We start from the raw sequence: 70,951 nt of genomic DNA, 5'->3' as shown, positions 1-70,951 counted from the left end.
AGCCTGAGATCAACTCGACAGGATGTCTTATATACGGTCAGTAATGCGACTGACTACGACTTTGACTAAAAGATAGGGAAAGCAGTCTTTTTTGTTTATTACAGAGGGATGATCGGTGACCTCATCGCTAATCCTGCCTGATATCCCACAAATTAGCTGTGATGTCTGTCTTCATTTAATCAGCATTAAAGCCAGCACTATCCGTTTTCACTTCCTTGAGATGGTATTTGAACCTTGCCTGGATGTCCATCAGAAAACACCCCTTTAACACAACCAGATGTTATCATTTTAGAGGGCGACTTGTAAGATGAACAACCTCTGCGAGTGAGAATAAAGACTACCAGACCTTTGCACAGAAAATACAAGTAAAGAAAGAGAAAACAACAGAATAAATATGTTTTTGAGAGTGATGTCAGCTGCAAGCAACCATTCAAAACAACATCAGCAAAATTTGGAAGATGAAACATATGCGTCATCATTAACGATCTCGCTTTTGGTCTAATATTCTTTGCATTACCCTGGAAACCAAAAAGACACTCGACCACTGTGCTTCTTACCTTCCATAGAGGAATGGCTTGTCCTCAGTTAAACTCATGGAGGCCAGGTGGAGAGCAGGACACAAGGGAGAGGAGCTTGGCCAGCCACCGACAAGGAGACAGTGAGGAGGCACGAACAGACAGACAGACAGACAGACAGACAGAGAGGAGCAATGGAAGGGTCTGATTAAGGTATCCTCCTCCTCTTCAATGACACATACTTGCACACATCGAGCCAGCTGGCCACACACTCACTCTCTCATACAGAATATGCACTCATCGTCATTGTGGAGATGCACCGAGCCCCACTGATGTAGAACGAAAAGCCCACAGTGACAGCAGGCCAGCCAAAAAAAAAGAGAGAGAGAGAAAAAAAAAAAAGAGAAAAGGGGAAAGAAAGAAAAAAGAGAGAAGAGAAGGGAGAAAAGAAAGAGAAGAAAGGGATCAGCATTATACTGGCAAGCTCTGAGTGTCACTGATGATTTAAAGTACCACTCCCCACCACATTTCCTCTATCCGTCACTGCTTTCCCGCTATACTAAACACTTTTTTTTTTCACACATATGAATCATATATTTGAATTAGTCACACTGTTTCCCCTAAGATTTTGGAAATCTTCCAAATTGATACAGTAAAAATGCTTGATTTTGAGTCAGTAGTCAGAGTTGTCCTTAATTGAAATTTGTGTCAATGTTTTTTTTTTTCCTGCAAGCCAAAATCAAAGAATAAAGTAATTTCCCTCACAATTTAGTGGGATTTCTAAATGTATAAGGGACTAAGGTAACATGTTTATACTTCCTGTGAATATAATCAAATTAATTTCTATATATGTGCATATATATATATATATGTATGTATGTGTGTGTGTGTATGTATGTGTGTATGTGTATATTTATGTTTTGTTAACACCTTGTTATAAAAACAGGACATAGTCACTTGTGCATCCTGGGGCTGTTTCAATGCATTTACCATAAAGGTCAGAATACGGGTTCAAGCCAACTTCAGCAGCAGCTGGTTTGACCACAGAGACGCGAGAGACTGCTAGCCTTATACTCCGTCAGCTCCTGTGCTTCTCTGGTGGTCCAGAGGCAGCTTTTGCATCGTCTCTGCCACCAGGTTGATGATCTTCCTCTCTTTAAAAGAAACACGGCGGCCCTGCCTGTGGGAGAGAAAACGCGCTGTTGTAACAATGTCGAGATAGATTTGGATCTTATTTAACATTTGAATGATTTTCTCTCTGAATATAAAATAGAGAATATTAATATTGCAGGATGTGCTTTGTGAAGCTATAATATAAGAGCTAAAAGTCAGAACTTCTTATCGTGTGACTACGATATTAAACAGCTTTTGACCATCTTTCATCATGGTCCTAATTTTTCACAGTGAATAAATAGAGCTGCATGAATAGTTTATAATTGTGTTCAGTGAATGCCAATTGCTGCTGGTAATAATAATGATCATGTTGGTATGCATTGAGAATAACAAAGCGTTTGATGCATAATTTGCAATTGGAACTAGATTATTTACAGTAGGTGATTGTGCCTTCAGACAGATTTCCAGCCAACCAGACCCTAGCCGGGCCACTCGCAGGCGTGTATCCCGTACGTGGTGGGTTTCAGACGATGACTGACAACGTGCACTTTACGCAAAGTACTGGATGGTGACATTTTTGGCTTGCACACCCTCAAGAATCTAAAATGAATGTGACAGCCACTTAACAGCCAATTTACTGGTCACACAGTAAAAGCAGTCCTAGTAGGGAGCATTCCAACTACACCTGAAGCACTGTGTCATCCTACTTTATCGCACGCACCCATGCAGTTTGTCTGAAGTAGTGCCGCTCCCAGACTGACAGTCATGGAAAGCTGCTTAAGGGAGTGTGGGTTCGCTCGCTAAGCCGTGCCGAGGCTGCAGGGCTGTCAGAAAGCTGTAAAGAGCAGTGCTGTAAATTCATGTTTCACCGTCAGTTTTGTCCAGACTGAAATGTCTCAACATCTACTGGATGGCTTGCAGCGCTCTAGAAGGTACTCCGATCTTTCAGTAAAAGCAGCAATACAGTGTAAACATTCTCTGTTACAAGTAAAAGTCCTGCATTCAAAGTCCTGCTTCAATTCGTCCTCCAGCTGCGAAAATACTTTTCATACCAGTAATTGTCTTTGCTTGTTTTTGTAAGGGAGTGACATAGTTTCAAGAGTTTCAAAGAACAGAAAAGAGTGGTACATTTGATTGAACTAAAACCAATTGAAAAGTAATTGCTTGCGCATACTGTACATAGGTTTGCTAATTTAGATTTTCTTAGTCACTTAAAGGAGCTGAATTCAGCACATAAATATACCAGCAAACAAATATTTGCTATGTAAAGATATAGTGGAGTTACGACATTTCCTGAGCTTAGAATGAAGTCACACTCCCTCTATGTGTGTTGTAATTTGAGTTTCTCTGTTCTTTCTTTCCATAGCCGGTCCGGCCACACATGCATGTGAGTACCTTGTTGTTCTGTATCAGATGTACATCCATCTGATGTACATATGATACATTTTTAAGTCCAGAGATGTACAGTACTTATGTGTACCTTTGTTTACTTCCTACTCATAAAATCTTAATGTTTATGGAAGATCTTTGCTCCATAGGCATAAATTAATTTCCCCTCTGCTATCCTACTTTCTCTTAATCTACCCTTCACTTTGAGGACTGAGCCAAGTTGTAGTTTAGGCACTTAACTCTGGCTATAATCCATCTGAGTGTCACAGCAAAGACATAAGGAAGTGTTTTGACAAGGACTCAGTATTTCAACTTCTTGACACAACATAAGCTAGTTAAGGAAATAGGTGCCACATTAACATAGTATCCCTTTTAAGTCATTCATGATGCTAAATTTCACAATGTTTTGTGAGCGTAGTACAACTTTTTACCTTGTTTTGTACAGAGGACAAAAGCTCCAGTACAGCTTTACACAGCTTTACTGCTTCTTAAAAAATGTCAAATCCTGGGGCTTATTACTGAGAATCTCTGAGTCCTTAATTTGAGGTAACCCTCTCGTGTTTGAGCCAAATTGAATCCACCCTGTCTGCTGTCTGGCAATCACTATAATGAGGACACAACCTCTTCTCTCACCTTAAGCATCTACAGAGGACATTATATAGGATGATTCATGTTTTAGACCACTGCAGCCCTCTGTTTACTCAAATATCCTTTGTCCTCTGTCTTTGTGCCAGCGTTGCCTATTGAGATTTGGCTGCATGCCTTAGCCAGTGACAGTTTGAGTTTTGTGCAGGGAGCATAACTCCGAATCGGATCCACGAATGAGCAGCGAAGAGAATCTAGAGTCAGAGGAGACAAATTCACCAGAGCCCTCCAACTGCCCTTTCTGTCCAAGTGTCAACTTGGAAACAAACAAGATTAATGAGTTGCTGTCTGAGCTTGTGCGAGGTGTGAGCTTAATGGAGGCATAGGAGGAATACTGAAAAGAAATGAGAAGACCCAAATAATGATAGAGATAGAACGGAAAAGTAGTGAGGCAATGTGGTGTAGCAGAGAGAGAACGCTTTATTTTTCTTTGTATGGGTTTATAGACAGTACCGTTATTTCTCTTTCTTGGCATTAATGTTTATCTTTACACTTTAAGAAATGGAAGAAAAGTAGTCTGTGGGTTGTGTGTGAAAAGTTGCTTCTGGAAGCAGTGTAATATGTGTGTGTGTGTGTGTGTGTGTGTGTGTGTGTGTGTGTGTGTGTGTGTGTGTGTGTGTGTGTGTGTATGAGAGAGAGTTATTATTTACCACATACGTCTTGGTTAAGGGTTAAAACTGTTTTCACACAGTAGTGGGCTTATCTCCCACACAGCTGTCATTTGTCTATAGGGGAACTGGAACCAACAGGCGAGGGTTTTAAGCAAGGTCACCTATCGCTCTATTGTAACGTCCAATGAGAACTGTGTTCAGAAGCTGGGCTGGTAGTGAGAGAGAGAGAGAGAGAGAGAGAGAGAGAGAGAGAGAGAGAGAGAGAGAGAGAGAGAATATGAAATAGGCTAGGCTGCACTGAAGTCCTCCTCGTCTCTTTGTATCACCTTGGCAAAAATGATAATTTGTAATTTTCCTCTGGCAGCAAGTCCCAGCTGTCCCCGTGAACTTAATTTTTGGACAGGAGACCATCATTTATATGCTGCATGAAGATGGCTTTAGTCAAGTCTCCCTAGTCCCCAGCAGTCACCAGTATTAATGCTTCTCTATTGCCCTCTTGTGGTTCCCCACTTCTCTGCATCAGCACTGCTCACCTCTAAAGTGAAACATGACTAGTTTCTGTATTCTCTGAGATCCTGACTAGTTTTAAATTTAAGGTGAGACAATACCTTAACATACATACAACACCTCTTGTGTGACACATCTGTTAACCAAGAAAACACAAATAGTAAAGAAACGTGTTTATTGAATTGTTGGTATTGATAAACCTTGAAATTAAACTATGTGGTTTGAAATGCTAACATTTTATGCAAGAATACAATCAAAATAGAAAGGGAGGTTCAAGAACTGAAATCATATAAAAACATATTTCGTATACTTCTAGTCTAGACATAAGAAAAATCAATACAAAAACTTAAACTTGTAAACATTGGTAAACAACCGTTACATACAATAATTTCTATGTAAGCTCTACAGAAACCTACAGAAAGCTCTACAGTTGTTTTTCTCTTCCTCAATCTCTGATGCTCTAAATAAAGGTCCATTAAAACAAAGATTTCATTTTAGCACCTTCGTGATTCAATTTCACGTGTCTGTGTTATTAATACAGTTGGAATTAGCTGCCATTTTTGTTTTCAATTTATAATGTAAGCTAACTAAACCCATTATTTCAGTGCAGGTTCAAAACCATTGTATTTTTTTCAGATAATAAGATGAGGTTTAGTAGACCCCTACTAAACCTGCAGAGTATTTCCCCTCTTTCATTCATTTTTTAAAAGTATTGTCCATATGAACTAAACTAATTCAAAGTGAAGGTGTCCCCTCGTCTCAGCTCTGGCTCCAAACTCTGTTGTGTTGGCTCTACCTGGGAAGTGCAGTTTCTGAGTCCGCCTCTCAGCTCCGACAGCTGCTGAGCATGGCTGGAGAGAGTCCCATTGACTTGCACGAGAAGCCCATTCGATTGTCTCTCCAGCTCCTCCCTGATTTTCTCCAGGTCCTCTGCCAAGTTATTCAGGCCCTTACACTGGTCCTCCACACTGGTAACACGCCCTCCAACCTCAGTTACCTCTTTCTGGACCCCCATAGCTGTGCTCCGGCAGCCCCGGACCTCATCGGCTAGTCGTCTCTTCATCTCCTGCAGCTCACCTTTAACTCGGATCAGTCTGCGCTCACCTGCCCCGAGCATGGAAGCCTGATGCCCAACCAGCTGCACCACGCCCTTCATCTGCTGGGCCAGACGAGCCTCTCTCTCATGCCAGGAGCTGTTGGCTTGACCCACCTGGTGGACCATTGTCCCCAGAGAATCCTGGAGGCCTTTGAGGGTGTGGTTGACTGAGCGGACATTGAACTTAAGGATTGTGAGCTCTCCCTGGATGGGATACTCTCCCTCTGCTTGTTTCTGCTGGTCCCTGAGGGTCAGACGACTCAGGATGTTCTGCAGTGTTACGTTGAGGCTATTTAATTGGTCACTTTGCATGTTTAGTGCCTCCTTCACATTCTGCTGCTCTGCCAGGTTAGCACTTGGCACAGCAGAGTCTCCCAGGAAAGCAGATGGGTTTTGAGGTGAGGAACAGGAAGAGGAGCAGAGAATCTCAAGGTTGCTCAGGTGCTTCTGCACTCTGTCCACATCCACTTCTAGTCTCCCTCGGAGAGATTCCAGCTCTGTCTCCAGAGTGGGAACAGCATGACCCTCCAGCAGTGCAGGGGCAGTGACATTACCCAGCTCCTCTAAAGCCGTCAGTAAACGGTCTTCCAGATCCCTCATTTTACCCTCCATTCTGGCCTCCATGCCCTGTCCTGTCTCATTTGAGTCTGTGACACTCCTCCTTCTTCCAGACTCCTCACTTTTAATCTGCCCAGTCAGGTTGAGCTTGGCCTCTACATACCCCAGACGCCCCTCCAGCATTCCCTCTATGTGGTCCTTGTGTCCACCCAGCTCCACTCTCAGGTGCCCCTGGGACTGGTTGAGGCCTGCCACTGATGTTTCCAGCATGTGCACCCTTTCAACCAGTCCACTCAGTCTACCAGAGCAGCTCTCTGTAGCCTTTAAACCATGGATCTGTGCCTTGAGGTTTCTCAGCTCTGTTCTTAAGTGTGTGTTACTTACCTCAAGAGCATCCTCCATCTGCTCCTGCCTCTGACTTTTCTCCCTCTCACACTGACCACCCAAATGCCCAGCTTTCTCCTTGCATCGGCCCTCTGCACTCTCTACACGTTCCTCGAACCCACCAAGAATTTCTGTCCTGGCTGCACTCAGCTTGGCATCCATCAAGTTCTCCATAGCTTTCTGGGCATTTTCCCCAAGATTGCCATTGGAGTCTGATACCAACCCTGTTCTATTCAACGTCTTCTTCAGTGCTTCATCATGTCCCGTCACTGTTGCTTTGAGTTCCTGTAGCTCTGTTGTTTTGGCTTGCAGCTCTGTCCTGAGCTCCTCGACCCTTCCATTCAGTTCTGTAAGGCCTGGAAACACGTGTCTGCCATCTAGACCCTCTGTCTCAGGGTCTCCCCCAGGAATCTCTACAAACCCTACAGTGGATGGACCAGATGCTACAACTGGAGCAGGAACAGGACCAGGGGCAGCAGAGAGCAGAGCTGACAGCATCCTGTTGGCGTCCTCTCTCAGCGAGGCTCGTAGACTATCTTCCAGTCCATTCACAGTTCCCCTCAGGATCTCCAGACCCTGGTTTAGACGTCGCACATCCTCCTCCATTCGATATATTCGCTCCTCTGTCTCGCTGTCTAGAGCTGGGCCTAAAGAGAGAAAGGAAAGTTGTTAACATTGGGACAAACCTAATACACTGTGCTTTGTGCTTTGGTGTTATTGCAGTTTCAATTCAGTTCAAAATAATGATAAATTAGTATTTCAGAGCCCAATGTGACTCTAAAAAGTGTGACTATGCTCCATTTTGTCACTACCCAGTGTGAACACACTAGATAGTCAATCCCAGTTAGAATTAGTATTTAGTTTGGAATTAGGACACACCTATGGTCTCACCCTGGGGCTGGTCACCACCAGAGGGAGGATGATGGATTTCCTCTGGTATATGTTCCTCAGGTCCTTGGCTATGCTCATGTTCTTGGTCATGCTCTGTGTGATGTGGTTCCTGGTGCTCTGTGTGATGTGGTTCCTGGTGATCTGTGTGATGTGGTTCCTGGTGCTCCGTTTGATGTGGTTCCTGGTACTCTGTTTGATGTGGTTCCTGGTGCTCTGTTTGATGTGGTTCCTGGTGCTCTGGCATTGGCTCTGGCTCAGACGGATAAGGCTCGAAGGAGGTGTCTGGGTAGGAGGAGGTTCTCGGAGGCCCAAAGTGGCCCATTTGGTAAGAGTTAAAACTGCCGGTGGAAGGTCCTTTGGGTTGACTCCATGGGTTGGCCTTCACAAAAGTGTTAATAGGTGGGCCCTTGAACATGGGACCCTTGAACATGGGACCTTTGTACTGTGGACCCTTGAACTGTGGCCCCTTTAATTGTGGGCCTTTCATTGGTGGGCCCTTGAATGGTGGCATCATTTTCATAGGGTGTTGGTAAACTGGATGTCCCTCCATACAGCCATAACCAGAATACCCGGGGCAACAACGCCATTCCAGCTCTGTGACGGTTTTATGTGCCACCTTGTAGATTGGTTTGTACATCAGATGATACCTGAGGGGAACAACCAACCATCAGTCAGAAACGTACACTTCACTGCGGAATTTTGTACCCTGAGGTCATGTGAATTTATTTATTTTTTAAATATCAACTTGACATAGTAAGCACTTGTTTACTCACTGAAGAGTTGGACATTTTTGACCCCAGGAACACTTGTTGTACTCAGCTTTGACATATGGGGCTGCCCCATCCTGCAGGGTGAAGGACACTGTCTTTTCAACCACATAGGCACAGTGGTTCCTTTGAGAGAGGAGATAAAAGATGACAGGATAGAGGTGGGACACATAAATATGATTTTCTAGTTGGCTTTAAAAATACAAGTTTTTGTCACTCAAAGCTAAATGTAAATTAAGATCTTAAGTGATGTAGACTTGATTCTTCAGAGCACGAGAGAGAGAGAGATAGAGAGAGAGAGAGAGAGAGAGAGAGAGAGAACTTACTTGTGTCTGCTGGTGGGTTTCCCTTGGTCATGGTGTTGACTATACCCAGATTTATACTGGTTAAACTGGAGTGGTCTGTAGAACTTGGTTTCGACTGGTGACAAAAATAGAGTCACGAAAACAAAAGGACTCACAGCCATCACAAAATGCATCCTTGAATATCCACGTGTTAAAAGTAAAAAGCTTAGTTAAAGGAGTCTTCAAACTGAGGTAAAGGTTATCTCACAAAAAAGTATTCCTCTGTCAAGGGCAAGTAAAACCCTAAATATTCCACTCCATCCACATGAAATGGAAATTTTTGAAGTGTCAGGCCTCTGACAAAACAATACTGTATATCTCAAAACACACAAACTCAGAAAAAAAGGCTACAAAATTGACATCAGAAAAAGAGGTCTCTGCGGTACAACCTTTTTTCTTGCTGTGCTATAAAGCCGAATGCCACCCTGTGAATGTTGACCCTGCTGCTGGCTGTGGGTGTGGTGGACTCTGTTAGAGTGACAACAGTCCACTGTGAGTTTGGTGGACTACAGACGCCATTAATAGGGCCCCACTGGCACCATCTGCATATCTCCTCCCTCTTAACCTCCTCAAAGTAACACCAGAGTGACACTGGAGGAGGGAAGAGAGCCCTCGCCTTCACAGTTAGCGTTATTCCTCTGGTATTCTGTAGTACTCAACTTTATAGAAAATCCAGTTTTCCTTACATCTACATCTAGTTTGAAGGCTGCTTTCTGCCAATCAGGGCAGAGGCTGAATTCCCATGAGCTGTTTTCCCATGGTGACATCACGACACACCAGAGGGGAAATAGCACATCACATCCAGAGTGTACAACACCAGGCCTTGTCCCAAAATAGGCAGTTTTTCTTTTTAACATTTTAGGGTAATAGCGGAAATAAATAATAATCCAAGATGACAGGTGGATGTAGTCAGCCATTATTTATTTGTTCTTTAGAGTATGAAGAAGACTTGGCCTGTATTGTGTATAGTGTGATTTTACTACTTTACTACTATTTTATATACTGCCATGTAGTTTAATCTATAATAATACATCATAGTTAATAAGTTGATTATCTGAATCTGTAACTTAAAGCTGTCAAATAAATGTAGTCGAGTAAAAAGTACAATATTGTCCTCCAGATGTAGTGGAGTAGAACTACAAAGTAGCATGAAATTGAACTGAAGTAAGTACAAGTACCCCAACATTGTACTTAAGTAAATGTACTTACTGTAGTTAGATTCCACAACTTGAAATCTTCAAATGTCAAAAAGCTAATTTGAGTAGAACCAGAGAATGTTTGGTATTGTGGCTTGATAAAGGATATACACGATTAATCAATAATCAAAATTCTCTAGTACAGTGTCATATATTGTGTGGTACTGAACTAGCATACTCAAAATATATAATATTGTGTGAAATCTGTCCAGCATTGGAGTCCACACATCTTTTTCAATGCTAGAATGAATGATCTGTGATGATATCGTTGAGGTTATGTGATGGCTCTGCAGTCTCTAAAGTGAGATCTGTGAAACATCTTGGGCTCTTTTACTTCACACATTGACACAGTTTAAACCGCAACCTAACAGCAAACCTCCAGGACTGAAAACAAATAAAAACAAATACCCTGTGTTGAAGGCTGGGACAGTACACACCCATGCCCGAGTGCCTTGCCCCGCAAGCCCACACATTCATTCACAACACTAGTCTTTGTACATTTGTATAACTTCACCGCCCTGAGTATAGATAGACGCCTGGCAACCCCACCGTACCACAGCTTAAACACTTAACGGCCAGTTAGACGGAGCCATGTTTTAACTGCATGTATAATCAATTACTAAGTGATAGCTTTTGCATTGGGTTTTTTGCATGGATTACAGAATCCGCTTTTTGAGGGCAAACTAAACACTTTTGTGAATAAAATCAAAGCCCTCAAATTAGACTTGTACTACAGTAAAGTTCTTAACAGCTTTAAGCATTTTGTGTTGGTCTTTAAAACTGTTGATTATGCTTTTCTGTCCAGCCTGTTCCTCTATTCTATTACAGCTGAGAATGCAGGGCAGCATGTGATTAATTTAGAAGGTAAAAATGTACAATTTATTATAATTATATTATATTATATATATATATATATATATATATATATATATATATATATATATATATATATATATATATATATATATATATATATATACAGTACAGGTCAAAAGTTTGGACACACTCATTCAAATGCGTTTCCTTTTATTTTTATGACTATTTACATTGTAGATTCTCACTGAAGGCATCAAAACTATGAATGAACACATATGGAATTATGTACTTAACAAAAAAGTGTGAAATAACTGAAAACATGTCTTATATTTTAGATTCTTTAAAGTAGCCACCCTTTGCTTTTTTATTAATAAGGGGAAAAAATCCACTAATTAACCCTGACAAAGCACACCTGTGAAGTGAAAACCATTTCAGGTGACTACCTCATGAAGCTCATTGAGAGAACACCAAGGGTTTGCAGCGCTATCAAAAAAAGCAAAGGGTGGCTACTTTGAGGAATCTAAAATATAAGACATGTTTTCAGTTATTTCACAAGTACATAATTCCATATGTGTTCATTCATAGTTTTGATGCCTTCAGTGAGAATCTACAATGTAAATAGTCATGAAAATAAAGAAACACATTGAATGAGAAGGTGTGTCCAAACTTTTGGCCTGTACTGTATATATATATATATATATATATATATATATATACAAGGCTGTCTGTGACTATGCAGATAGTCCAAAGGAAGGTGGGTGACGATGGAGCTAACAAAATACCACAGTTTGAAAGTCTGTGTTTTCTAGCATATGCAGGAAGTACATTTACTCAAGCACTGTTCTTATACTTCACTTCTTCTAAATGTTTAATTTAAAGTTTGAGGCCCAAGGGAATTAAATTATCCAATATTTAAAAAGAAGAAGCAAAGATTAGATACAAGTTATGACAATAAATGCAGATTTGTGTAGCAGAACTTTGTTTTTTTAATTTCCTCTCCCATTAATCATCTCAGGACCCCTTAGACTTATCTTGTGACCTTTTTTGGAAGGGCCTAACCCTTAAATCGGAAACCAATGGACTAAGTATCTGACTGTATATAAAGTGGTTAAAACTAGTTCCACCTGGAGAACGAGGAGTGTTGATACTTTAGGTACATCTAGATTTGTTTGAAGGACTTTAACTTCTATATATATATAGAGTATATGTACAGGTCACCATTAATGCCACACATTCTTAAAAAATGTTTTGCTGTGACCATTGTAACATGACCTAATTTTGAACAAAAGTAACACTGTGTCCATTATTTTGCAGGGATCTTTTGATTAACCCTTTTTCAGAAGCAGGCCCATTTCCTGTTTCCTGTTTGTACCAGGTCTTTTACCTGGAAACACCCTGTTCAGTGCAGATACACAACTCTGTGTGCGTGTGTGTGTGTGTGTGTGTGTGTGTGTGTGTGTTACATATTCTCTGTGAGCTCTTTTACCCTCCTGATTTGTAAACAAGCTCTCATTGTATCATGTGAAGCATGTTGCAGAGCACACAGCATCCAGGCTCGGACTTTCTGGTGCTGTGAAACAAGTGCAGCTTTATTCTGCAAGCCGGTGGCGGCTCCACCCAGAGTTTTCCTTGAATGGCATCACACAGCTACAGCTGTTTTAGCTTCCACTCACCTGCCCGTCATAACGCATACGTCAGGCTTAAACTGTTCATGGACGTCTCGACATCGCCACATTATGAACAGGGTGAGGCCAAATTAGCCTGCATGAAAAAAGGAGAGAACACCATAAATGGGTAGTTGCATTGGTGTTTATCCCTTCCCTATTCCTTTGTGTCTATTTAGTTTTAACACTAGCGGTCTAAATTCTGAACTGGCCTGTAAATCTCCTTATGTGTGTCTTTACTTTTCAACAAAGTCAGTGCTTTACTGGACTATGTGGCTTTGGCAATGCTTTCCCAGCAGTGCCGGCTCAAATATGATGTCCATTTTCCGCATTTTGTTTAAACTTGCATGGAATAACAGATGAGTTGGAGCATGATCTAAAGAGTGTGAAAGGTTTACACATTTTGTATAGTTTCTTCACACACTAAAGTGAACCTAACCAACACTATGAGCCCGAGAGAACCTTATTCTGAACATTCTTTGACCCAAATCGCGTCACTTATTTGCTTGTTACAAATGAAAACATGGAAATCTTACAAATGCAGGTTTAGAAACCGTCTAATTTGCAGCATTGTTTGTTTGTTTTAGAGTGGCCTATATCCGCTCTTGTATGTTCACAGCTGCGTAAAAGAACAAACAAGAGTAATTGGTCTCAACACTTCACAAACCTGAACCTTGTTTCCTGTGACGGTGCACCCACAGTTAAATGTATTTTGGTTGTTTTTATCTCTTTATGTAAGGTTGTTCTGTTTTAGTTGAAGTTTTTGACTGAACCTTTTTTTGCTTTTGGTACTAGAATTGATTCTAAGGTGTCACCAACTTAAGAATTTAGTCAATAAATAGGACAAATGTTGGCCAGAACAAACATAATTTGGTGGCCACATGGGAAGCCAGAGGTCACGGCACACTTCACACATTGACCAAGAAGTTGACTGTGTTTGCTGTTGCCAGACTCATTGCAGTGTGTACACATCTGGAGACAGCCAACACATGCGCACACAATACATGCGCGCACACACACACACACACACACACACACACGTATCTTAAGGATAGTTGGCTCTAGTCCATTTTCTGTCCCATATAGTTTTATATTTGTCGAGCTTAGTTTCAGAAGCAAATGTAACAAACCTAAATTACACAGTAAGTCAGTATTATACTGTGGTGTTGTATTGAAATCAAAATGCATACAAAATCTAATTCAGTACCATCTAATGGTCTAAAGAGGGACGATAATGCGGCCTCCTGCATGCCTGGACAAACAGTAGAAAATATTGTATGGAGTTTAGAATTGCATTGAAATTCCTTCCATAATAAATTCCATGTTTGTAGTATACAGATGGATGGATGGCTAAATGGTAATTTTTGTACTACAGTACTGGAGGTTCTGTATCATATTGCAGCAATAATCTGAATCTGCAAAGTAACTAAAGCTGTCGGTACATCATTTGCTTAGAAATATAAAGTAGCATGAAATGGAAATACTCATGTACAGGTACTTCAAAATTGTACTTAAGTACAGAAGTTGAGTAAATGTATTTAATTACATTTCACCACTGGTTTCAAAGCATGAAACAAACGGCAACAGTGTAATAATAATAATAATGGGGTTGCATCCGTTTCAGTTGCCAATAAAGTAGAAAACACCGTAGTAAACTAACAAACTATAAACCGTAGGGGTGTGCAAAAAAATTGATTCTCATTCGTATCGCGATTCAAGCTCTACCGATTTAAAATCGAGTCATAGAATTTCAAAAATTGTATGTCTACTGCAATCACATGGGAAAAGTCACTACGTTTACATACTGTGAATCGTTTTTTTAATCGAGAATTGTTTTTGAATTGAATCTTGAGCCTAAAAATGAATATTGAATCGTGCACCCCTAGTAAACAGTAGTAGTAGTAGTACCGATAAGTAAGTCATTTTGGCTTTGTAAATATAATATTGAGCGATGGTGAAATATTGCAGTACAATCACACAGTACAATGTCTCTCTGTACACAGAATGAGACTGCCCCCTTGTGTTAACTACTGGTTTAGATGTTGTTGATGAAGAGTACTAGTAGTAGTAGTAGTAGTACTGATAACTAAGTAATTTTGGCTTTGTAAATATAATATTGAGCGATGGTGAAATATTGCAGTACAATCACACAGTACAATGTCTCTCTGTACACAGAATGAGACTGCCCCCTTGTGTTAACTACTGGTTTAGATGTTGTTGATGAAGAGTACTAGTAGTAGTAGTAGTAGTACTGATAACTAAGTAATTTTGGCTTTGTAAATATAATATTGAGCAATGGTGAAATATTGCAGTACAATTGCCCAGTACAATGCCTCTCTGTACACAGAATGAGACTGCCCTCTTGTGTTAACTACTGGTTTAGATGTTGATGAAGAGGAGAAACTCCCTCCCTCAGTTTCTACCCTCGCTCTCCCAAATGCTCTAACTTTGTTCTTATCAACCGCTACAAAAGTGGGTAAAATTATTGCTCAATAAGAAACTATTAACTCTGCCTCATGGCCGTAGTGTTACGATAAGTTTAACGTTTGGGCAGGATTTTTTCAATCCGTCTGGAATTACTATAAAAAAGTGATTGCTAAATTGCAAAAAAAAATCCTTTGTTTTAACATTAAAACAAAAGTCAGCTGCTCAGTGTACTTATAGACTACTATTAATGATTTGAGACTTATAGTTTTTGTGAAACTATTATTTCCTGTGAATTGAACACTATTATTTTAGGTGCTCTTCAACTTTGGTTTAACCGCCAAATGTGTACATGCTTAAAGTTTAAGAGAAGCACCAATTCTCCAGTCTGTGTTGCCTTAGAAACATCTGCAGAAACTGCTTATACCCACACCCTCGTAATTAATCTCAAACTAGTCAGCTGGGTTTATAATCCCATGTTTGTTTGTGGTGTAACTGGGATAAACATCGTATTTCTGCGACCACTGTTTTGACCACCAAAATTAGGCCAGAGCCAATGAGGCAGGAATCACCAGTGGTGAATAGGAATGTTGCATTTTATTCAGGCATTTAATTGTGGGAGGATGTAAGAGAATATCTGGCAGATTTCATGTGGAGTCATTTGAAATAAACATCAATCATATAATGCAAAATGAAAAGACAGCAAGGAACTCCGCCTTGCAGCCACTCTCGGCATCTTTTGATTCTTATAAACCCAAAGAGAGAATGTTAAATCAGGACATTCAAGCCACCCAGAATGGCACACAATTAAACTGAATGGCATTCTGGGCCCCCTCCACCTTCCCCCTCATCCTCAAACTACCTGTTACTTATATGACGCATAAATAGGGCTGCACAATTAATCGCAATTTTATCATGGACTGTGCAATATCAAAACGCAGGGGGGCTTAATATTTGTCAAAGTGTTGTTGTCGTATTCCGCAGACTTAAGAAAAAAGTCATTCTTTGGTACATACCAAAATCACACACCATGATTATATTACTATTCCCTCCAATATCGTGAATATCGCAATTGCAATGTAAGTCAAAATAATTTTAATCAATCAATTAGATATATTTCCTCATTCCTCATGTCTCGTGGTCCTTTAAAACTTTTTTTAAATTTAAGGTCTAAATATGTTGCCGTGCAGCACTCCACTCCTATCCTTAAGTTCCTAAGAATTAGAAGAGCCACTTGTTATCTGGAGATATATTTCTTATTTGCAACCCATGTTTGCTGTGAGTACTGTGTTCACTACAGTGTCTTAAAATGCCTTAAAGGAATTATTTGACATTGGGGGAAATAAGCTTATTCACTTTTTTGCTGAGAGTTGGATGAGAAGATTGATACCACTTTCATGTCTGTGCTGGAGCCAGGAGACAGTTAGCTTAGCTTAGCATAAACAACTAGCCTGACTCCATCCAAAATTACCCACCAGCACCTCAAAGGCTCACAAACTATAACTCATTATTACACTTTTTTGTATTGCACGGTTTTGTATGGAATAAGCAAATATATAACATGTAAATAAGTGAGCCTTAGAGGTGATGGTGGATTTTGTTACCTTTTGGAAAAATGTAGAGTTACTTGGCTGGTACTGAGTACTTTTCAATTACTCTGATTACTCACTGATAAGACCTTTTTCTTCTTTTTTCTTATTTTGCTTTAGCAGATACAGCCTTCATGAATACCATTCAGAGAGCCTATTACTGATCTGCAGCTACTCAGGAATATACTATATATGAAGTAGAATTTGTGTATGTTTGAATTCCTTGAGCTTTAGCATTGCAGTCTCATGCTGAGCAGGTGTTTATTCAATCCACCACTCAATTACATGAGGACTATGCACTAATAATAATGATAAGAATGGTAGGCTACAACACACATCCACAGAGGGGAGAGGGAGATGAAAATGCTTTTTTACTAAAAGCCTTTAACCAGTGCTGTTGGTCATGAAATTATACTTTATTATACTTTAATGACATTATTTTTTATTATCATACAGGAAGAAGACTGTAATATCCCTCCAAGTTTATGTACTTAAATAAAAAAGCTTCTTACTTCATTCCCACTCCCTATTGCACGTTCTGTCAACCTGAACAAACTGGAACTTTCCTGCATATGGTCTGGGAGTGTGAACAGGTGCATGAGTTTTGGAATAAAACAACATCAATAATATCTGATGTGAGAGGATGTCGAATTCCTACTGACCCGATTGTTTTGTTACTTAACAATGACTCCAAATTACACCTGCTTGGGAGACCGAGGAAAATTTGGCTAGCCGGCTCAATGGCAACCAAGAAAATTATAGCTCAGCGCTGGCTTCCCCCCCCCGGCGTATTTCTGGACATAGTTATTCTTGAGCTTTCTACAGCAAAGATTAACAAAGCCAAATCATCGACTATAGACCTATGGAAAAGCGCAGCAGCACAAATATCAGACCTAATGACCTAGAGGAGAGGGACTAAGCAAGGTGTGTGATTTCTGTTTATTTTGTCTTATTTTCCTCGAGACCACAGAGGGTGGGGGGTGGGTGAGGGGTTTTGTTCTTGTTCAGTTTGTATTTCTCTGTTCTGTATGTCTACATAAAAAAAATCAATAAATAAAAAGTTGATCTAGAAAAAAAAAAAAAAAGCTGCTTACTCTATCAGACCTTTTTTTTTGCTTTTTCCTGTTATGACTTTCACCAAGTTGTTGGCTTACCTGTCAGTTTGCAGCTCAGTGGGCAAAGGACAGAAGTCAATGTTTTGGCACACAGTGCACTGGAGTAAGAGCCAAAATCTAGTGCCCAGCTTTCTTTGAATCACAAATTATTTCTGAATGGAACTGTGAGATTGCCACCCCGAATAAAATATGATAAAAAGTAGCCATAGTTTGCTCAAAACCAACAACTGTCTATAATGAATACTTTTGATTAGTACAATTTCCTGATAATGGGTAGGCACTTGTACAATGCAGTACTTTTAATTATTACAGAGTATTTTGACACAGTAATATTGCTACTTTTACTTAAGTAAAAACTTCCTCCGTCACAGTTGGTATCGATCTTGTCTTCTAACTGAATGAGCAGATTTCCCCAAAATGTCAAAATTTAGCCTGCCTTTGAACTTTTAAAGGGGAGTAATTGAGTTTAATCTTGGGGAGATTGATTATTATCTGTGTGTCATTGTCGTGAGATATCAAATAAAACCAACTGAACGTACTGAACCTTTGTCATGAACCAGCTTAAAACTCACTACAAAAGAAAAACACAGAATTAAGGATTAAATTAAAGCCAATTTCATTTAACCCATAATTATTTAAACTCAAACATGTAAATCAGTATTATCAGTGGTGTAAGGAGTGCATGAGTGTAAGTGAATGGGTAAATAATAAAGTAAACAAAACTCAATGTAACTGAAATCAAAAGGAAACTTTTTCTGGCTGTGAGGATTGAGAGAGAGAGAGCCAGAACTGAATCTCCTGCTCTCTTTAAAGGACAAAGAGTCAGTTAAGCAAATGTTAACAAGTTGTAGCCTACCACTAGACTGGGTAAACCCAGCCCGATCTGCCGGCGATTTGATTTCGCCCTGCAGCTCAGGATGGAAACCTGTACGTTTATCTATCCTGCTTCCGTTACAATTTTGCGGGGACCAATCACAAACTGGCTTATCCACCTGGTGCTCTATTGGTGGGTTTGACACGATGACGACAGAGAAGCGACCAAGCAGCTTCTTGTTGCTTTCAACATAGCGGCCACCGAAGCGCAGCAACCCGTTGATGCCGCTGTCGCTGCTACATCACCCGGATCGTTGGTCTGATTGGTTGAAGGACTATCCAATTGCGTACAGAGTCATTTGAACTATGCCCGTTGATCACGAATCTTGTGCAGTAGAAAATACGGAGCAGACTCCCCCAGACTAATTTCAGTTAGTTCAGTCTTGGTCTGGTGATAAGTTCAGTCTTGGTCTGGTGATAGCCAGACTAGCCTACCACACCTTTGCCTGCCTCATACCCCGCTCACAAGAGCCACCCACAAAGTGGGAATTTTCACTTTTTTGACTAAGAATAATACAAAATATTGTGTTTCTGTTGTTCAACTTAAAGCAGAGATGCGGTAGCAAAAGGCTTGAGTATCAGTTGTTTATGAAAACATTTGTATTCTGTTTTGGTGAATTCAGAAGTCTACAAGGTCAAAGTCAGGTTAAAGTACTCAGGAGGTCTGCAGATACCCAGTGATAAACGTCTCTCTCTATGGCTGCACAACAGAAGGCCTGCACACATTCATTGTTGACACTGACCAAGTGCCATGCACAGCTCTGTGTAATATTGTGTGGGTTTCACCTTGATCTCTCTAATCAACTTTCATCATAAAAACATAACATTTAATTCAATTGAATCATCCCACTTGCACCGCTAGTCCCCTGCCAAAATCTGTCTCAAGAGGACAATCATGTTTCCATCTGTACAGAAAATAAAACCGTTTGATAACACATGCAGCTGCATGCGTCAGTGCATTTTTGTTTTGCTGTTTTGTAGATTTCAACCAAACCGTTTCAAAACCAGAGCAGCCTGATGTAAAAGTATGAGATATTTATAAATACACAGATGAGAACCATGAAATATATTTTAGTCCAGACCCTTCATGGACAATCCCTCAGCTATTTCCCGAAGCTCAGCAAGATTTGTAGCAGTGGATAAACAAAATCCAGTTTCCTTTTCAGGTCTTTTCTATGACTTATTTGTACTGGGAGATCCCACGTGCCCCTTCTGCCGATGCTTAGTTGATTCAGACAGTATTGGTGACGGAGCATATATTACTAATAATTGGAAAACTCCTCATGCTTCTAGTGTAGATGGATTGCTCAGGCTGGACGAATGGCAGCATTTGACATTTAAAGAGGTCATGATTATTATGCTAAATGGCAAAAGTGGGAATTATTTATTGGTTGGCCCTAATGGGAGCCAATAGGACTTTGGACCTTGTAGGCCTACTCCCTTTTCTACCTCGCCATTTTTTTATTCAATTATAAAATAGTTTTTGCTGTGACCTTTTTTGTGACCTCGTATTTTCCTAAAGCTCAGTCTTACCATTGAGTTTTTTGTTTGTTTGTTTGTTTGTTTTGCCCTTGTTCTCTTTCTTTTTTAATGTGTGTGTATGTGTGTGTGTGTGTGGGGGGGGGGCACAGTGTTTCTGGACAAACCCCACATAGAGAGTCCATCTCAGACAGGGCCCACTGCCCACAGGCGCTCACAGAGCTGCCTTTCTTTAAGAAAAAGCAAAGGGGGAATTCCTTACGGTGGATGCTGCAGTGATGAGAAGCCTTTTCATCCGGCTGTTTTTCAGAGTCTCCACTGGCTGCGATAATTACAGGGCCCCGGGGCTGCACTTTGAGCTCACTGCGCTCATGCAGGCTCTTGAGAAAAAGCCGCGCGTCTGATTCTCACGACAAAGATATAAAACCACACACAAACACATACTGCACACGCGCGCTTCTCGCGCACGCCATATAGCCAGCGGAGCCAGCGCGAGCCAGCTGCTCGGGGACATTCTTGTCGTGTCTTCGACAACTTCAGTCCGCAGACACCAGCAGCGACTGGCACCGGTGGACGACGTGAGCCGGTTTGAAGGCATTTTTCCCCCAGTCAAACCAGTTGAGACTTGAGAGGATGTGGAGCGTCATTCCTCCTGCCAGACCTCACTGAAACTTTGTCGGTAAACACAACGCGGAGAGGCGGGCGCGCAGGACCCGCAGCCTGTGTGTCGGTCACCGGAGACGATGGGAGACTCTCACTAGATCCACTACGGCACGGAAACACCATGGCTGTGGACGGTAGGCGGCTTTCTGCGGGTTACAGTTAGATCAATTCGTCGAAAGTGTCCTTGAAATAGCCTCCATTCAATGGAAACTTCAACATAGAGAACGCACGGAGCATGAGTTTGTTGGTTTAACTCAGTACTCGTATGACCGGTTTGCCAGTGGTTGCGTATGTTGACAAAACGCCTGCTGTAGCCTACTATATAATGAGAAATGACAAATGCTAGTAATATGATAAAGTAGCTTACACTACATACTGTATGACGTCAAACATTATTCATTCTACCAAAAACCGTAGAAAACTATTTAAAAAAACGTAGGAAACATCACTACAGCTCGGTAACTTTGACCTCAGCGGTGTATGAACATTTTTGTATAGAAGCGTTATGGTGTCTTTAGGAAACAAGAGGAGGATGCAGGGTGGTCTGCTGATGGTCAATGACTTGGTGCTGAAACGGACAGCGCGCCAGAAGGAACCAGTATATCTCCAGTCTGATGGTGTGACTGTTGTTGTGGTCAGTTATTGCATTTAAATTGCTCTCAATTGGACGTGTGATTTGCATCTTTTATTTTATTATGAATGCATCAGTCTTTGTAAAAAAAAAAAAAAAACAGCTAGTGTTGCTTACAGTATGTGTTGCTTTCTGTTTAATCTACAGTGCAGATTCAACCAAAATACCAAGTGAAACATATTACAGAGAGGTTTGACACTTCACAGCATGTTTAGTAAGATTTTTGTTCACGGGTGTTTCTATCGGTGCTGGCAATCTATATGTGTGCTAGTTGACGAGGAAAACTAAAGGATGGAAAAAACTCAGTCTGACAAGTGGTCTTAATTAAATTTTGTTTAATCCCAGATAGGGGCTCGTTTATGGTTACTGCAGCAGCCTGGGGGAGTAATAGCACTGAAGGAGAGTTCATGCATACGCAGCCTTGGAGTTACACCTCAAAGAAACAGAAATCTCATACAGAGTTGTATTCATAATCATCTGATGCTGCTGGTTTGCCTTGATGATTGCAGAACTCAGCATTGCTCCGCTCTCGGTGGGAGATGTTGAGTGACAGAAAGGAGAGGCGCGGAAGCCAGAAAACCAAAAGACACTCTTTCATCTCCTCCAACCGTCGTCCCCCCTGACAGTCTCTCGTTATGTCCTCTTTTGAAATTCTCCTCTCACTTTAAGTGTTTTGAAAATGCACGTTAGCACGCACACACACAAACACCGCTGCACACATGCTTTAGACACGGTAGGAAAATTCTTCCAATCTGGCACATGAATCAGTAATGACCCGTGGCTTTCTACCAGCATCTGTGCCAGTAACAGCGTGTTTACTGTAGTTCCACACTTTCTTTAATTACTGGATGTTGGGAAGCCGCCTGCTGTTCAGTGGGTTTGGATGTCTGCCTGCAGGCCTCCTCGTAATGATGAGAAAGTGGCTTGTCTCACAGCTCCGACATTCACCTATAAGCTCTGCAAAAAGTAACAGTGTTATCTGAAATCTGACTTCCGTGAGTTACTCATGAGCTCATGCAGGCTCAGGTGACTTTGAGCATTACCTCATGCCTGCTTACTATCAGTAGGCTAAAGCAGGTACGAGCAGGTACTTCATAATGACATCCCTGAATGACAGGGTGTCTAGGTGGGTTCGACTCTGGCTTTTGCTTTCAAGTCACGCAGAGTTGAGGGAGTGTTTTTGCAGAGCATGCTGTCTTTACATTGTCAGTGGGTACATGTCAATCCAGCTGTCTTACCATTACACCTCCTGCTTTTATCTCTCCAGCGGCATCCAGTTTCAGTTTCTGCAGGCCAGCTGTGGAGTACAGGGCTCTGCCTGAGGGCTTCAAGCACCAGCTGAGTCGACGGACAGGTGGGAATCTAACCTGGCATGATGGGCGTGGGCAGAAAACCGCAGGAGGCAGGACAGTGAAGCTGCTGCAGCAGCCGGGCACAGAGGCCCTGCAGGTACTGAACACACAACGTGGTTGTGTGATATACCCTGGGTTATCTTCATTCTCCATGGTCAAGCAGATATGGTATATGAGAAATTTGAATTTTTGCTATAAAATTATTGTGTCAAACCTCTCTGTATTGTATCCTTGGCCTTAGCCGTTGGTATCATCTGTGATTTGAGCACTCCCTATGTTATTTTGTGTCATGATTTAAATCATGGGCTAAAATACAGATTGATGAGGATAAATGACTACCAGCTGCTTGAGTTTTAACAGTCTAGTTATTAGCCATCACCACAACTAACTCTATCTATAGCCCCCTGCCTACAAACTTAACAGTACGACAGACATCTTAAATCACCAATGGTACATAAACACTCTGTTGGTTAAAAAAAAAAAAAAACAGCTTGTGTCAGTGTGTGTAGGACATAGGGGCTTCATCTTTTTTTTTTTTTTAAGGAAAAATATGAACAATAGCTGCAGTATCAGCATCCCCCTCATGTTTCTTAAAGTCTTTTCACACAAAAAGTGAGGAGAATTAACATGTCTCTGACTTCAAATCACTAAGTGCTGGCATTTGGTTTGTGTGAATCTCTCTACTTCAATTGAGCCAAACATAATTCTTAATATGTTCAAATCATGTTTGTGATTTAAATTAACTGTAGTGGTTTCATCAAATGGAATAAGAGAGCATTATAGCTCCATGACAAAAGCAAGAAAGTAGCAGTGTTCTGCGTTCTGACATAAAGTCATGCTGACACAGAACAAATCTAATGCTTAAGAATTCATCAAAACAAATATTGTCCTTGTTGTCTTATCAACATGAGCATACATGGAAATGATCCTCAGTGGTGTTCAGTAACTCTTCGCTCAGATTTCTGTACAGAAAAGTCTGAAAGCAAAAGTCTGGCAAATGAGGCCGGTCACCACACATTGTTGCAAATGGACACTTTGATAGCAGAGAATGGACGTTGCTCTGTCCCTAGGGGCTTTATGGGCTCTAACAGCCTTTTAGTATGGCTTTAAATAGCACCGGTCCTCCAACACTTGCGCTGTGCTGCAGCAACACTGTTGACTGGCAGCAGAAAGAAATGATACCGAATGCTTGACGGTATACAGCCTGTTGTTGTTTCAGCGTAATAAACAGTATGCTAAGCCTTTTTTTAATGTGAACCATCGTCAGATCCACTTCCAGTAGCTTTTCTGTTCCAGTTTGAATTTTATATTTGAGTTGATTTTCGTTATCTGATAACATCATTGCCTGCTCGCCGTCAAGAGAGACGATCCATTTGTGCTGTAAACTGTCCTCATTTAAAGCCCTTGGTTGCTAGTCAGAAAGCCCATGTCTTTGTGTTCACCCCATCAAAGACTCTTTAAAAAGCAGTAATGAGCTGAAGCCAAAGCTGCAAACATAGAACTGGGCTGGGCTGATAACAGAGTAGTACACAATGCATCGTTTGTTTGCTTCAATCCTCTTGGATGCACATAATGTAGTGGCTGGTTTATTTTTGTTTTGAGGAACAAAAACTTAATCAGTGTTGTGTGTTTGGAGGGAACATGTGAAGTTCAGTATTTTCACTTCTTCCACTGTTTAGCTTTTCATCCTTAAGCTAGTTTTATTTACTCTTTTTTTTTTTACAAGTTGTACTTGTATCCACTCTGCAACCACAGACTCCTCACTAGTATACTGTAAATGTTTGTTTGGTTTGCACAAAAAACCCATAAACACTCATTATAGTCTCTCTCAACAACACAATTCATTCAGTTGGACATTTTTGGGGGATTTTGGACCAGCTATGTTCTTATCATCTTTGGCTTTAGCATATTGTAATAGCCATTTTTCATAACTATCTGACATTTGATTGGTCAAATAATGTATCACTTACTCGACTTGGACGCTGTCTGTTTGAGACAGCTGTTTATTTCTGATGAATTGAGGAAACTGTTTGCTTCATATGAAATGTGTAAGAAACATTACAATTCCATTACAATAACTCTTGAATTTAGTGCTACACATTGTGTGATAATTCAGAATACATGCATCCATACAAAGGCCAAATTCAGAAGTCAAAATATTCACATACTGACTCACAAATAGCAGCAATGCAGAGTTTTGCAGAATGCATAAGGAGTTGAAAGGTACAAGTCAAATGACAAAAAATGAAACCCAGTGTTCTTTAAGTGTAGAGCAGGAAGTATAAAAATAAAATAAATTGTAGGACCATGGTGGATTGGAAGTCAGTCAGGAGGCAAAAAACTACTAAACTCAAACTTGCTGCTCTGAATGTGTCTTTCTTTCTTTGTTTTTCTGTTATTTTGATCCCCATTAGCTCCATGTACTGTGACAACAGCAGTAGCTACTCCTCCGGACGTTCACATGTATTTATGATACACAGAGTTTCTGACATCCCTTCTCACAATAAGACTCAACAATACAAACACTGCTACAAAACATCACAACAACATCTCCATCTCCATTAATATCACATCTTTTAGGAGCAAAACTAGTTCTTTATGCAGCTAAAACCTCCCTTAGTACTTCACTTCTTTGAATTGAACTTGTTCTACATGGGGGGCAATAAAAGTATCCTCATATGTAAAATATTGATGTCTGTCTGGAAAGACTAACAGAATAAATGTTGTTTTGATTGTGGTGATATTTTGTATAAAACACAGTAGGGAGTAACGTATCCTCTTGTTTTATTTAACCCATGTGTTGTCCTTGGGTCCAATTTGACCTGTTTTCAAAGTTTTTTTATATCAGAAATATGGGTTTTTTCATCCAGATTGCCCAAACTTGGATGCATATGTGTGTTGTATGGAAGCCATACAACGTTCTTTGCAGGTACACTTAATAATTACATTCATTGAATTTTGGGTGTTTTATTCAATTTTATAGCATTTCAAAAAAATGTGTAAAGGGTTTTCAAACCGTATCCTAACTAAACTTTAACATATACCAGTCTGTGATTATCCACTCAACATCCTCTGACTTTAACTATTAGTCAAAATAATTTTTTTTTTACTCAAAAATATGTATAATGTCATTTAAATTAGGTTTGTTGACCATTAATGAAAAAAAAAACGTTGAAAAAAGTAACAAAAAATGTTTAAAACAGCGTTAAAAGCATACTAAAACGTTGGAAAAAGCACAACATAAAAATCATTTTCAATTTAGACCCGGAAGGACAACAAGTTAATTGTCGACAGGAAGACAGCAGGAGGGTTAAACCGTTGTTTTACATTTAAACAAGGCTGATGATTATTCATTGTTTCTACTCTCTGTGTGGGCAGTGAAGTGCCATGTGAGCTGCTTTGTTCTGTGCTTAATGTAACCTATTTCTTTTCGGTGTGTTGGACAATATTACTCACAATAATCACGGATAATGAGACTTGAACCATTTGTTTGGTTTAATTGCTAGACATTAAATTAACAGGGAGAAAAATCAGCTGGGTTTTTGTTTAAGCTCTGTAAGAGTATGTTGAAGAACAACTCATTATGTTAGATTTTAAGCCACATAAGGATCTATTTCCCAAACAGGAAATGTTATTGTTTATGGCTCGGAGTGTTTCATCAGATCATGTAATGGATAATGAGTTGTAGATATTAAATGGATGGATGAATACAAATGGACACAAAAACAACTTATTACAATGTAAAAATGCACAATACTGAAACATTAGCTTCAGAAGAGAAATACTTTAATAAGATGGCATTTCAATATATTAGTAATTGTATTTTAAGAATCTTTCTTTGCTGGAACATGCTCTAAAAAAATGTTCCTCTTTATCAGATAGAGTCATCTGTCTGACACATTAAGCAGACTTCTAGCAAAAATCTTGCTCCACTCGTAAGCCAGCCTTTCTTTTTATCTTTTCTTTTTTTGAAGCACCACTTTCCTGCATCTGAGAAAATCTTGAGTTGGAGAAACGCTGAACCTACTGAATCTTTTAAAACTGATTGACTGATCAAACGCCCAGTTTGATTATTCCTTCATAGGTTTACATCCTGTACATCTCTTAAGACTAAAGAGCTGGATCTCATGATCACACTGACCTACATGCCCCTCCTGCTGTGCTGTTGCTGTTGCAGGAGCTGCTGCTGCTGCATGTTCACTGATCTTCCAGACAACTTAGAAGTTCACATCTGTGCAGCGTGTTTGATCTGCATACACATGCGGTCGCAGTCATCCTTGTGCGTTTTAATGAGTTTGAACCGCTCTTTATAGAGGGCTTACCTTTTCAGTTCCTCCTGTATAGGCATGTCTATGTGCATCTGTACCTGTTCCCCTCCATAAAACCACAATTTGTCATTTTAACGTGAGCTTTAGAGGTGTGGGTAGGGTGGATGTTATGGAACAGAGCCAGGCTAGTAGTCTTTATGCTAATCTTCTCATCTAACTCTTAGCAAGACAGCGGATAAGTGTATTTCACAAAATGTTGGACCATTCTTCTAATACAGCATATGTCTATCTTCTCTGTATTTAACTCTGTCTGTCTTTCTGCAGTACCGTTCCAGTGACAGTTATGGGATATATCACACAAGCCCAACACAGCCCAGTCTGATCCGCCCAGTCGTGCTCTGGTCACAACAAGATGTTTGTAAATGGCTGAAGAAACACTGTCCACACAACTACCTAACCTACGTGGAGGCGTTCTCCCAGCACGCCATCACAGGTCACACTGCTACGATAATCAGAAGACATACGAATGGGAGGTGGCTTAAAATCTCACAAAATGAAAGCGACATTTATTTTTGCTTTTACCTTCCAGGCCGTGCGTTGTTGCGACTGAATGGGGAGAAGCTGGAGAGAATGGGACTAGTGCAAGAAACACTTCGGCAGGAGTTGCTGCAACAGGTGCTGCAGCTTCAGGTGCAGGAGGAGGGACGCAACCTGCAGCTGCTCAGCAGAAGCGAGGGTGTGTATTTTTACTTTTCACGACTCCATTCTCCAACCTTGACTTTAAAGTTAGACATTTTGGGAAACACACTTGTTCACTTTCTGGGAGAGAATTAGATGTGAAGTTTGATACCACTCTCATGTCTGTAAATATAAAACTTCAGCTAGCAGTTTCTTGGACACTTGGAAACAGTTAGCCTGGCTCCGTCCAAAGATAACAAAATGCACCTACCAGCACCTCTGAAGCTCACTAATCGACAGGCTATATCTTTGTTTGTTTAATCTGTAGATTGTGGGGGGTTGTGTGCTGGACTGTTTTTAGGCTGGGGGCAGTGACTCTCTGGAGTCGCAACTGGTTGCCTGGACAAACATTCTCTAAAACATAATCCCTCTTACACTTCAGTTTTTGTAAGAATAAAACAGTTGAGATAATGCCTGTTAATAAGTGAGATTTCCGAGGTGCTGGTAGGCTTTGGACAAAGCCAGGCAGTATTATATATATATTAGAATGGCCTAGTACCTCTGTAACTGTGGTTAAAAGGTGGGTATCTCATTCTGTCGGGCAGGATATATGTATCAGGATGGCCTACCTCCTCTATAAATGTGATTTAAAGTAGCTTAGTTCATTCTGTCAGGCAGGAAATATGTATCAGGCTGGCCTACTCCCTCGATAAATGTGGTTAAAAGTTGGGTAGCACGTTCTGTCAGGTAGGAAATATCTTTAATATATCAGCAGTTTCCCTCCATTCTCAGTCTTTTTTAAGTTACCCGTATGTTGTAATTAAGTGTACATTAGAGTGTATCAATCTTGAAATTGATCAAAAAGAAATGTTTGGAAAAATCCCAAAACTATATAAATGTTTCTCTCTGTCACAGGTTCCTTTGGAAGGATATCATAGCCAGATTGCTTGAAGAAGTGGAACTTATGGGATATTTACCCAAATAAAAATGTGAATAAGATCTGTGGGATAAATCCATCCAGCGAGCAGCAATATGAGTTCCAGAGGGATGTTGTTGAGTGGAAGTTGGCAGCTTTTCATTCCCTCTCTGCACAACAAACAAACAATCTTTACGGACTGCCTATGAACTGTGATGAAAAAGCACGAGACAATCTGCTTTGTCAATTTATTGCTCTATTCTGTGATTCATTATTAACCATTTCTCTCTTACTCTCTCTACCTCTTTCTCTCTCTGTTAAGTTTTTTTATGTTAAAAAGCAAAACATAATAAAAAAATATCAAAATATTAGTGCTTTTATTTTTTTATTTTTTGCAAATGTCCACGTAAAGGTCAGGATTGTGTAACATTACCCTTGAAAGAGCAGCTGTGAGGAAGCGCGTGATGATGAACTACATTACCCAGAATCCCTCAGCACGGTTAAGAAGGAATCCATCCATGGCTGTAGCCGAAGCCGGCTCCGTGGTCGCAAGATCCCTATTGAAACGGAGTGCCGGAGAATAATGTCGTCCCGCTCAGACAGGTACACGATGCTAGGAGTATTTTCTACATGTGTTTGAATTCTCTGTACCGAAATGATTCATATTTAATTTGTGTTGCGTCTACTGCAGCGTCCTGTTCCGGTAATGTAACGCTCACCACACTGGCTCCACCTCCTCTAAAAAGCAGAAACACCTGACTTGTTTCTGATATCAATATTATTACATTAAAAACCCCTCTCTGTATGTTTTAAGTAATTGTACTATATAGTGACAGGGAGCTGTAGATTCATCAAATGCGTTGGAAACATGAAGCTCTTCAGAAGTAGGTGAGCTGCAGTTTGACATCAGTCGTGCGTCACGGACTCACTGTTAAGAAACAACTAGAATATCCCTACGATATACTTTTCAATAAACCTTTAAGTATATAGTCGTAAGATAGATGTGTCGGTTTTCATTATTATTCTGTTAGGTTTTTCAGTTCTTTAATTTAGAGTAGCCTTAAAAATAAAGAATGCAAAACCCCTAAAGTATATATAAAAATGGGATTTTGCCCTCTGTTAACCTTCTGCTACAATATTTCCCAGTCTGTTTGTAGCTGACATAGTCTATGGTAGCTGCAAATAGGCAGTGGTGAAAGAAGTATTCAGATCATTTACTTCAGGATAAGTAGCAATACTACTAGGCATGTGCATCTTCACTGTTCTAACGTTTCAATTCGATTACGATGATCCTGTCAAGGATTTGAAGCGTTACCTCCTCAGTATTATATATTGCTACACATGATTTGTTTTCAAAAACAAATTCAAGTAGTCATATTGACTACTTGTGTGTATATATATGTGTGTGTATATATATATATATATATATATATATATATATATATATATATATATATATATATAATAGACTACATTCATATATACTACATATATATTTAGACTACATTCAGGAAGTGTCTTTTTTAAGAGCAGATACAAAAGTGGAGTTTACACACACACATACATACATATACACACACACACACACACACACATATATATATATATATATATATATGTGTGTGTGTGTGTGTGTGTGTTTGTGTGTATATGTATGTATGTATGTATGTGTGTGTGTAAACTCCACTTTTTGTATCTGCTCTTAAAAAAGACACTTCCTGAATGTAGTCTAAACACAGCAGGCAAAAGACAAAAGGCTAAAACAAAGAAAGCAGCGACCGGTAAAAACAAGTAACATCAGTAGGCAGTAATCGATTACGGTCTGTCACCGCATCGATGCAGACTCATCTCGGTCCGTATCACGATGCATCAATGCAGTGATTCATTTCAACACCCCTAAATACTACACTATAAAAATACATCACACAAGCCCAGCACAGCCCAGTCTGATCCGCCCAGTCATGCTCTGATCACAACAAGATGTTTGTAAATGGCTGAAGAAACACTGTCCACACAACTACCTAACCTACGTGGAGGCGTTCTCCCAGCACGCCATCACAGGTCACACTGCTACGATAATCAGAAGACCTACGAATGGGGGAGGTGGCTTAAAGAATCACAAAATAATAAGTAAAAGCCCTGAATTCTAAATGTTACGTAAGTGAAAGTACATGAGTTAGCAACAAAGTGTACATACAATATTAAAACTGAAAGTATTCATTATGCAGCAAAGTGACCCCTTGTCAGTGTGATATTATTATATTATTAAATCATTATTAGTGATGCATTAAGATATGAGCAACACTTTAATATTGTATTTGGTCGTTGATAGAATGTTGGCTAGTTAAATCTATAATAATGCATCATATATTGTGAGCTGATCATATTAATTGTGTAAAAAAGTAATCAACAAAGTAGTCAGTATATTGTGTGTGTGTGTGTGTGTGTGTGTGTGTGTGTGTGTGTGTGTGTGTGTGTGTGTGTGTGTGTGTGTGTGTGTGTGTGTGTGTGTGTAAAAAGAACACTGTTTTCCTCTTAAATTGTATTGGAGTAGAAGTATAAAGTAGCATAAAATGGAAATACTCAAGTAAAAGTTCCTCAAACTTGAGTAAAATTACTTTCCACCACTGCTCAAATACTTTTCATACAATTTTGAGGTACTTCCTCTCATCAGCAAATCCTCTCAATTGAGAATCCTGAATTAGGGAATGTTTGGTGTTTTAGACTGAAAAATGACTTAAACCATTCATTGATTATAGAAATAGTTCCGTATGTATCAGGACAACTGACTAATCATTTCAGCTCTAGATCAAACTACCAGACAGTACATAATTTTTGCCAAAAATTAACTCCACCTCATCCAACTACAACATTAAAATGCTGTTTACATGTTACAGAAATAATCCAATACCATACATGTGATAAATATAGAGTAGAACTCTGAATAGTGTTGCATAATGAGTACTTTTACTTTTGATATTCAAATCATGTAAAGCTTGCTGATACTATTGACTATATGTAATTTTAAATAAATGAAATCATGAATGAAGGATTTTAGCTTGGTAGTGGAGAATCTTTATAATAAGGTATTTCTACTTTTACAGTATAATATTGTTATTCCGGTCTCATGTGTATATGTACATGTATTGCATGTCTGTCCTGAAAGAGAGACATCTCTTCTGTTGCTCTTCCTAAGGTTTCTTCCTTTTATTTTTGCCTGTTAAGGAGTTGTTGTTGTTGTTGTTGTTGTTGTTTTTTTAACCAAGGCTGTAAGAATGCTGTACATTATATAGGTTGTACTGTTCTGTGAGGAAAATTTGTGATTTGGGGCTATATAAATATTAATAACTTGATTTGCCTGACTAGAAGAAAACAATAGAGCTACAATTCACTGTCTCAAACAATCTAAGACAATGTCTCTAATGCTGGGCTTTAAGACAAGGAAAAGACAAAGACTATTGGGGCTAAAGCGATTAGTCGATGAAATGATTCACAGAATGATCCACAGAAAAAGAATCGCCATCTATTGTAATAATCGATTCATTCTTTAAGTCAGTTTTTCAATGCTGGGATTCATGCTTCTCTAATGTGAGGGGTTTCTGCTTATCTCTGTTTTATATCGTTGTAAACTGATTACGTTTAAGTTTTAGACTTGGTCGGACAACACAAGACATCTGACCACTTCATCTTGAGCTCTGGGGAACTGTGATAGACATGTTACTATTTTACATTACACCTATGTCACGATCAATTGGACCAACATTAAGACTCGGGGCCTATCTGTATATTTCAGTATGCTTGTCCCTCTGGTGTTGTAGTGTGTCCATGGTTCACATGAGTTATCTAAGAGGAAGGATCAGTAGAAGACGTCTGTCCCTACATGCTCTTGCTTATCGGTGCCTCTATTAATACCAGCCAAGGAGCTCTTTGCTGTCATTGTTACAGTGATCCTCTTAGTGTCACACACACACACACACACACACACACACACACACACACACACAGAGAGAGCGCAACACGTGGACAGCAGCATTGAGAGATTTTTCAGATGATCCACAGTTGCTCCACAGAGCCACAGTTGTGGGAATGGAAGCAGTGAAAGCCGACTAGAAACACATTTACACACGTCTATGACTTTCGGTCAGTGTCGCTCGGTCAGTTTTCACGTTGACAGATGAGCTGGGGCGTAGCCGGTTTGGTCTGAAGCAGATATGACTCTGCAGGACTGCGCAGGAGCCAGAATCTCTGGCTGTTGGTCCCTGAGGTCTGACCGCAGGTAAGATATTGACTGTGTTGTATTGTTGTTTTCTCTCAGTGCAGAAAGGATGCTAGTTTTCCTTCTCCCAAAGCTCTCAAACACACTGTGGTTGTGAGTGTGTGTGTGTGAGCTATAAATACTGTATAGTCTCTGAAAAGGGGTTGTTGAGAGGTCGGAAGGAAGTGCAAGAGTTTTTAGGGATTCTGGTGTGTTTTGTTTGTGCTCAGTCACAGAGGGTTGCCTGTAGTGTCTCTTCAGTTTGTGTGCATATATGTAGTTACAGTAAGAAGCAAACCGAGTTACTAATTTTGTTTCTAATTAGTGCCTGTGGGAATGAAGGAGTCCCTAAATGTAGCATCAGATTGTGACGCAACAGCTTGGCTTGACTTCTATTTGTTCCATAGTAAACAGATGTGTGAGAGCCTAATCTTAATTACAGGGATTTAAAACTGCGATTTGTCCGTTAGAGCATCAGTAGCATTTACACAACCCATGAATTAATCTGCTGGCTATTTTCTTGATCAATCCACGTATTGCTTGGTTTGAGAAAACAGTGACCATTTGTCTATCACAATGACCCAGAGCTCAGTGACGTGTATCTTCACACGTCTTGTTTCATCTGCCAAGCTGTCCAAACCTCAGAATGATTTAGTTTTCTGTCGTTGAAGACGTCACATTTTTGAAGTTCAAACCATGAAACCTTTGGCACTATATTATATATATATATATTGTTGGGTGGGTTTTGTTATGCAATGCATTATATTTTTGAATTTCTTTGTGTGTTTTCTATGTGAAATCTTAATCTGTAAAGTAACTACAGCTGTCAGATAAATGCAGTGCAGTAAGAGGTACAATATGTCCCTCTGAAATGTAGTGGAGTGAAAGAATAAAATGTCAAGTACCTTCAATTTGTGCTTAAGTACACAGCAGCTGGACAGCAGCCCACCACCTAAAGGGAAAACTCATAAACAGCCTTAACGCATCACACAGCAATGTGTTTAATGTGTAACTGCATCAAGATGTCTTCTTGCACCGCAGGTTTAGGCATATTTTGGTTGTTCTCTGCAGTTCTTCAGACGTCACTCTGTCAGGCAGAAATGTAACATTCCTTTCTTTTTAAATACAATTATTTTCTTGCTTGAATGCACTTTATACACATAAAGTTGCCGATTATTTTTCTGTCATTTGACTAATCGATTAATCAACTAATTGTTTTAGATCTTTATTTGTCCCGTTTATATGTATTTAAAATCTATCGCAGAGCTCGGCATGCCACTTCTTATCTAATATCTGTCTGCAATTATAGTAGTTTGTAGATAAAAATACATTTGACAAACTATTCTTAAATTAAGGTCCACTTCATGGCTTTCTTTTTGAGTTTTTGACCGCATCTCACGGCCTTCATCAGTGGATGGAATTTGCTCAGTATAGTGGCGGTGCGCTGAGGAAGCTCCATCAGCTGAAGAAGACTGGGAGATATGGTTAAAAGCTCGTACCGCAAGTAAACCTTGAGTTAGAATTACTGTGTCAAACACTTTAAGGTCAACATACTAAATGTTTAGTCCTTAACATGTGTTAAATAACACCTGTATTTCATGTGTTATCAAATCATCGTCCAGGATAATATGATGATGATTCTTGTGTGATCCTTACATCTTACAGTTATGGTGTGTTGTTGAAGTGGAAGTTTGGCAGTTCTTTGATACTGCAGACTGGATGGAAGCCATACAGTCGTACACCTGACTGTGTAGACTCTGTGTGTTCAGGCTGTAACCTGCCCGGCTGTTTGTTGTTTTGCAGTGGGAGCGGGGAGGACTCGTTGGACCGGCTCCTGCCCCCCACGGGGGCCCCTCGCAGGAAGAGCACCTCACTGAATACAACTGAGCCTCCTCTGCTCCGCACAGGCACGCGCACCGTCTACACCGCCGGGCGACCTCCCTGGTATGACGAGCACGGAGCGCAGTCAAAAGAGGCCTTTGTCATCGGTATGACACTCGCTGATGATGTTTTCACTCCTCCTGACTCTTTTCTTCTTCCATCACCTTCGTGCCAAATTGTGGCTTTGAGCTGCAGAACCTGTGCATTTCTGTCTTCATACACCCATAAACACTTCACTGCTATCACACATGCATACCGCCAGACAACATTAGACACACTCTGAAAAACACACATAATGGGCCATTGAAATGCTGTGTGGATCTGCAGGGCTGTGTGGGGGCAGCGCCTCAGGGAAGACCACCGTGGCCAATAAGATCATTGAGGCTCTGGATGTGCCGTGGGTTGTGCTGTTGTCTATGGATTCTTTCTACAAGGTGAGGATCCCATGCATTTTAGTCTTTTTTTTTGTCTTATTTTGTTTGGCTGTTACCAATTATCTGTGGATTCATTGTAGTAAGAAATTAAATGTTTTATATGAATTAACATTCATTATACTGCTCTGCTGTCACAGTTTGGAGTTAAAAAACTGTTGTGGTAACACTTTAGATCACAGCCTCCGTATAGATATTTTGTACATGTCAAATCAAGTCAATTTTATTTATATAGCCTAATATCACAAATTTGCCTCAGGGGGCTTTATAATCTGTACAGCATAAAATGCCGTTTGTACAAAATAGACCAACATAATAAAATTACAATACAGACAATCCATATTACAAAATGATGCATAGACTGTGAACTTATATATATATGTGTGTATATATATATATATATATATATATATATATATATATATATATATATTTATATATTTATATTTATAAAAAGGTTTATATTTATAAAAAGGTTATAAATATATATATATATATATATATATATATATAAATATAAATATATATATATATATATATATATATGTATATATTTATATTTATAAAAAGGTCAAGTCAAGCAGCTTCCAGGTGTTGCCAAACAGCTAGAGCCTGAGCCACATGACCTCCTCTCCACCATGTAACCTGGAATGAGGACAGGCTACACAAACACACAAGAAGCTAAACGGAAGCACATCATTCACACAGATAGGAGAATAAAACAAGCAGAGAGAGAGAGAGAAGGAGAGAGAGAGAGAGAGAGAGAGAATCTACTGAAGAATGGCGATCTAGAGCCAACATGGGAATGAAGCATGACAGCCAAGAGATAGAGAGAAGGTCCTAGGACGACCGATGGTCCAGCACAGATGCCTGAGTAGAGAGTGAGAGAGAGAGAGAGAGAGAGAGAGAGACAGGCACACAGTTATGCTTGTGGAGCACAAACAACAGAGGGTTATTGAGAAGCAGTGGCTTTCAGAAACGATTCGTGTCCGCAGGACTACAAGACTGAGAGCGACCCGCCAGCTGGATAATAAGCACCTAATTAAAAGTTAAGGCAAAAAGATGAATTTTTAAGTTTGGATTTAAAGGCCTCAACAGACACAGATTGTCTGATGTCATTAGGGAGGTTATTCCAGAGGAAGGGGACCGATAGGAAAAGGCCCTGTGTTCTGCTGACTTCTTTTCAACTCTGGGGACATCCAGGAGCCCTGTATTCTGAGAGCGGAGAGTCCTGGTAGGAGTATAAGGTTGAAGGAGATCAGACAGGTAGGTTAACATTTACAACTTTGTAAGTCATCAGAAGCACTTTAAAGTCTGATCTGACATGGATCGGAAGCCAATGTTGGGAAGCTAAACCTGGTGTAATATGGTCAACTTTAGTTTTATTAGATTCTTGCTGCAGAATTCCGAACCATTTTCACTTAAACACTTAATTATAAAATGTAATATTAATTATGATATATTGATTTTCCTTTAGCACACAGCTGAAAGTGGGAAGAGCTTGTCACACTATTCTTTATGCTTTATCTATCTCTATGACAGGACATAAAAGCATCTGTTTAACTTCAAATTAAACTTTATTGTCCCCAAGGGGAAGCTTTTTCCCCTCTCGCAGTAAAACACAGAACATAAAACATAACAAATATATTAAAACATACTACACAATATTTTAAGACAAATGCTGAATAACCCATGACACAAGCTGACATAAAACAATGCACAAAGACATTGTAACATAAAAAACTAGAGTACATCCAGCCCAGGCAGTCATCCATAGTTAAAACAAGATCACCCACCAATGTTACATAGAAAACTCACTGTCCATCCTGAACATTTAACAGTTTGATGGCATGAGAAATGGAAGCTCGTGCACATATAAAGACAGACTATGAACAAGTTCAACTTCTTTAACTCAAAGATTGTGAAGAAAAGCAGAAAACCTTATTGTTATCGTCATTTGGTGAAAAGATATTTCTTCTTTTGTCCTTAAAGGGACAGTTCACCCCCCAAATCAAGAATACATATTTTCCTCTTACCTGTAGTGCTATTTTTCTTTCTTTCTTGTTTTGGTGCGAGTTGCCCAGTGTTGGAGATATTGGCCGTTAGCGCTACTAACCGATACTGCGAGCTCACCTAAACTAGCTAATGCTACAGCTCACCCGAAGAGGACGCCATTCATGTTTACATCTTGCATTGTCACGAGCCTCTCGTCCATGGGTACGCTTCCTTCTGAGCGAAGTTACAGTTGGTGTAGTTCATCAGAAAGAAAATAGTTCCATACAAAATTTCTGGAAGAGACATCGCTGTTGAGTTCTTCAAATCTTTACATCATCAGTTATGCTGTGAAACTGTGAACGTTAATGTTTTACAGGTTTTATCCTCAGAGGAGCAGACTCTGGCAGCAAGTAACGACTACAACTTTGATCATCCGGGGGCATTTGACTTTGAGCTGCTGGTTGCCACCCTGCGAAAGCTGAAGCAGGGCAGGAGTGTGAAGATCCCGGTGTATGATTTCACTACACACGGAAGACAGAAAGACTGGGTGAGTTGTGTTTTATGGAAGTGTCTCGGTTCCACAGAAAACTCCTCAATGATGATTTCCTCTGGTTAACCACTGGTTAAAGACTAAATTTGTACCCTGTGATATTAGAAAAAAGAAAGTACAACACAATGGTCTTCAGTTCTTTGGTGGATTGCCATTTCATAGTTGAAAGTATATTATAGACTTAAATAAAACATTTATTAAAAAAAAAAAAAAATGTTTCCCAAAGTTACAAAAGAGCTAGATTGAAGCAGCTTTGAAGATTGTTGGTTTTCTCTCCTTTGTGCAGAAAAATGTGTACGGTGCCAGTGTAATCATATTTGAAGGAATTATGTCTTTTGCAGACAAAGAGCTTCTTCAGGTAAGGCAATAGGTTTCCTTTTTCTTTCTTTTTGAAGAATTCTTGTGTGAAGTAAAGTAATCACCATCAGGTTTTGTTGTTTGAACAGCTGCTTTTGCTGAAGCGAATATAAATGAACCATTGGGGGGTGTTTGTTCTTCCCACCTGCAGCTCCTGGATATGAAAATCTTTGTGGACACAGACTCAGACATTCGGCTGGTGCGCCGGCTGCGCAGGGACATCACAGAACGCGGACGGGACATTGAAGGCGTCATCAAGCAATACAACAAGTTTGTGAAACCGGCCTTTGAGCAGTACATTGAGCCAACCATGAGGCTGGCTGACATTGTTGTGCCGAGAGGTGAGACCTCCTCACTACTAGAGACAACTAAAACTACTATTACTACTACTACTACTACTACTACTACTACTACTACTACTACAGAAAACATAGCAACAACATCCAGCTACATTAGTCTCTTCTTGTTTTTCCTTCTAAGGTGGTGGGAATATGGTGGCCATTGATCTGATAGTCCAGCATGTTCACAGCCAGCTGGAGGAAGTGAGTAGCCAAAACACTAATTGTACATAAGAGGGTGGCGCCACCATGTGTCCTAAAGCTGTAACATAACAGACAGAAAGGGAGACTCCCAAGTGTTTGTACAGTAACCTGCTTCAAGCTCAAATGAAATCAGAACTTCTCAATCACAACCTTTCAGACTTTTATTCCTCTCACTTTGGAAAAGAAAATTAAAGGAAAAGTCAGGTGTTTTTTTATATTTTTCTTATCACAACAAATCCCACAGACAGACCACAAGGGGGTCAGAAACTGCAGAAACTGTCAAAATTAAAAACAACACAGTGGAAATTATATTAATTCTACTTTATCATTCTGCAGATATCAACTAGGGGTGTAACGATACATCAATCTTGATCGATAATAATAATAATATTATCGATGCAAAGTGAAAATATCGATATATTTATCGTCATCTTTAAGATGCGCCTTAATTTTGAAATTCCAACTTTATATTTGTTTGTTTTTTTATTAAAAAGAATTGTTTGTTCTTTATTTAAATGTCTGGAAGAGCTTAGTAATGAAATTGTCAAATCATATTTTAGTTAATTTGTGTAAATATATATATAAATGTAACGGATTGTGTTTAATGAGCTTATGTATCGTCTCGTATCGGTCGCAGGCCCCTGAATCGAATGGAAACCGTGGCAGGCTTTGTGATATCAGTAAATATTGCATCGTTGCCCAAAAAATCTATATCGTATTGTTGTAAAATGTGTGATTTACACCCCTAATATCAAGTAAATTAATAGCAGATTTTTCTGCATGCACGTTTATATACAATATTTGAAGGTGAAATGTTTCTTTACAGAATCTGACACAGCATACAGTGTAACGCTAAAGTAAGAGGGAGAGTTCTTACTATAACATGATGGACAGTAGATAAATATTTGGGGGGGGGGGGGACTTACCTTTCCTTTCACTGTCGTGAGTACCTTCTTGCAAATATTGCATTTCAAAATTGTTTCATTAACTGAAGTGTCTCCGCACTTTGGAACGATTCAGTTAACTCAGTCATATTAACAGCTGTGTGGTTAAGTTAGCACATGTTTGTCACCACGTATTTAATCTTTGCAGACGATCGTGTCAGAAAGAGGCAAAACTATCACTACTATAACTATAAGAGAAATACAAAATGAAAGATTCAATAAGTATTTTGTTAGGAGCTAACAAATCTGGTTAATTTATCTTTACCTACTTGGAACTGGAGTCAAACTGGAACTGGCTATCACTAACCCATCCCAACACATGAGTGAGCTGCTCTGTTGCACTGGGTGAAATTTATATTACCACAAACACACTGTACTCACTGTAGTTTATTTTGAGTCCTTCCCCGTCCTGCTGGCTCGATGGTGTTTTAAGCCCCCAACGTCGACTTCCAGGCAGCGCTGCGACCGTCTACTTCAAGGCACATAACCCTTAGCCTCGTGAGACCGTCCTGATCTCGCAAGCTCCAGTTTTCCACTCGCAGATCAGTCTGGCATCTTGAGATAGAGAAAATGTGGAGCCATTAGCCAAACGACCGGGCCAATCAGCGTTGGTTTTGAGGTGGGTTAGGTGGTGATAGACAGATGGTTTATCCAATCAGCTAACCAGTATTTTCAGACAGCGTTAGCCCTAATTCTGTTAGCCGCTCGCTAATGCTTTTTTTCTCTTGGATCCTTCTTTTGGAATATGGTCCAGGAACCTGAAATGGGGCCTTTTATTCCTAAATTCTCGTTACACAAACGAGCTAACGAGCTATGCTTTGCCTGCAGCAGCAGGGGCGGGCTTGTGGTTGTATTTTCATACGCTTCGTGGATCTGATTGGTTGATTTGGCCCGTCTATCACCATAGACGGATGGTTCATCCAATCAGCTAACCAGTATTTTCGCCCCTTCCCAAAAGTTCTCCAACGGAAAGTTCCCAGATGGATATGCCGAGCAAATGCGAAGCAATCCATCTGGCGTAGTCAGGTTACATAACCCATTGCCTAATCTTAGTGCCTTCCAGGCAGCGCTGCCTGGAAGACGACGTTTGGGGCTTAAAACACCAAACACCGTCCTGCTGCTGTAAATACTAATCCGCAGCAGAAAATAGTCCCCAACATATGCACTAAATATTCTTGTTTGCAAAGAAGTTAGCAGAAAACTACATTTAAATAAAATGAGACTATACATGTGTTTCTAGTTTTTAAAGATGTACTTCAGCAGCAATGAATGGGTTTGGGGCTGAGAGATGAGCCGTGGAAGTCTTCTCACTATCTCCATTTTTCACCCCATTTTATTGTCTTTCTCTGACCCTCTCTTTAAGCAGCGTGAGCTCACTGTCAGGTATGCTGATAAGTATTTTGACTTTACCTTCTCTGGCTAATTGTTATTGGAGATCTTGGGCCCTATCTTGCACCCGGCGCATGCTAGTTTAAGACAGTTGTCAATTTCCCGTCCAGCGCCCACGTCGTTTAAATAGCAAATATACCTGCGCCATCTGTGCGCCCATGGGCAGGTGCATTCTTGGCGTAATGCTATCTTGAGGCAGCGGAAAGTGATCGCGCCATTGACCAACAAAAACCTGGTCTAAAGTCAATAGTGCAGCATTTCATTGTTATTTTAACAGCGAATTAGTAAAATGCCCCTAGGCTCGTGCACAGCGCGCGCACACTATGCTTGTTACACACACAGGGACGCCCAGCAGCACGCAAACATGCAAAAGATTACAAATAAAAATATTACAATGTGAAATAGTATTATGGTATGATCTGCTTGCAAGCTTTCACTTCACTCACGAGCAGATCAGTTTCTTCTCTCCTTCCTGCTCAGCAAATCCGCCATCATAATAGCAATGCGCCAAGGTACAAACGCGCCTGGCTTTTAAAAGGAATGAGAGATGACAATCTGATTGGTTTATTGCATGTTGCCCAAAACACACTTATGAATTAATGAAGACACTAAGTACAACCCTTTTGAACCATGCGCCTGACGCACAGACTCTTTTTTTTTCCGCTGTTAAACTAGCAAAAGTGGATTTCTACACGCCCTAAACGCACCTGCGCCAGGCGCTTCACGCCATGCGCTTAGATCGTTAAAATAGAGCCCTTTTTATCGTTGTGCACAGACTGGACCTTGACACTCTCTCTGTCTTTCAGCGTTAAGTGACTTGGTCTGAATGATAACTCTCTGCCGTCTAGTGTGTAGCAGAATAACACAGGAAACCTTTTGATCTGAACAACCTTTGCTCTGTCTCAGGGCGCTCCTCGCCTCCGCTCAGCAGACGCAGCCGCTGCCCCAGACGCTCAGCGTGTTGGAGAGCACGCCGCAGGTCAAAGGCCTGCACACCATCATCAGGTACCGACCTGTGCTCATTGAATACGACGAGTCCTCATAACAGTTCTCTCATATAATATGAGCGATAACTTCCTTTTCTGTAATGCAGGAATAAAGAAACCAGTCGAGATGAGTTTATCTTCTACTCAAAGAGATTAATGCGTCTTCTCATAGAACATGCACTGACGTTTCTACCATCTCAGGTGGGTAGACTGTCAAGTGAATATTAAAGTGGATATAATCAATATTTCTATATTAACAATGGATTGCATGCCTGGAAGAGGTCACTTGTAGTGATGAACCCACAGAGAATTATCACCCGACTGTGCAGTTCCCCTCAGTTTTATAGATCTTTGCGTCTTTTAGCTCATTGTGTTTGGCTTTACAGCCCACCGTACTTTGACTGTCTTCGGTTCACTCTCACCGCTCTAGTCCGTGTTTTAAAAACTGCCTTCCAGCCAGCCGTCAGTTTTAGTTTCTACCAGTATAGTTTAAAAATCAACTTGCAGAAACATGAAGCCTGCTTGAGATAATTATAATAAGAACACCCTGGCCATAATTATAATTATGGGTTTCTCACAGTTATCGTCGCATGGTAACAAAGCTGAATACAGGGACTATTTTTAAAAACTTCAAACTCCAGCTCACCACCTCCAGAGTCAACTTCATAACATCTTCAACTTATCTTTTTCTCTATTCTCTGTGAGATGTTATTCTAAGTGCCTTTAAAAGAGCACAGCCGTGCATTTTCTTTTTTTATCTAAAAATATCAGCACGGTGAATCAATGTAGCCCGTTTGATAAGTTGTTCAAGTTGTCTTGTCTCGTTCAACATTATCTGCACTTGGTCTTCTTCTGCTCCTGCTATATCCCATGAATCTTTGCAAAACAGTAGAGCGATGGAACACAAAGTAAGTGTGCTTCATTGTCTCACTGTGAAGTTTGACCAAAAACAGTTTGCTCTTCGTTATAGAATGTGGTCTAGACCTACTCTATCTGGAAAGAGTCCTGCGATAACTTCTGTTATGATTTCACACTATAAATAAAATAAGTTGAATTTAAATGATATCAGTGTATAGTGTTTCTAAAGACAAAGCGTTTAAGCAGCCAACTCTCACATGTCAGTTGTCAAAGTTTGAAGTTACCAACAAGAAAGCGTTTTCAAAAACAGTCACAGCGTACCTGACAAACAACAAAGGGGACTGAACGCTCTCTGTGATGTGGCGTCTCAAGCAAAGTTCAAGTCTCTGCAAGTAGATTTTAATATGATTGTGACATGAACCAAAACCACTAGATTCCTACAAGGTATCATTTAAAAAGTACTTTGCTGAATTGTTGGCATTAAAGTTAAGTGTACGCCGGTTGTGGTGAATGTCCTAAAGCAAACAAACTGCCCTTTTTTGAGACAGTAATACAACATGTATACTACAGAAATGCCTCTCGCATACATACATCGATATATTGACTCTTTTCTTGTATCTGCGTCTACGGGAGTTTGTGTAGTAAAATGATATATCTTCTGTATCTTCTACCAGCCGTCTGTAGTCCAGACTCCACAGGGCTATGAGTACGAGGGCCGCAGTTACAACGGGAAAGGGGTGAGTGATGTTTTACAAGGTCTTGTTAACTTCCAGTCGAGTGCGTCCACAGGGTTACTGTCATCACACTTGCTCCGCCGCCTCGTCTCCACAGATCACCGGTGTGTCGGTCCTGCGGGCGGGAGAGACCATGGAGCCCGCCCTGAGGGCCGTGTGCAAGGACGTCCGCATCGGCAAGATCCTCATCCAGACCAACATTGACTCAGGCGAACCAGAGGTAGAAAACATGGGTCGCTTTGTACCGAATGCTCCTCACATCCATATCTTCAAGATGAGCCGCGTCTTTTGAGAATCGCATCAAACAATTTTTGGATTGTATTCATTTTGAATTTTTTTCCTTCTTCCACATGATGTGTGTCTCCGTGGTAACTACCCTTCCTGCTTTCGTAACCATGGTAACCTGTCTCCTCCTCTCTGGCCTCGCCAGCTGCATTACCTGCGTCTGCCCAAAGACATCAGCGAAGATCATGTCATCCTAATGGACAGCACGGTCTCCACCGGAGCTGCTGCCATGATGGCAGTACGAGTCCTATTGGTGGGTGGATATTAACATCATTATTCTTCAGTAAGACAACAAGAGGAGCCCCTCTCGTCTTGGTCTGTCACATGTATTCCATTACTCATCTGTGTGGTTATTGATTGGAAGTTTATTTATCCCCTTGGGAGATTAGATTAGATAGCATTATTTCTGCAAAAAGAAAATGTAAAATATTTCCTTGCCTTTCCACATACTCATTATCCCTCTGATGATGATCAGGCAGGCACTGACAGTTGTTGCTGTGATGTGTGTGGCTGAGCAGGATCACGAGGTGCAGGAGGAAAATATTGCCTTGGTGTCGCTGTTGATGGCGGAGCTCGGGGTTCACTCTGTGGCCTACGCCTTCCCGAAGGTCAAAATCATCACCACCGCTGTGGACAAGAGTCTGGACGACTTGTTACATGTAATTCCCGGTATCGGTAAGCCATTACACACACGCACTTACTCTTTCTGTAACTGTGCTGTTAAATCAGAAGGCATGTGCCTCAGAAATTCTGTCCAAAGTAGAACTAATTTGACCATGTTGAGTCTCTCAAAATTTGCTGAACTCTAATTTTAATAAGATGACTAAACATAAAAACTGTAACTTCTATTTCATAGGATGTTTTTTTTGCGTGCAGGGTTTAAGCTTTATGCAGGAAGTAAAAAATGTCCACGGTCTTTGCAGAAGATGAAAGATAATAAACGTTTGGGTTTCAAGTTGACAGATTTCATTTCATGTCTCAGCAGATTCTAATTTTATGCTTGTGTCACTTCAGATTTGAAGCGAGCACTGCTCTTGATCAGCACTGCAACTAAACTAAACAATATGCATATCAGATAGGCCAGTCTGTCGTATGCAAACGTAAATAATTACATATCATTACATAATTAAACATTACTTGCAGACATTTAGATGGGTATTCAATCTATTATGTTAAACCAATTAATTAGTCTCTCTCTTTGTGACTCAATTACAATTTCATCGTTTTAGAAAACAGTCACTGAGCTCTTATAACCAAATCTTCCAGCCGTTGCAGCTGTTTAGTTTGACTGTGTATTCATGCTGTTCTTTTCATTATTTTCTTCAGCCTCTAACCCGCTGATACACAGCAGCTCTGCGTCCACTGTTGTGTGTTTTCAGGGGACTTTGGGGACCGGTACTTCGGGACAGACGGGTCCGACAGCTGGAGTGATGAGGACCACGAGCAGCCGTCATGCTGACACACACACATCTGTGAGCCACTGTGAAAGAAAATACAAACACTACTTGAAAACACCCGTTATTGTGCATCCTCCACTCCAGACAGAGACCAGCAAAAAAAAAAAAAAGAAAATTGTTATATTCAATTTTTGCGTACATGGACTTTTGTACTCTTATACAACAGATGAGTCCTGGTCGAGTTGTATGCAGGAGGGATATTTTGTTGTATTTACAACTGAGTGTTCATAATTTTCATACAGAAGGGTCACAGAGGTGAAACAATGCCATTGCCTTTGAGGTACAATAATGCAATAACAATATTATTATATACTACATGTTTTTATCCGGGATTGCACCAACTGTTCGTAAATGGGATTATTAGTCATTACTCGATATTTTCAAACACCCAGTTAATTGGGTTGCACCGTTAAAATTCAACTATGTGTAAATTGGTTGCGAGCAAACATGTAAAACAGTCTTACCGCGATCAACTGTGAAAACACGGAATCCCCCAACTGACATTATTAGCGGTATACTGTGTTATTTTTGTGAAATGTTATTTAAAAGCTTTAGTTTACATCATCGAGTGTCAAGTCAGATGTGTCGACCAAAACCCATTAACTCTTTTACTTTTCACCTAAATAGCTCATATTCGCAAGTTAGTTTTGTCAGTTGGTTCAGTTAGCTATGCTACAGTTTCACCTAGCAGTTAGTGGGTGTCAATATGCAGTTACTAATCTCTACGTAAATACTGTGGTTCAACCCTTTTAATTTAATGATTCATACATTTACACTTAGTAAAACACATAATGGACCCTATTTTAACGATCTAAGCGCACGGCTTGAAGTGCATGGCACAGGTGCGTTTAGGGCGTGTCCAAATCCACTTTTGTTAGTTTGACGGCGGAAAAAAGGGTCCGTGTGCCGGGCGCATGGTTCAAAAGGGTTGTACTTAGTGTCTTCATTAATTCCTAGGTGTGTTCTGGACGTAACATGCAATAAACCAATCAGAGTGTCATCTCCCATTCCCTTTAAAAGCCAGGCGCGTTTGTACCTTGGCGCATTGCTATTATGATGGCGGATTTGCACTGTAATATTTTTATTTGTAATCTTTTGCATGTTTGTGTGCTGCTTCGCTTCCCTGTGTGTGTAACAAGCACAGTGTGCGCGCGCTGTGCACGAGCCTAGGCGCATTTTACTAATTCGCTGTTAAAATAACAATGAAATGCTGCGCTATTGACTTTAGACCAGGTTTTTGTTGGTCAGTTGCACGATCACTTCCCGCTGCCTCAAGATAGCAATACGCCAAGAATGCACCTGAACACACCTCCCTGTAAGACCAGCACGCCCTTGGGTGCAAAGACGGGCGCAGGTGCATTTGCTATTTAAACGACGTGGGCGCTGGATGGGAAATTGACACCTGCGTTGGTCTTAAACTAGCAAAGACACTTGTTTCGGGCTTTGCGCTGCGCCGGGTGCAAGATAGGGCCCTATAACTTCCTTGCTCTTATTGTTTTTTTGTTTTTTTTACAGAAATATAAAATATAGGAAGATAACATTAATATATACCAATATAACTAAGTGTAGTTACATTTTTAATTTCATGTACAAATTGAGCAAGACGAGATGTCATTTCGGGGTATTGTCATCTTTGTTTGGATCATTTGAAGGTTTCTGGAAATACCTTCAGAACAGTGTTTAAGTGTTGTTAAACGGCCGGGTTTTAATTTTTCTGAAAATCTGTGACGCCAATGTAATGTTATTACATGAGAGGCACAAACTGCGGCTAATTGAATGTATGAACAGTTGGTGCAACCAGCTCAAAAATAAGCTCTAATATAAATGCATTCATATGCTGCTCCAATAAAAACATTTCTTATATACAGTATATATTGTGTAATAAACACAGGGTAGCTGTCAGAGATTTTATGTGATGAATTAATTATTAACATATTAATGTACCACAAATCTCAATCTTGTAGGTTTACACATCCACAATAGGCATAAAATGCCTATAAGTATATAATATAATACATCGTAAATTCTGGGTTTAAGAAAACCTATAATTCAGATTTCGTTGTCGTTTCTCACTGCCTCTTTCTACTCGACATGTTTTCATTATGTGTCTGCACTGATCTACCAGCTGTAGATCAGATCATCAGAGCGAGGTCATGGAGGGTAATATGCTCACTTCTGAATATTTTCCAGGGTGCTCTGACTCTTAGGGTTCAGATATAGGCCGTCCAGTTCCCCCTGTGATGCACTTTAAAGCCTGAGGGGGTCAGTACAGCTCACATTTAGCTTCTCTCCGTGTGATTTATAGCGTGTCCCTTTGAGAAATCACTGTGGCTTCACAGTACAGAAGAATGCATACGGCCTCACCTGAATCACCTCATTTATACAAGTTAAAATATGGTGATATTTGGTGCAATGAATGGCAGTTTAGCAGTCACGGAAACATCCTTTTTGTTCATGGTTTGAGCGATTGATCTGGTGCAGAATACAGGGTGTTAAAGCTCAGTTAGAAACATGTGAGATAATGATATTAATGTGATTTCAGCGTTACAAAACAAGCAATAAAAACCTTGAGCCTCCCTAGGTCCCCCCTTTCCCCCCTCCCGGTTTGTTCACATAGTTTACTCCGAACACGAACACGCCTCGTGATCCGTTGGTAATAATAATGATTTTAGGACCTTAAATGCTCAGTCTCTGATCCTGGAGTCTTTTCCCTTGTCGTGTACCTACAATGAATCTGGCAAGACCCATTCATGTATTTATTCAGTCATTCATGCTCCTCACAGTGAGATGAACACCTCACATAAAGCTGTGAACGTTGTATCATCTTCCCACCGACAGCATCTCCTCTCCTACACGTTTGTTTTGGGCTGCTCCTCACCGAGCGGGTGACACTGTGATCACGGATGTCACACGACGCACGCTGTATTCTCCAAGACAGCAGAAGACTCGCTCGCCCATGTGACTACTGCCTCAAGGTTAACCTGTTACCATGGAGACAAGTCCGCCAATGAAAATTCAGCAGACGGTTGCGATGTTGACTGCAAGCTTTTTGTTTTAAGGGGTGACCTATTTTTTCTTTTCCTCCCCATTGCACCCCTCCACAGCTACTGAGACGCAGACCCCGCTACTTTGGCACATGTGCATGTGAACACACACATTCTCACAGAAGAAAAAAAACACGAGAAGGCTACTCAGACACACACAACACACACATGCACATACACACTATGCGAAATGTAGATGTAAAGGTTGTACACAAAAGATGCAAGGGACAAAAGAAACAAGCAGCCTTAGATATCAAATAATAATACATTTTTAAATCATTTTCTTTCTTTTGACCCCACGACTATAAGTGCATATGTTAAGATCTTTCCTTTTATAGAGCTGAAGACGCTAATCTACAGGCAGCTTTTTCAAAAGAAAATGTTTGAATAAAAAAAAAAGTCTTTGTTCCTTCTGTAGTAGACGGCAAAGTGAACTCTTGGTGATATTTAGTCTTTTAGAGAAGGTTGTGTTCAGCGTCACTCAGCAAAATCAGCTGTCTTTCAAATTTGAATAACTTGACACTATGAGATGAAACATCTTGTTTTTAAAGTGCCACTTTATTACAAAAGTATAAACTTGACTGACATTTCATGAATAGTAATCTTGATATAAAACATTACAATCTTTTGCACTTTAGCACTTAATTACACGCTTTTTGAGTACAAGACCCTGTAGTCTGAATAGCAAACACACAACATTAGCTGCCACATTTAACTTAGCTGGGCTTTCCAAGAACACACCGTAGCTTCATGGCTTCAAAAACAACAAACAGAATACACTGAAAAATTTACATTGCAGCTGTTTTTCGCAGTTTGTGTCACAAGATAAGTCATTCCAAAACACAATTAAACATAATAGAAAAAGATAGATTTCTTGACACTGATGATATATTTATTAGTCTTTCTCTTTTGTAATGTACATACACATTGCATCAACATACAGTATAATCACATTGTTTGATGGGGATATTTGGTCAAATGAAATCATCGTTATTGTCCAGGATTTGGGTGTAAATTTTATGAGCGTGTTCTCCTCGGGGTGATGCTCTGCCGCTAAGCAAAACCATTTGCTTCACAATTTTTGTCTTTTCTGCAATATTTTTAACACTGATAACAGAGAGAGGAGGGAGTGATGATGGGACATGGCGTTTGCTAATACACATCAGTTCTACTTTCCAAGCTGCACTATGGTGAAACCCAAGCAGATTCATATGACCACAAGGCAGCGACAGATGTCAGTGAGGACTGAGCAGAGAGGGGTGTGTGTGAGTGTGTGTGTGGGGGGGGGGGGTTGAGTGGGCTGTCTCCAACTTTTGGACTCGAGCAGTCCTCTTTAGTCTTGTTTCATCTGTACTGTGTGTGTGGTGAGAGAAAATAACCTCTCCTCTCTGCTGCACAGAGTCCCACTGAGCCAAAGACATCCTTAATCTAACTGGCTTTGAGCGCTACAGAATAATAAAGCAACACACACAAAAAAAATAAAAATTAACAACCAACGACAATAGAAAAAAAAAAACATTCATATAGAGATACCACACGACAGTGCTTGATTTTTTGTTTAGTTTTTTCCCTTTTTTTTTTAGCATGCAACTTGTAGCAGGCAAAGTGCAGAAACAGGATCAACAAAGTAAAACACTTCATTTACAGACGGCAGTGGAGACAGTGTTCAGTCCATGTAAGATGAAACATGACGGAGGGAAGTATCTGGTCGGTTTGTCAACATAATGATAGTCTAAATTAGTCGAAGCTTTTAGGAGGAATGCAAAATGTGTGCAGTTTTTATTATAATACTCTCATAATTGTTTCTCTCGGTCCCTGAGCGTTCAAGAATTTTGATTAGTAATTCATTCCTTTATATCATTTTAATTCCGTCCTGAATCACATCTTGACCAACTACAGGGAAGGCCTGTTCATGATAAGTGCTACCAAAAGATTACACACAACGCTGTGCCTTTTTCCCCTGATAAGAGTCCTGCTAGGACTATTTTTACCCGCTAGAATTGAGGAAGAATTTAGGCTTTTTTTACTTTATTGTGCTTTGCACATATGTATCAGTAAAATAGAAGTGCTACTGTTACCTGCAGACTGCTCTGCGATGGTCTTGTGCTCATTTATTATTCACTACCTTTGGATTCCTTATAAGGTTTTTAGATTGGACTTTGTGTTCAGCCCAGGTCATAACAGATCAACATTATTGCCCCGAGGCCTCGTGGGCCTGTGAGAGGCATGACGTTATGACTTGAATGTAAACAGTATGCATGGGTGAGCATGACAGGGGCTCAGCCGTCACTCCTTGTGGTGTTAGCTCAGCTCCTTGTGTGGAAGGATAGGGGTCACAGTGCAGCCGCCGCCTCAGAGCCCTGTCACGTACATCTCCATGCCGTCGTTGAAAGTGAAGATGGTGGTGGTGCTGGAGGTGGCGGAGCCCTGCTTCAGGTCGCCGATGCTCTCGTACAGGTTCTCCCCCGGCAGCAGCAGGGCTTTGGCGGGCAGGTGCTGTAACTTGGGGGTCTGCTGTGTGGGCGGCGGGGGAGGGGGCTGCTGCTGCTGCAAGGGCTGCTGGGCTTTCTTCCTCCTCGGCCGCAGGGTGGCACACGTGTTGGGGGGCCTCTCTCGCTTCCAGGCGCCGCCACCTTCCATGTTCTCATAGGCCAGATCGCACTCCTCTGTCCCGATGGACTCGTAGCAGTGGTCTACCAGGGGCCCTCCCACTGCTTTGCCCTCTTGAAGGGCCCACGTCTGGGGTTTGACCACCACACTAAACCCCCCGTCCCGGTCTCGGTCCCGGTCTCCGCGACCCAAGGTCCGGAAGCCAGGATTGGCTGGAGGAGACCCTGGCACGGCTCTCTTCTTCTTTCCTGGTTTACACACCTTGGAGTACATCTCCGCCACCTGCAGTCAAACAAGATGTCGCTGAGATTAGACTGTAAAAAAATAAAAAAAAAGGCTTGAAAGAAAAAGGAAACGCGCTTAACATTTTTGACAAGTTAAATCATGAGAAGATCAATGCATGTCTGTATGTTAAATATGAAGCTGAAGTCAGCAGCCAGTTAGCTTAGCTTAGCTTAGCATAAAGACTGGAAACCGGAGGAAATAGCTAGCCCAGCTGTCCAAAAGCAAGTAAATCTGCCTTCCATCACCTCTTAAACTCACTAATTAATATGTTATACATTGTGTGTTTCATCTGTACAAAAACTAAATTATGAAATTGATAAACTGGTTTTACGGGGATTAAGGGCTTGTTGTCACTAACCTGAGGTTGCCAGGCAACCAGCTGTAACTCTAGGAAGTCACTGTGCCACTGCGCTAAGAAATAGTCTGGCACATAATCCCCGTTAAAACTTTGGGTTTTGCTACAAATTAAACGAATGAGGTATAATGTCTTTTGGCAGATTAAGTTACCTTTGTACAAAACCAGGCTAGCTGTTCCCCCTGTTTCAAGTCTTTATGCTAAGCTAAGCTAATTCATATTTAATGGACAGACACGTTCTTCTAACTCTCTGTTTCAAAGTGAATAAGCATTATTCCCAAGAAATAGAATACTTCCTTTAATCTTTTAAAATATTCTGTCTGCTGGACGATAAGACTCTTTATGTCGCCTTGCTCATTATACAAGAAAAACATCAATAGGCCTATTGCGCAGTGATAAATGATAACACAGCTATTATATTTTGGTTTACATTGTACAAACTGAGCAAGGACGTGTCATTTCTGACTACCATCTTTATTTTGCAGTGGACTGAATGTCTCTTTGAGGATTTTTCAAGATACCTTCAAGAAAGTACTTTTGTTAAACGACCTTCTGGGTTTTAAAAGATCACCTGGCATTTATTTTTCACAAAACAAATGCTTAGATCAAATACGTAATACTGTACATGAGAGGCACAAACTGATGCTGGATTAAATACATTTAATAGTGATAAATAACTTGAGTGAAGTCCTCGGTCCAGCAGATACAGAATATGGAAACTGTAAATCAGTCTGTAAAAGTGTTTTGTCTAATATTAAAGCTACCTATAATCATAGGTTTAAGGGGGACATGGGGAACAGGGAGCTTCAACACAGTAACTTCACAAATAAACTAGGTTGATACACAGACTGAAAAGTCCTGGCTCACCACAGTGGCAGCCGGTTGTATATTCTCCACTGTGTGAGCACTTAGTGGTCCCAGGGCTTTAGTTTGGTGCATGATCTCCTCCTCCTCTGGAGGCTTCCAGATGTACTGCTCTCCGTTGCCCATGAACATCACTTCCTGTCAACAGAACAACAAATCGGGGCAGAGCTCGTCACATGTTCATCTTCTGTGAGTATTTGTGAATATAAAAAAATAGCCTTTTAAAAACAGAACGGACGATGGACGATGTTCATCAAAGACAAATTAACCTCTTTAAATACTCTTTTTGTAGCAAAGAGAGGGCATTAGAAATGTATTAGATTTATTTCACACAGTAATGAATAGATTTTCCCTGCAGGTGAAGGTTGTAACGCGAGGAGCTTACGGTATATTCTGGATGACTCAATTTCAACATGTTGCGTCATCCACAAGAACATCAGTGGTGAACAGCCCTGCGAGCAGACAGCGTACACATGTAAGCCTGTGACCTGTGTGTGTTACTGAACTCAGGTCACAGCAGATAGCACAACCCCACTGACCTCACGCAGGGCAGCAAATGGTCTCCCACTGTCACCTGGAGGGGAGCACAAAGCCTTTATGCCCACAGTAAAGGCAGACAGCCTGCCTACACTCATGCTGCTGCCAACATATGGAAGAGGTGACACCGTTGAGAGCACAAATATCCCACTATCACCAAGAACTCTTCGACAAATGGAACACATCTCATTGCCGGGACTTCAAAGTCAAATGTCTACAGAAGTGCTAAGATGACCTGGTGAAGCCGTGTGCAGAGAAAACTGCAGCGTTGGCACGATTACAACCGTGGAGATCCTCTGCAGCATCAACAGGAAATCTGACAGAAATACTAGTCTCCACTGTACCTGGACGACAGGCTGCATATTAATGTGTCATGCCGATGCTGACAAAGAGCTACACACGTAACATTAATTATAAAGACGTTTGTTACACACCTGAGCCTAACTGAGAACTAACAATCAAAACGAAGATCTCTGAGAGACTTTTCACACCAAACTGAGACACAAAGACTGTTTAAACAAGACTAACTAAGACCAACTCTAGTCCTACGTGAATAAAACAGCGCCCCCTTGAGGCCAATACGACAACAGCAGCAGGAAAAAAAACGTACAAGCGTACATTCCTGGTAGATTACTGTGTAATTCCAAAGCTATATTTTTACAGCTTACCAAGCAACCATCACGACCACAGGTAAAAAAGAAAAATTGTGATTATTGTGGTAACTTTCCAGAGTTATAAACTTATAAAGCGCTGTGCGGTGCTTTAAGCCTTCAAATTTATGGATCCGTTCCAGCGCAGCCCTGCGTTTTGTTAACACAGGGTTGTTTTCAGTCTGAACGCCTGCTACGAGTCTGCAGCCACGCCAGCAGCTCTGTGAGACACCAGCCTACTCGGGCACAGTTGTGCTTTGAGCTAAATGCTAACATCAGCATGCTCACAATGGCAATGTTCACCATGTTCACCATCTCAGTTTAGCATTTTAACATTTTGCTAACCCCAAAGTACAGCTGAGGCTGATGGGACTGTCATTATTTTAGCAGGAACTTGGTCATACACCATAAAAGTATTGGGCAAATGTTAGTTCTCACAACTCATCCTGAGGGCAGTATAATTTAAACCGATCCCATGGTTGCTAAGACATTTCACTTAAACCACAAATATCAACCTCATGCTAGAGGAAAAGTCAGGGGATCGCCAAAGTCAGTAAGAGTCATCCTCCGGGGAACATGAATGTCTGTACTGAACTTAATGGCAATCCATCCGATAGTGCTGGACTGACTGAATAACAGACCAACAGTTCCATCCATAGAGCCACACCAATAATGTGGATAATAGACACTTTTAGGGCCTTCCAGTAAAGTCAGTGCACAAGGCTGATCTCATCAGCCACTCCAGTCAGACCTCTGGAGAGCAACCTAACTTAGCTGTGAACTTCATCTCCCCCTCAGGTTTTCACTTCCTTCAGCCCATAAAACTGAATCCTTTACAACATTACCAGATGATGCTGTCTATGCCGAACACAAAGAAGATGTGTTATTGCCTTTGTTTTGAGTGGCATCAAATACAAGGCCACTGACTTTATGTGAGAAAAGTTCACCTATTTATATGAATAGTTCTTTTATTACATGTTTTCTGCCCTGTATTTAATCCCTTCCTATGAAAATAATCAAATTTAAAGACTTAATCTAATCCTTACAACCAATAAAAAATAATCTCTCACCAGAAATAATCTGTTTTTAAGGTTAAAAAGTTACTTATACGAATCCTAAATAACACAATGTTAAAACCAGTTCACCCCAGTAAAAGAACTTTTTTATTTTTTACTTCAACAATCTTAACATAAAGTCCACTTACTAGCTTTTCCACTTTCAACTGCATCTCATGGTCTTCATCAGCGTATGGAGTTTGCCCAGTTGTCATGGAGATGAGATGCAGCTGAAAGTGCTAGAGAAAAGCTATTAGTAAGTGCACCACGTCCTCGTGGGAAGATATTTTTCACTACTGTACTACGTATTGAATGTATGACATGTAAAGCTCAATAACTGTTTTGTAAACAATTTAAATTAATCAGATGAAAAAAAAAAAAAAAGAGTTCCTCTACCAACCTTTGGGAACGCAGGGACGTTGAAGGCATCCACATTTCTACGGGGCAACTTTGTGCTATGGGGGTGCGGCGGAGGAGGGGCGGGATGTGACGGCGGGGCGTGTCGTGGAGGCGGCACCGGCGGCTCCACCATATCCGTCCCGCTGTCCCTCTTTTGGGGTGCCTTGTCGGCCTTCCTCAGCTTCCTGACGCACGCGTACTCGGCCGTCTCCGGAGGGTGAGGGGGAGACATGACCTGGGCCTCGGGTTCGGGTAGCCCTCCTTCCACGTCGCCGTCTGGGTCTGGGGGCGCCGGGGTGTTGGCGGGGACTGCCGGAGGGGCCGGGGTGTCCGTCTGCCCGGCCCTGCCTACCATGGCGTACAGGGCATCGTCAGTACGTGTGGTGGAAGAGCTTCGGCCCACTTCAGAGTAAGTGTGCTCTCCGTCCTCTCCAGTCCCGGAGGGGATCTGGGGAAGCTGCCTGCCTTGAGAACGAAGGTCAGAGTTAGACCTGCTGGGCAGCAGCAGAAGGTCCGTACCTTTCTTTTTACATGCCTCTGAATGGCACAGACGGGCCGATGCCCACCATAAAACAGAACTCACATACGTTTGCTCTTCTTGTACTGAACAAACATTTGTGAACATGAATAAATCTCTCGCTGGTAGAGAGAGGAAATCTGGAGCTGACAGTGAACTGGGAACTGACGTAGATGTTTTGAGAAAACGCGTCCAAATTGACTTCATTCCACTGCAGTGGAAACAGGACATATGCTTATATTTCTTCAAACCCTCTCAGGCTACTGTCACTGTGCCCACAAACACAGTTCCCTGTTGACTGTCAGTGATGGAGCTCCAGGACTTGTCTTGGCTCTCTGATTTCTGTCTTTGAGAGAGAAAGAGATGCATGTCCATAAATCAAGCTTGATCAGTCCAGTGGAATAAGGCTGAGTTGTGAAGGTAATGGGAATTCTGTTTTAGGGTAAATTGCATTTATGGTTTTACATGAATTTAAGGCCGGATCAGACACGGAGCACGTGGAGGAAAGTGTGCGGTGACATCACGCAAATGTTAAGCGTTGACCTAAATGTTTATTTACATTATCTGTTGTTTTTTTTGGACTCCAAGCCATTTATTATGAGGACGAGCCAAATTAGAACATGCTAGGGTTACTTGTCATTTATCTGCAGCTTAATTTTCCGATTTTTTCGCCAATTCACAGACTATAGTGATTCTGTTGGGTGAAAACCTTGTATCTCCACTGTTTATGATTTTCATGCTTTAAAATAAGCGTGAAAATGATTTCTTCTTCTGAGGCTTTTACTCAAGTCCTGTACTTACGTACAATTTTGACAAACTTGTACTTTATTTGAGTATTTTCTATTTTATATCACTTGATACTTCTACTCCACTACATTTCAGAGGGAAATATTGTACTTTTAACTGTACAGTTATTTGACAATTTGATGCAGTATGCTGCAGTCATTTATACCACTATTCTACCCAGTAGTATACAAAGTATCTAAAATATGCTCCACATTGGTCTTACATGTTAAAAACAGAATTATTATACAGATTAAAATATTTTATTACACTTTGAAAGGAGCCATTCTGTATAACAGGTACTTTTACTTTTGATACTTTAAGTACATTTCGCTGATAATACTTATGTTCTTTTACTTAAGTAACATTCTGAATGCAGGACTTTGACTTGTAATGGAGTATTTTTAGACTGTGGTATACTACTTTTAGTTGTAAAGGATCTGAGTACTTCTTCCACAACTGCATGCTCATGTGGTTGAGAAAAACTTTCAACTTCAATTCTTCAAGAATTCCCTTTGATGAGGCAAAAACGTGCTCTGTCATGTAGCTAAAAACATGACCAGGCTGTTTAATTTCATTAAGGAGACGTTTTTCACAAGACAACAGCAAGGTACAGTACAGCACAGGTCAGGATTTGTTACGTGAAAGATGCACTTACTTTTGCCATTGCAGTTCATCTTGTTCATCTCAGTGTCTGATTTACTGATGGAGCGCAGCTTCGACTGCCTGAGTATACCCTGACAACACACACACACACACACACACACACACACACACACACACACACACACACACACACACACACACACACACACACACACACACACACAGAAAGCCAGTTAACCCTTGTGTGGTCCTTCGGGTCCCAGTGACCCGAAGGACCACACAAGGATTATGTACTTCCGTTACTTTGTTGAGAATTGCTCTCTAAACAAGGGTTAATACAGCACCTTAGTTCTTGTTTGTACAGCATTTTGGTCAGCTTAAACTGTGTTTAAATGTGTTCTAGAAATAAACTTTACTTACTTACTTTACAAGAAACAGGGTTTAGAGAGCAATTCTCAACAAAGTAAAGGGAAGAACATAATCCTTGTGTTGTCCTTCGGGTCACTGGGACCGAATGATATTGTGCCCTGGTGAATTAAGTTGCTTCAACAATCTCTGCTGCAACACAAAAAAATGGAGGAGCGTGTTGCCTGATACCTACCATGTCCATGAGACGGTGTTTTCCACCCTCGCCGGGAACATTGTGTGTCTTCCCCTTCCTGTGGTAAACACAACTGCTCTGTCACACAGGTTGACACTTAGTACAGTGATGGACTGTGTGTGTGTGTGTGTGTGTGTGTGTGTGTGTGTGTGTGTGTGTGCGTGTGTGAGAGAGAGAGAGAGAGAGAGTTTGAGTCACTGTCCATGTGTGTCTTAGTCATCTTATGACTGTGTGTGTGTGTGTGTGTGTGTGTGTGTGTGTGTGTGTGTGTGTGTGTGTGTGTGTGTGTGTGTGTGCGTGAGAGAGTTATTTGCTTGTAAGTGCCAGTGGTGGTAGATTTACTCGAGAACTGCACTGAAGTACAAATCTGAGGTACTTTACTTTAGTATTTCCATTTTAAGATACTTTATACTACTCCAAGAGGCAAATATTGCACTATTACACTATTACTTCACTACATTTATTTGACAGCTTTAGTTACTTTGCAGATTCAAATTATAAATACAAAATGTAAATAAACTAATAAATAATATTTTTTGTAGATTAAGATGCCCAGCAGTATATAAAGTAGTAAAGATTAGCTCCACATTTACCAGCTGCAACATTAGTGATGCTTACACATTAATGCACCAATAATTGTTATACAGTGATATAATATATCTGAAATGGGCCATGCTGCAAAATGCATACTTTTACTTTTAAGTATATTTTGATGCTGATACTTTTGTACTTTTACTTGATTAAGATTTTGAATGCAGGACTTTTACTTGTAACAGTATTTTTACACTGTAGTATTGCTATTTTTCTTAAGTAAAAGATCTGAATACTTCCTCCGCCACTGGTCACAGGGGACATTTTACTGCAATACCTTTACTTTAGATACTGTAAGTACATTCAGCTGATGACACTTCTGTACTTTTGCTTAAGTATTTTGAATGCATGCTTGCAATGGAGTATTTTTACGTTGTTGTATTGCTACTGCTACTTTTACTTAAGTAAAGGATCTGAGTACTTCCACCACTGATGCGTGCATACTGAGTGTGTGTGTGTGTGTGTGTGTGTGTGTGTGTGTGTGTGTGTGTGTGTGTGCGCGTGTGCGTGTGCAGTGCCTCACCTCTGGCAGCCCACGCAGAGCACCACGATGAGGATAGTAACAACAAAGGCTGAGGCAGCAGCGATAGCACCCAGCAGCAGGACCTTGCCGTAGGGAGGAGCCGTGAAGTTCAGCCCGTCCTGCATGGAGGCCATGTGGGAGCGCTGACGCTCACTTGCTCTCACACACACTCACACTCACACCCTTACAACTCATCCACGCAGGGAAGTACCACGGTCTCACTGGGATCTGCAGCGAGAAGGCACAGAGTGGTGCTTAATTACAAAATGATCTAACCTTTACGAAACATTTAGTAGGTCAACAAAGCAGCGGAACCAGAAGTCAAATATTCACAGTGAAGGGAAGCAGCAGTTTGAGAAGATTCGAAAAATCAGTGTGCTGCCAATTAAGATCTGGATCCGAGGATATCATCAAACATGTTTCTTTGTCATGGCTGTTGATGTGTTTTCATCTTTGTACTATATGTGTAATTGTTGTCTACCTCTGTGTGAATTTTGCTTTTCTTTTTGTTTTGAGCGGAGCTGCTCGTGAACGCAAAATGAATTTTCATTGTAAACTGACTAAAGAGTTGTATCGTATCGTAAGAGGGAAAGTGAGAATTCTCACCCGGTGCTGAAGCAGTGAAGTGAACAGACATTACGCCTCTGGCATGTGCTTCTGCTTTACCTTGTTGGAGGGATTACTGAGATCTGTGTCACACTTACATAGACATCAACAGCATACCTGCTCACCAACAAAGATTTGCAAGTATCTGGGTCTGCAAAGCATAAAAGTGACCTATAAAGTAATCCAACAATTCTACTAGTTTGACACTTTGCTTTATAACTGAAAAAATATATATATCTGAACGCTGAGAGTCTCTGATGTTGCTGCTGCAATGCATATGTGTAAATACACACTTCCCATGGTTTGAACCATTCATACAAGAGCAAACATACATATTGAGAAGGTGCGATGAGTCACAGCCAAAGCTGAACATGCCAGCAGGCAGAGTAAACGGAAGGAGACGAGTGAAAGCAGAGCGAGCAGACAGAAACATCTTTTTTTGCTTCTCCTCTACCCCTCGCTTCTTGCCAGATCATTTCATATTTGGCAGTGAAATATGTTTCAAATAAACAATAAAAAAAACACCAAAAAGACCAAACAACAAGCCTGTTTTTAATCTCTGTCAAATCATCCCATCTGTCTACTGTGACAGTGTGTTTTCATGTGTGTTTATTTGTCACTTGTCCATCAGCAACAACAAGACAGAGCAGCAGGCTGAGAGAAACATACCGCCTGGTTTCATCCAAAGTCTTGTTGTTGTTGGGATGATGATACTAGACTGTCTGTATACGTCTGTCCAAATGTCTTTCATGTATTTATTCATCTTATAATGACAGATTATCTTCCAAAAAGAAAAAAAAAAAAACCTTCATGATGAATCTCGTACTTTTAGGCAAACTCATCCTCAATCCTCCTCGCCAATGATCAAATCTGACACTTTTTTTAGTATTAGATTCCACATTGATCCTTTCAGGCAGAATTTAATCTTCACAGTCCAAATTACTCTAATAATTTGTCTCTGGTGAAGCATGTGTATCTTCTCTGAAGGTTAACCAAAGCCTTGGACACCTCAAGACTGTTGGTGTCTTTTTGCAGCTCAGATAGTTTAGCTTTAGCGCTGCAGTAGAGATCTGTGAAGTTAGTGAGGCCTAATAAGGATTAAAGCAACCCAAGTTTCTGGTACGCTCTTCTTCACTATAATCGTCGGTTCATAACCTTGTTATTTGGGTAAACTTAATTTGGGGTTCATTATGCATTATCCCAGATAGATCTCATCCACTAAAATCGCACAAAGATGTATGAATCAGCCAGATTGTTGCACACATTTATGTTTTATCCATATATTCCTTGAGTGCAGCCAGGTCTGCTGATTTAGGCCATACCCACGCCAGTTATGCAAATCCTACTTTTTGTTATCTAGTCCATTTTCTGTCACCCAAGTGGAGCCATATATATGTTATCATAAAAGACTCCCTGGAGTCTGATTATTGACAAAAAGATGTGTATATTTAGAAGTGTTCAGGACGACAGTATGTTTTGTGTACCATCTTCCACAGAAGTAAAAGCCGTCAGCCTGTCTCGCCAATCTATGGCCAACAGATTTGCCTGCTCAATCTGGCACACGTACCAAAATGTAGCACTATTTTCCGCTGTCTTTAATTTTTTTAAATTCTCGTACACCATGTCCATCAAATGTGGCATATCATCTCTGGACCCCCTTAAGAAAAAAACGAAAATCACACCAAGCATTAGCAAGGGTTGCTATACATTTCTACTGTTTTGACTATCCAGACTGTATGACAACATTAAGCATCTACAGCCGTGCTAGTGGCTGTACTTAGACACAGTGGTGCTTTGAGCTAAATTAAGTCAGTCTTAACGCAAAGTCCTCCGATGGAGTTCATTATATTTTAGTTACATCTCCAACATAGGTCAATAAAATGACATTGAAAGTATACTAATCAGTCAGATTGTTGCACACTTTAATGTTTTATCCACATATTCCTTGAGTCCGGGTCTGCTGATTTAGGGTACAGCCATTCCCACCTGGCTGGAGGGGCGGGTCTGTGTTTGACTGACAGCAGCTTGCATTTGCAGGACCACACACCAGCATCGAACTAGTCAGAGGGGACATTTGCAGGTATGTTTAGGCTACATGTTGTTTAATGTGCTGCAGCTGTACAGCTAATTAGCTATGTAGCCTGCAAACTGACATTAGCAGTGCACTTTTCACTTTTCAGTGAATGTTTGTGTGGTTGCTCGTTCAACAAGCTAAGGTGCAGGATAAGACGTGTGTTCTTAACCCTAACTGTGGAGGAGAAACAGTATACTGTTGAATTAATGCAAAATTAGAGGGCACCATCATGAACCAAAAAAAATAAATAAATTTTTCTCTTTTAGTTTCTGACACAGCACAAGTGATTTACATAGCAGATATGTATGCTGTAGCAGACAAAACTTATTCAATTTAATTGCAGTTAGACTTTAACACACTTTAACACAGGCCCCGTTTACACGAAGGGAAGACGCAGAGATTTTCCTGCGGTTTGGCCTCTCATTTACACGAAAACCCCATTTTTATCACAGAAAACGATTATTTCTAAAAACTCCGACCAAAGTGGAGATTTTGGAAAACTTCGTTTGCACGTTTGCATGTAAACTGAGACAAACGGGGGTTTAGGCAGCCGAGAGAGAGAAAGAGGACGTGATTGGTTGCTGTTGTTGCAATTGTCGGGATTCTGATTGGCTAACGTGGGCTTGAGCTTCTCGTTACACTGCCACCTACAGGTCTGGCGTGCTCTTGACTGCGTTGACGGCATATATACTCGGGTACATATAAACGAACACTTTTCTGAAAACCGAGAGGTTGAAATGTCCGTTTATGAAAATAGCCGGCCACGTGTAAACGTAGCATCAGTAGATGGTGTGGTCTCCACTGCCTCTATTTTAATGTTAAAGGTTAATCTATGTGTATTTTCCCCTTGATCTTTTATTTTCTTCTTTGTGAATGTTTCTTCTTTTCTACGAAAGTATTCAGAGCATATTCTTTGACTGACTTTCACACTGTATCTGCAGAGACAGGACAAACGTGTATCAGACTCTGCAGAAGTTGTGCAGATTTGGGGGTAATTTGCATTTCTTTGAGAAGATCCAGCCACTAACCAAACTGTTCTCAGCATGAAATCCAATTTGGACAAAATTTCATACACAGATGTCTTGGTGGTTCTTTGCACGATGCTTGTAGTTTTCTTTGTAAGTTCAAGGCAACATGACCAGAAACAACTGCTTGGTTTCCTGGTTCAAATTAAACCAGCGTTAGTTACTATTAACACGATCTAAGTCATATTTTATAGGGGTGTGCACGATTCAAGCTCTACCGATTCAAAATCGATTCATAGAATTCCAAAAATCAATTCATATTTTTTTTTTTTTTTTTTAGTGGCGTGTATACTATTGTCCTGAAATGAGTTTAGCTCGCCATTCCCATAGATGGCGTTGCGTCAAATTCACACTGACGCCTGGGCACTCTTCTTCAAAAGAAGAACAAGTGCAGCAGAAGTAGTTTAGTCGGCACAAACAATGGCAAACCTCACTGAAAGAATTATTCAACCTGCTCCATCCTCATTGAAGGCGAGAGTTGGGGCACATTTCGGCTTTTATAACCTCGAGGGGAAGACGGAACTTGATAGGAATTGTGCTATATGCAGGCTTTGCAAAGCGAAAGTTAAGTATTTTGGAAACGCCACAAACTTGAGAACTCACATGGTACGCCATCACCCGGAGATTAACATTAAAGACGTGGACGAACAACAACCTAAAGTACCTCCTCCTAACATGCCAGTCAACCAACGCACTCTTTCAATGCTCTATACTCCCACCGAACTCTAAACGAAAAGCTCTTTTTATTTGTTTTATTTTATACTTGAATTAAATGTATTTGAAAGCTGGCCAAAGCTTGGCACTTTGCAGTTTTTAGTTGCACATTTTTTTTATTTTTGTATGAAGACATATAAAGTAATATCAAACTACATTTAATTTGTTGTGTTTCTTTTCTTTTAAATTGTATGTCTACTGCAATCGCAGTAGAAAAGTAACTACATTTACATACTGGGAATAATTTTTTTAATTGAGAATCGTTTTTTGAATCGAAAATCGATTTTGAATCGAATCCTGAGCCTAAAAATCAATATTGAATCGAGTCGTGACATTTTCTGAATTGTGCACCCCTAATATTTTTACAACACTAAATATCCAACATAATTACATACTTCTTTGAGCATGTCTAAAGAGCAGCAAACACGTTTTCCCAGCATGTCTGTCAAAACTATTTGGGGTATTTTAACAGCAGCCAGCAAACATGTCAAAGATTTCACAGATCTGCTTTAAATGCCACCAATTCATCCAGCACCTTCAACAGAACACTTCCTGAGTGAGTCTGACATATTATGCTGGATTTAAAGAACCTGTGAGGCAATGCTCGTTTAATTCACAGTTGTGTCAGTGTAATTATATCTGTGCTGATTTGACAACAGAGCCGAGGAGTGGAGATGGAGAGGGTAATGAGAGAGAAGAAAGGGGGAAAGGTGTAGGTGTGGAGAAAAGAAAGGAGAGAGAGGAGGGGAGGAAGACATGCGTGGGAGTCCTGTGGCAGGTGTTTGAAGACGCTGAAAGCAGATGATGAGAGGAGGCTGTCACATTTCCCAACAAGGTTTCCCGGCCTCCCTTCCCCTTCCCTGTCTCATTGAGTGTGTCCTCACCTCCCTACCCATTCTTCTCTCCCTCTTTCCCCCTGCCTCCGCCTGCGGTGTTCAGTCAGAGTGACGCCTCAGCACTGCAGTGTAATCTCTGGCCCTAGAGCTGCCTCACACGAGCCAACCAATTGGACGTAGCGCTTAGAGCAAGAGCAAGAAATGGCCCTTCCCTGGCTGATTTTTCTGCTAAACAAAACCCCTCTCCGTAAGCAACAGAGAGCCCCCCCCATCTGTCTGTGGCGCTCAGTGTGCTCGTTACAAACTACCAGCAAATACCTGCAGCTGTAGATTTGCCAGGTGTTGCCCTGGCCGTGTATCACAGACCAGAAGGCTACTTACACTGAGAGGGGGGCCGTATGGCGAGGAAACTGGAGCATCAGCGATCATTAAAATGTGGTTTCTTTACTGAATCACATGCATTGCATGTAGGGATGCAATGATGTGGATATCGGGCCGAAACTGTCTCAAATAGCTGGTTTATCTGTGACAATGCGGCCAATCTATTCAATTCAGTGTTGACCAATTTGGTGCTGCATCTAAAACGTATACACTTGAATTTTAACTCCTGTTAATTTTGAAGATTCTTTACCAAGTTGCTGGTTCACAATTTATTATTTGAATAATAAATAAGAATTCCGTAAATTTATATCTATGTATTTGTTTGCTAGCAATGTTTAAGTCAGGTCTGATGTTGCCTTACACATAGAAAAACGATCCCGTCACGTCCACACAGTGAGCCATACAGCTTATTAATTAAACATATTGGATCGGGACTCGGTTTTGGCCGATACCCAAAGCCCAGGTATCGGTATCGTATCGGGACTAATAAGTCAGAACGGTGCATTGCTATGGTCATAAACCAAGTAAAGTAAAATATAAACAAAATAAAAGTTCACCATTGGAACAAAATTTTAGCAAATAAAGCCTGTAAATGTTTGAAAGCTCTGAAAGCTAGTTAGTGGACCTTTGAGCTTATATTATGTTGCTGCATATCAAATATACAGATTTCTATTTCTTCTCTTCTAGTGCCAGTGGACACACAGGAGACTAGCGATTATTTTCGTCATTGATTAATCTGCCAATTATTTTTGGATTAATCATTTGGTTCATGAAACACTGGAAACCAACATAAAATTGGCTGTTTTGTTTGAGCAACAGTGTAAAATATTAAAAAATATTGTATTTTCTATCACATAAGATAAAAGACAAGCAGTAAACACTCAGGAATGAGAAGCTGGAATTGAGAAGCATTTGTAATTTTTAGTATACAAATCGAGTAATCGATTATCGAATAGGTGCCGTCCAATTGTTTTGTCTGTCAATCGACTAATCAACTAATCATTGCAGCCGTTCACATATTATGTTGGGTACAGGTGAATGAATGAATGAATGGATGAAAGTTTGGGTCACAACAGTTGCAATGTGGACGACTGTAGAGCTGATTAGCCGACAATTAGCTGATGAACAGAAAATGATTTTGATGATGACTTGTTTAGGTCATTTTTCAAGCTAAATTATTAAAATCTGATAGGGCTTATTGATTAATCTGTTGATTGTTTTCATAATTGATTGATGAATTACAAGTAACAATCACAAACGGCAAATGTATTCAGTTTATAATGATAGAAAACAGAGACAAGCAGAACATCCTCACATTGGAGAAGCTGGAAAACCAGAGAATGGATGACTTAAAGCTCCATTGTGTAATTTTTGGAGTTGATTCTTAGCAAAACCCCCTTTGTTCTTTCACAAATATGTGCTCATTCATGTGTAATTACTTCCATCAACTAATCAAAGTGTTCTTGTAAGCGTAGAATCTGTCATTCAGAATCATTCAGAATACATACGAGCAAGTCGCTCGAATGGCGGCAGCCATGTAGCGCCTCCATCTTTAAAATACATTAGCCAAAGAGGGACATACCTCCACCTTTCGTGCTTTACACTCAGTGGCACCGTGACGACTGCCAGCCGGGAGATTACTCACGACTGCCGGCAGATTTGAAAGCCTATTGAAGATGGAGGATCACACCTATTCTCAAGGACATGTAACGGAGTCCCTCATCATCCTTGGAGAGTGTCTCTTTAGTTTTTCTTTGCCTAGGCGGTCTCACTGATCCACTGCTACCGGCTCTGTCTTTTGGTTTTTCTTTACCTTATTTCCCTCTTCCTTTAGCTTTCCCTCGCACCTCCGTCGCATCAACTGATCTCTGACTCTGCTCACGGAGAAAAATATGTAGCCTACGCTGTAAACATTGCCTTACACTATTAATCTCATACAATATACAGAACGGACAAATCTTGGCACCGTAGGAGTTAAAACGCGCTCGGAATGGGAGGGGCTACAAAGTAACATTCAGTTGGTTGTCATATACAATTTCCCCGCTAGATGGGTGAAATTCTTACACAATGTAGCTTTAAACGATTAATCGACTATCAAAATAGTTGCCAATTAATGTTCTTTCGATTAAATAATCAATACACAATTCTATCTGATGGTTCCAGCTTCTTAAATGTAAGAAATGTGTTGCATCTCTTGTCTTATTATATTAAAAAAAAAGATTTGCTTTGGATTTCCAACTGTTCCTCAGACAAAATAAGACATTTGAGGACATCACGTTGGGCTCTGGGAAACGTGATTGAAATGTTTCACTGTTCTCTGGTGTTTTAGATTCTATCAACTTGAGCACTATTAATCGATTATTGGAGAAAATAACCATTAGTTGCAGTCCTGGATTACTGATTGAATGAACATATCACCTGTTAACTTTGATCCAATCTCAACATCTCAATCTTTAAAGACATTAAAAACATGCTGGGTGAAACATTTGACCAATCAGATCAAATTTTAGAAAAAAAAAAAACAGCACATCATTTTGTCTTTTTGTCAAACAAAATTAATGCTACTGATACTCCAACTCTTAAAAACAATAACAAAAAAAAATGTTTATGGTTTCTGCTTACGGCACAAAAGTCAAACATGGAAATCTGTTGTGTTATCCTCATAAAAAGCATTTTCTAAGGGACACATTTCGCCCTACAGTGTTGCAATAAGTCGGATTTTAATTTTCTAGGAACATGCACTACATTACATGTGTTCATTATTAATAATACGGGAGCTCATCTCCACAAACCCAGCCAGCCAGCAGTGGCCTCTCTGCCGAATCTGCTCAGGTTTTGATAAACCACCTGGGAGTTCAAGTGGAGCAAAACCCTCACCCTCTGTGTGACACAAATAACAGCTGTGTGTGGGTGTGTGTGTGTGTGTGTGTGTGTGTGTGAGAGAGAGAGAGAGAGAGAGATGGGGGGAGAGAGGAGAGAGCTATTGTGTGAGAATGTGAATTAGGTCAAATGTTTGCTTGCAACAACGATTAACCAAGCCCCCGTGAGGAAGAAAGCTGAGGCTCTGTCTTTATCTGGGCAACGCTGCCGCTGATACTAACACCGCCTGACATTATTCACAGCAAATTATACAGAATAATGTCTTGTGATGAGATGATTCACATCCTTTCCAGCAGCTTTGAAACAACAAGAGAGGTGCTGAAAGTTAAAAAGGGAAATCATCATCAAGGTTTTTACACTGTGGATCTATTTAGTGAAATCCTCCATGAAGGCTTGTGTGTAACCTATATCTGTGGAGGTTGTATGTATGTATATATGTAAGTATGTATGTGGCTCATGATGGCACCCACTCAGCAGGCATCAATCTCACGCTGGGGTGACGGTTCGGCTGCCCGGCTCGCCGCGCCTCTGGGCTCTGACACCTCCAACTGCAGTGATGCTGACAACAGGTTACAAACCTCAAAATGTTGCCGGCTCTCAGACACAAAACCATGCAGGCTGTGAAGATGGGTAAAATAAAATGCCTGTGCAGGAGGAGGCTATACATGAAGAATTTCAAGCATGATGCAGTGTGCTTTTATCATTGTTTCATTAAGCCTGTAGCAACACAGGGTTTTCCCTTTCTCCTTCTCTTCTTCTCCTCTAATCATCAAAGCGTTTCCGATTCATTTCCAGATCAAAGTGAGGATGGTAAAGGATGTTGTGTCCCTGAGGTCAGCTGGCAACTTACACGACAAAGCCAGTTCCCCACACCCCCCCTATTTATGAGTGAGGGAGGAGGGGTGGGGTGGGGGGGGGAGGCTGCAAATGTTAACGGAAGGTCTAACGTTAATTATCTTTATGCTTCAGAGTCAGCAGGGATACCACACAGAAAACAAAAATGATTGGAGGCTTCCTGTGCCTTCCTCTCATCAAATCACAATGAAGTTCTCTGATGAATCCGTTCATTTGGGGCTTTAAATCACAAAAAGGCAATGCAGTAACGCTGAGGTGGGTGCACACGTGTCTGTGTGTTAAATGTATGACCAGTGGAGATGAAGAAAAGGGCAGGGCGAACACAAAGAAAGAAAGACAAAAACCGGCAGCGGTGGGTTACATGTCCTGGATGAATAAAAGATGCTGTGTACCAACTGCGTGTGCAGCTTATCGAGCTGAATCTATAGGCACATATGCATGACCCCCATCCTCCCTCCTCCCTCCAGCCTGTCACATAGCCACGGGTACAGAGCATTGCGCTATATCCCTGTACTCACTCAGCTCAGAGATTTTGGGAGGCGCAGCATCAACCCTGGTCGCTTCATTTAGTTTCTGCTTCCCCTCGGACCAGGCGCTCCCCGCGAGCATAATCAATCAAAGGCGAGAACTTGGCTTTCTTGGGCTTCAGAAAACAGGAATGCAGCATATTGCATGTGACATCCTTTAAGCGCCCGCTGACCCGCTTGTGCGCCCCGTCCGCGCGCCTCTGCTCCCCAGCCAGAAGGGAGGCTGGGAAGTGTCTAACCTGCTCGTGTGCTGCTGCCGCCGCCGCCGCCGCCGCTGCTGCTGCTGCTGCTGCCGCTGCTGCCGCTTTCTCCAGTGTTATCTCCAGGTTTTCTCCTCCACAATCCCTCAAGCCCCTTCCATCTGTACTCGCATCCCCTCGGCTCAGCTACTGTGCTTCCATGTGACACAGGCAGAGCTGGAGACCCCCCAATTTTGAATTTGTCTTTTGCTTCTAGCGTCATCTCTCGGAAGGATGAGGAAGCGCGGGTGTTTAGTGTCTAATAAATTAAAAAGGAGTCTAATAAAACTAAAAGGATTTCTCAGTCCCTGAATAAGAAGAGACCATTTAGAATCTGCACTATTTGGACACTCTGGGTCTAAATTACACTGCCTCTTTTTTTTTTTTTTTTTGCACAAGGAATTTAAAATGTTCTGTTGAAATTCTTATTATTATTGTGTGTTGTGAGTGCTTGTTTTATTTGGCTTATGAGTCCTTAAAAAACCTGCAAGAAGGTTGAATCAGAGAAACCCACACGACAAGAGGTCAGACTGTTGGTTGCAGCCTTTATTGATCTCTTCAAATACGAGAATGAATTTATGAAATGAAATTACATTGGATCAATGTTAACATCACGACCCCTGTAAGAGCCTCTGCCACTCATAACAGTCATGACTCCTTATCAGGCTACATGTTTGCCTTTTCACGTTAATACAAGTTATTCAAGAAAAGTATACTAATATCATAATGTCTGACAGGTCGTCTTATTTATCTTAGACATATTTACAAGTATAAATGTTGTAAAATATATAAAAGTAGGCCAGTAATGTTTTGTTTTAACCTTGCCACTCACACACCTTTGAAGCCAATAAAGCTCTACCGCTCTCTATCATCACCTACTGGCGTCTTCGGAGCACTGCAGGAGTCAACCGCCTATCAGGGTGCAGTAGACGGTGTTGCTGTATGAGGGTCAATCCATGCCACAGTGAGGGAGAAACAAGAATGATATGGGGAGAGGTCTTTTAAAGATAGAAACTGACTGCATTAGTCCTCTCAGCAAAAGAGTCATTATAGACATTATAGAGAGCCGAAGTCACTCCCCTTCCGGTGGACCTCATGGGACCTTAAAGGAATACGCCACCGTTTGTTGAAATAGTTCTAATCACGGTCTACCCTGGCTGTAGATAGGTGGGCCAACGCATTTTTGGTCTCAGTGCAAGTAATTAGGTTGTTTTTTTTTGTCTTTTGTTGGCTCACTTTTACTCACAACATGCTAACCGGCAACATAGGATTCCATTCACTACGCTAAGCTAACTAGCGGCGGCGCTGCCAGTGTTGCACCGGACTAAAACAATGCATGCGCAAAAAATGCGTTGGCCCGCCTATCTACAGCTAGGTGAGACTGTGGCGTATCCCTTTAACTCAGAAAAAATATGAACGGTAGTGAACGGGGAGAAGCAAATTATTTTTTGATCCCGTTTCAATTGAGCCATGGATTACAAATATGATGTTCAACCTCAGAAAGTCTCAGTTAGCCGTAGGTTTGTCATAGTACCACTTAGTTTAGTGTGAAACCGCTCAGTGAACTACATCTCCCGTCTCACACAATTTACGTCACCTAGCTTGATGCTCGGCTTGCTCGCTAGCTAGCTAGCTTAGCTCTGTTTCACAACACGTGTAATGTTATCTTACCTGCTGTGTTTTATCCAGTCAAGTGTTTTAAGCAGAGAAGCAAAAGAACAAGCGAGATCCTTTGCTCATTAGAGTAACGTTACATCCCCGGTACGATACACACACAGACATCGTAGCTTCAGCGAGACGTCATCCATGAGACATTGAAGTGTAGTAGTCTTTCTAATTACGTATTTTCACAGTCTTATACTTCAACAGTTTAACAATAAACTGAGACTTTCTTCGGTTGAAAAATGTTTTAAATTGACGAACATCATATTTTTAATCCATGGCTCAATTCAAACGGGATCAAAAAATAATTATTATCTCTCCATTGACTGTCGTTCATATTTTTTCCGAATTAAGGTCCCATGGAAGAGGAGGTCATATTGGACTAATATAGACGCAGAACTTTGACGCTCAAGGCTGCTGTTCGTTTTCAATTACCTAACAACCGTCAGCATTTCTTTCTTTTTCTCATCTGTGAGTGTCTTTTAAGTGTCTCGCATCTCATGTCTTTTAAGTGTTTTTATTTTTTTTGTATTAACAAACTTTATCCTCTTGTTTTAAGTAACACCACTTTCTGTTATTAGTGC

At 40.7% G+C, this 70,951-nt stretch overlaps 5 protein-coding genes and 1 long non-coding RNA gene across 10 annotated transcripts in view; 3 read left to right on the top strand and 3 right to left on the bottom strand.

Annotated features, from left to right (window-relative positions):
• Positions 1-668, bottom strand: part of opn7d (opsin 7, group member d) — a 12,272-nt gene extending 11,604 nt beyond the window's left edge. The window contains exon 1 of the mRNA XM_039799416.1: positions 558-668. The gene's annotated coding sequence lies outside the window, so the exon portion shown is untranslated. The remainder of the gene's footprint in view (positions 1-557) is intronic.
• The window catches only part of LOC120558423, a 17,282-nt gene extending 16,408 nt beyond the window's left edge, over positions 1-874 (top strand). The window contains exon 3 of the long non-coding RNA XR_005639120.1: positions 567-874. This is a non-coding gene — a long non-coding RNA (uncharacterized LOC120558423). The remainder of the gene's footprint in view (positions 1-566) is intronic.
• A 4,178-nt stretch (positions 875-5,052) lies between these two features.
• Positions 5,053-8,982, bottom strand: emilin3a (elastin microfibril interfacer 3a). The gene is made up of 5 exons (XM_039799407.1): positions 8,803-8,982; positions 8,483-8,602; positions 7,932-8,356; positions 7,710-7,811; positions 5,053-7,465 (listed from the first exon to the last, which is right to left on the bottom strand). Exons 1-5 carry the CDS (start codon positions 8,952-8,954, stop codon positions 5,511-5,513), a joined length of 2,754 nt encoding a protein of 917 aa, XP_039655341.1. The 5' UTR covers positions 8,955-8,982; the 3' UTR covers positions 5,053-5,510.
• Positions 8,983-20,308: 11,326 nt separating this feature from the next.
• Positions 20,309-28,816, top strand: samd10a (sterile alpha motif domain containing 10a). Its single transcript, XM_039799418.1, has 5 exons — positions 20,309-20,773; positions 22,538-22,719; positions 27,215-27,383; positions 27,480-27,626; positions 28,484-28,816. The coding sequence occupies exons 1-5, from the start codon at positions 20,761-20,763 to the stop codon at positions 28,504-28,506; spliced, it is 534 nt and encodes a 177-aa protein (XP_039655352.1). The 5' UTR covers positions 20,309-20,760; the 3' UTR covers positions 28,507-28,816.
• Positions 28,817-28,959: 143 nt separating this feature from the next.
• uckl1a (uridine-cytidine kinase 1-like 1a) lies at positions 28,960-46,043 on the top strand. Of its 3 annotated transcripts, none has more exons than XM_039799415.1 (15): positions 28,960-29,087; positions 34,543-34,727; positions 34,948-35,054; positions 37,423-37,593; positions 37,883-37,954; positions 38,105-38,294; positions 38,434-38,495; positions 40,803-40,822; positions 41,735-41,833; positions 41,922-42,015; positions 43,347-43,409; positions 43,504-43,626; positions 43,837-43,944; positions 44,210-44,366; positions 45,071-46,043. In XM_039799415.1, the coding sequence occupies exons 1-15, from the start codon at positions 29,068-29,070 to the stop codon at positions 45,148-45,150; spliced, it is 1,551 nt and encodes a 516-aa protein (XP_039655349.1). In that variant the 5' UTR covers positions 28,960-29,067; the 3' UTR covers positions 45,151-46,043. The 3 variants fall into 3 exon arrangements, with proteins under 3 accessions (XP_039655349.1, XP_039655348.1, XP_039655347.1); XM_039799414.1 differs by lacking the exon at positions 28,960-29,087 and adding an exon at positions 32,475-32,760 and having other exon boundaries at positions 40,806-40,822; XM_039799413.1 differs by lacking the exon at positions 28,960-29,087 and adding an exon at positions 32,475-32,760.
• Positions 46,044-49,062: 3,019 nt separating this feature from the next.
• Positions 49,063-68,874, bottom strand: si:dkey-70p6.1 (uncharacterized protein LOC570575 homolog). 3 transcript variants are annotated; one of them, XM_039801781.1, is made up of 8 exons: positions 68,458-68,874; positions 58,569-58,796; positions 57,455-57,512; positions 56,906-56,984; positions 54,949-55,412; positions 54,698-54,787; positions 52,310-52,444; positions 49,063-51,084 (listed from the first exon to the last, which is right to left on the bottom strand). In XM_039801781.1, the coding sequence occupies exons 2-8, from the start codon at positions 58,700-58,702 to the stop codon at positions 50,545-50,547; spliced, it is 1,500 nt and encodes a 499-aa protein (XP_039657715.1). In that variant the 5' UTR covers positions 58,703-58,796; positions 68,458-68,874; the 3' UTR covers positions 49,063-50,544. The 3 variants fall into 3 exon arrangements, with proteins under 3 accessions (XP_039657715.1, XP_039657716.1, XP_039657717.1); XM_039801782.1 differs by having other exon boundaries at positions 68,706-68,874; XM_039801783.1 differs by lacking the exon at positions 54,698-54,787 and having other exon boundaries at positions 68,458-68,873.
• Positions 68,875-70,951: the final 2,077 nt, after the last annotated feature.

This window comes from Perca fluviatilis, chromosome 5, assembly GCF_010015445.1.
Source record: "Perca fluviatilis chromosome 5, GENO_Pfluv_1.0, whole genome shotgun sequence".
Taxonomy (NCBI): domain Eukaryota; kingdom Metazoa; phylum Chordata; class Actinopteri; order Perciformes; family Percidae; genus Perca; species Perca fluviatilis.
The sequence above is the reverse complement of the archived record's forward strand: the minus strand, read 5'-3'. Positions and strand labels throughout refer to the sequence as shown.

Bases quoted from the DNA above. Each gene is read 5' to 3' on its own strand.
- samd10a (XM_039799418.1), top strand. The intron at 27,384-27,479 runs GTCACACTGCTA...TTTACCTTCCAG, and splicing joins CTCCCAGCACGCCATCACAG to GCCGTGCGTTGTTGCGACTG. The intron at 27,627-28,483 runs GTGTGTATTTTT...TCTCTGTCACAG, and splicing joins GCTGCTCAGCAGAAGCGAGG to GTTCCTTTGGAAGGATATCA.
- uckl1a (XM_039799413.1), top strand. From the start codon at position 32,696: ATGACTCTGCAGGACTGCGCAGGAGCCAGAATCTCTGGCTGTTGGTCC. The intron at 40,823-41,734 runs GTATGCTGATAA...GCTCTGTCTCAG, and splicing joins CAGCGTGAGCTCACTGTCAG to GGCGCTCCTCGCCTCCGCTC. The intron at 43,945-44,209 runs GTGGGTGGATAT...GTGGCTGAGCAG, and splicing joins TGGCAGTACGAGTCCTATTG to GATCACGAGGTGCAGGAGGA.
- si:dkey-70p6.1 (XM_039801781.1), bottom strand. From the start codon at position 58,702: ATGGCCTCCATGCAGGACGGGCTGAACTTCACGGCTCCTCCCTACGGC. The intron at 57,513-58,568 runs GTGAGGCACTGC...TGTTTACCACAG, and splicing joins CTCTGCGTGGGCTGCCAGAG to GAAGGGGAAGACACACAATG. The intron at 52,445-54,697 runs GTAAGTGGACTT...TTCTGTTGACAG, and splicing joins AGTTGAAAGTGGAAAAGCTA to GAAGTGATGTTCATGGGCAA.
- emilin3a (XM_039799407.1), bottom strand. From the start codon at position 8,954: ATGCATTTTGTGATGGCTGTGAGTCCTTTTGTTTTCGTGACTCTATTT. The intron at 7,812-7,931 runs ATCAAACAGAGC...ACCAGGAACCAC, and splicing joins GCCAGAGCACCAGGAACCAC to ATCACACAGAGCATGACCAA. The intron at 7,466-7,709 runs GTGAGACCATAG...TTCTCTCTTTAG, and splicing joins TGGTGGTGACCAGCCCCAGG to GCCCAGCTCTAGACAGCGAG.